General features: G+C 39.1%; 4 protein-coding genes and 1 pseudogene across 5 annotated transcripts in view; 4 read left to right on the top strand and 1 right to left on the bottom strand.

Moving 5' to 3' along the window:
* The first annotated feature begins 24024 nt into the window (after positions 1-24024).
* Positions 24025-26543, top strand: LOC145058916 (serine/threonine-protein kinase Aurora-1-like). Its single transcript, XM_079006801.1, has 9 exons — positions 24025-24175; positions 24722-24835; positions 24956-25102; positions 25188-25283; positions 25366-25461; positions 25565-25661; positions 25749-25866; positions 26012-26084; positions 26222-26543. Exons 1-9 carry the CDS (start codon positions 24140-24142, stop codon positions 26324-26326), a joined length of 882 nt encoding a protein of 293 aa, XP_078862927.1. The 5' UTR covers positions 24025-24139; the 3' UTR covers positions 26327-26543.
* Positions 26544-28165: 1622 nt separating this feature from the next.
* Positions 28166-31598, bottom strand: LOC145058747 (ATP-dependent 6-phosphofructokinase 6-like). Its single transcript, XM_079006645.1, has 14 exons — positions 31234-31598; positions 31061-31107; positions 30925-30964; positions 30780-30842; positions 30549-30686; positions 30284-30442; positions 30127-30180; positions 29960-30028; positions 29731-29860; positions 29092-29354; positions 28957-29005; positions 28713-28867; positions 28442-28628; positions 28166-28356 (listed from the first exon to the last, which is right to left on the bottom strand). The coding sequence occupies exons 1-14, from the start codon at positions 31333-31335 to the stop codon at positions 28307-28309; spliced, it is 1506 nt and encodes a 501-aa protein (XP_078862771.1). The 5' UTR covers positions 31336-31598; the 3' UTR covers positions 28166-28306.
* A 31901-nt stretch (positions 31599-63499) lies between these two features.
* On the top strand, positions 63500-63617 carry LOC145060682 (5S ribosomal RNA; annotated as a pseudogene).
* Positions 63618-65772: 2155 nt separating this feature from the next.
* On the top strand, positions 65773-68674 carry LOC145058320 (Ras-related small GTP-binding family protein). The gene is made up of 7 exons (XM_079006238.1): positions 65773-66109; positions 67180-67271; positions 67356-67497; positions 67575-67879; positions 67961-68014; positions 68140-68255; positions 68346-68674. Exons 1-7 carry the CDS (start codon positions 66016-66018, stop codon positions 68536-68538), a joined length of 996 nt encoding a protein of 331 aa, XP_078862364.1. The 5' UTR covers positions 65773-66015; the 3' UTR covers positions 68539-68674.
* Positions 68675-71370: 2696 nt separating this feature from the next.
* Positions 71371-72089, top strand: part of LOC145058729 (early nodulin-93-like) — a 1519-nt gene continuing 800 nt past the window's right edge. The window contains exons 1-2 of one of the 2 annotated variants that reach the window (XM_079006629.1): positions 71371-71507; positions 71601-71741. In XM_079006629.1, coding sequence (XP_078862755.1) covers positions 71621-71741 — 121 coding nt within the window. In that variant the 5' untranslated portion in view covers positions 71371-71507; positions 71601-71620. The other variant, XM_079006630.1, reaches the window with a different exon arrangement.

The following is a 72089-nucleotide window of genomic DNA, read 5'->3' as shown; positions in this document are numbered from 1 at the left end:
CCGGGACACGTTTAAGTTGTCGGCTCGGCGAGTCCATATCCTGGACTCGGCGAGTCACAACTGGTGGATGAAACCCTAAGTTTCAGGGGTTTGCACCCTATTTAAGCGACTTATCCGCCCCAGGCCAGCCCCCATTCTCTCCCCAGAGCTCCCAACCCTCGTTTATGCTTGTTCTTTGAAGAATTGAAGCTTTGTTGTGTGCTTTTGAAGGCTTTGAAAGAATAAGGAAGTAGATCCAGAAGAAGGGAAGCCATCCAGGCATTATTGTGTTCCTCCAGCAGTTCCTTTGAGGTATAACCCGTTTTCCCCATGATTCTATGCTTAGTACTTCATTTAGGTCTTTCTTGGACAAATCCCCAAGCTTGTATGTGCCTTATATGTCGTAATAAGATGTTTGGCCTCTGGATCTAGACAAGATTGAGCTCCAGGAGCTCAGATCTGTTAGCTTTATGGCCCCATGTTGCTTGTTCACCCTAGATCTACCCATTTTAAGGCATTTTGAGCCCTAAAATCCATATTGCTGAATATCTACACGTAAAGTTGGAAACTTTACGTGTGATTCGTGGCCTAGAAGTCCAGATCTGTGAATGGCATGGACTGGAATCGAGCAAATCTGTGTATTTGGTGGGCGAGTCGTTCATGTGACTCGGCGAGTCTGTTCGCGAGTCTCCGAGTTTGTCCCCTTTTCGTAGTGTCGAGTGAGCAGTGAGTCACGAGGTGTGACTCAGCGAGTCGGAAGCTGAACTCATCTATGGAGGTACTCGGCGAGTCAATGCCCTGACTCGACGAGTTCAAGGCAATCTCCTTAGATCAAGAACAGACTCGACGAGTTGTTCATACAACTCGACGAGTCTTAGCATAAGTGTTCATCGGATGAAGATGAACTCGACGAGTTGTTCATACAACTCGGCGAGTAGGATGAAGGACTTGAATATCTGTTAAGAAGGAAACTCGTCGAGTCGTCGCCTAACTCGACGAGTAGGAACGGGATTCAGGGCAAACGTTTGGGTAGGGACTCGGCGAGTTGGAAAGCCAACTTGGCGAGTCTGGTCAACTGGAAGTTGACTCTGACTTTGACTTAGGGCTGGACCAGGGGTAAAATGGTCATTTTACCCAAAGGACAGTTAGCAGTGTTTGATTGAGTATGTTGTGGGAATTGCAGCCGGAGGATTTCCGGAGCAGCAGCAGCAGCAGTCAGTCAGTTCCCGCTCAGATCAGCAGCTACTTCGAGGTGAGTTACCTTCTAGTAGCGGTGGGTCTACGGCCACAATACCGGCCCACCAATAGGAGTTGTATGTAGATGATTGTCTCTGTGATATTCATCTAGGGATTACTACTACCTGTGTTGCGTTTATATGCTAGTATGATATGATGCTATGTGCTAGTGACAGTAGGGGGAGATAGTCCCCGAGATATCCGGTCGGTAGGGCCGAAGGGGTAGTCATACCCATCCATGTTAGATAGATATTGATATTGCGATACATGTTATGTGGTAGTAGTAGAGGGGAGAAGTAGTTCTCCAGTATCCGGTCGAGAGGACCGAAGGGGAGGCCAGCACCCAGATATGCTAGGTAGAATCCGGTCGAGAGGACCGAAGGGGAGGCCAGCACCCAGATATGCTAGGCAATGTCCGGTCGAGAGGGCTGAAGGGGTAGGTCAGGCACCCAGATATGCCTGACAATATGTGTATGTTATGTGATTATATTGTAACACTCGTGTTTCTAGCCTAGGCATTTATATCGAGTTGATAGTCTAGGCTAACCTTTGTAACTCATTTTGAAGAAATGAAAAGGAGTTATGTGAATATTATGTGAATAATGTGTTTTATGCTTAATTATTAGGGCTTAATTAATTAAGAATAAAAATAAGCGTCAAAATTTAAGTGTGAGATAAGCCCGATATCTTTACATAAAGTTGTAGTGGTCGAAACAAGGATTTCGGGGATATAAAGAATACCAAAATCCGAGTTATAACGAAGAAGTTATGACCTGTCGAAGTTTCGCGACAAAACCGGCACGGTGCTGAATGTCGTAAAAAGTGAGTTTTTGATAAACTACTTTTTAGCCTTAGTAATCTAAACGAAAGTTGTAGTATTCGTTAAACCGAGAAGTTCGATAAAAAGAACGCCCAAATCTGACTTCGTATGAGGAAGTTATGATTTTTCGAAGTTTCAGCGTAGCAGTAGACAGCTAAAAACTCGAATTTTAGATCGAGCGATTTTTAGCCGACACAACCTAAACGAGAATTGAAGGTCTCGTTATTAGGAGCACAACGGTAAAAAGTCTGACGAAAACGGACGTCGGATGAAGAAGTTATGAATTTTTAACGGATTTCCTGTCCCGGTCTGTTAAAAATAATAATATAAAATTTAAAGTCAAAATTAGCCGACGAAGTCTAAACGGAAGTTGTAGATCGTAATTTTAGCTACGCGTGCATATAAAGAACGTCAAAAACGGAGCTCGTATGCGAAAGTTATGGATTTTAGAAGTTTTGGCGTGAAAACCGAGAAATTTCGCATAGTCACACTTTGCCACGTCACCCTTGCCTCGCATGTGACACGTGTCCTGCTGAGTCACCGAAGCTGCTGAGTCACCGAAGCTGCTGAGTCACCAAGCTGCTGAGTCACGAAGCCACCTGGCGAGGCGTGTCATGTCCTTCCGAGTCCGAGCTGCGGTCCAATCCGCTGACTACACGTAGAAGCCTCGGTGGCGAGCCTCGCATCCGACGCGTGTGTAGTGACTCATGAGTCCGAACCCTCGCAGGCGCCACGAACCCCCTACTTCGGACCCTAGACCTCGGTCCAATCACAAGCCGCCAGAGAGCCCTTCGCACGCGCAGCCCTCATGCGAGCCTCCCCCTCTGCGAGCCTTCTCAGCCGTCGGATCAGAAGCCTCCTGGCCGTCCGATCAGAAGCTTCCCCCTATAAATAGGAGGGTGCGAGACCTCCCGGGTATTTTTGGAATTTTGCCATATTTAGCCCCTAAACCCATATTTTCTTCATATTAACATTCCGCAAAGCCCCGGTATCGATTGTAAAGCCCGGAATACCCCACGAAGTGCCCGAGAAGCCCGGAAAATTTATCTTTTCGGTTTCGAAGCCCGACTTTTACAAAGCCCGGTTTCTCAATAAAACTCCCGGTTTTATTAGAAACGGTCGTTTTAGGAAACGAATTGCTGCCCGATTATCATCAAATCATGTGAGTGTATAGTCACTTTCATTTTACACATAGATATGAAGTATTTACCTTATAATATGTGCTATGTGTAAATATATTAATTATTTATTTGAGGTGATTGTTGTGTTGACGTTTTATACAAGTTTTAAACTGTATAAGTATTTTTATCTACAAATATGTTGGGTAGAACATGGGTAGATTGTGATGTGTGATAAAATAAAATTGATGAGAGGCCTCGATGTGTTTTGAGATCCAGTCATCTAGCGGAGTTTGGATGACGACCACGGACTTTCTAGACAGTCCAGTGGGAAACATTAGCAGGTCCGCAACCTGTAGGTGTTAATGAACTAAGAGTGTTCATTCGCTGTACTCCATCCCCCTCATGGTTGCCTTTAGGACATGTATATCTGAGGAAACCCCTTAGCAGTAGTGTCCATCCCGGTGATATTCTTTAGGCTAGGTCCCTTGTGACAAGTGTTTAGGGACATAAAGTGAGGATAACGGGAACGGGTAATCAGGGTTATTGTTGATTGATGAACTTAGTAAGTTTATTATTATTGTGGGTTGAAAACCCTATATGCTCACCAGGCTCCCAAGCCTGACCCACTCAGCTTTTTATGTTACAGGTAGTGGACCCCGAGCATAGTCGGAGGACAACGAGAGATTTTTGGATTATAGGCCAGTAGTTGTAAATAACTGTTGAAAGGCTTATAATGTCTTGTTTATGCTTTTGGATCTGTATCGGAACATGACATCCCGAGGTTTTGATATATATATATATGGAAAACATATACCTTCTTAATGAAGGGTTTTGATAAACTTTTATCATATTTTGTTTGGGGACTAATTCCGCAACATCTTTTAAAAAGATTTCTCTGATTTTATTTTAAAAAGCATAAATTAAATCGGTCTTTTCTGGCCGAGAAATTAGGGGATGTCACAGTTGGTATCAGAGCATTAGTTTAAGCGAACTAAGAAATTGTAGAATTTCTAGACTTGAACTTAGAATGCTAAGTGATGATTGTGAGATGAGTGTCTACCATATTCTAGACACGAGCACTAGTTTATTTTAGGGAAGATGCCTAAAATGCCCTTATGTGCTAAATGCTATGTGTTTTCCATGTGTGCCATTATTTGTTCGGATCTATGGTCTGTTGCCGACCGGATCTGGAAACCTTATGTGTGTAGGATTCTAAGCGTATGATTACGAGATTAGAACTAACACGTAAACGTTTCGGAGTGATAAGGGAATTGACATGTCTAACAAGGATAAAGACCTAAATTCGCCTTATTCGTTATATAGATTGTAATGGCCATAACTCGTAGTGGAGCTGCAAATGCAAACGGAAACAGGGATCAACAGCCTCAACCTCAAGTAGTTGAGCAAGTACCTGTTGTAGGAGTTGCACCTGAGCCAATGACGATGGCTGGGGTACAAGCAATGATGCAAATGATGTTAGATCGCCAAATGGAGGAGACAAGGCGATTACTACAACAACATAGGGAAGAGACTACGATGCCTGTTGAACAACCCGTATTGAATGAAGGGCAATCAGTAGGAGGGAACTACAGTGGGACTCTTGGTCAAGCCAACCCACCGATAGTTAGACAAAACAACCAGGATGGAGGAGTTGATGGACGCGGATGCAAATACAAAGATTTCATGGCATCCAAACCGCCGTGTCTATCTGGGAGTCCGACACCGGTGGAAGTCATGAATTGGATCTCCGAAATGGAGACGATGTTTGAAAGTTGCGAGTGCAACAACAAACAAAAGACCGCACTTGCAATTCCTCTGTTAAAGTCTGGTGTGTTGAGCTGGTGGAAGTTACTAGCTGATTCGATGCCCAAGGGTGAAGCTAGTAAGATGTCTTGGGAAGAATTTGTGGTCCAACTGAAATTGCAGTACTGCTCTGAGCAGGATCTTCTGGAAATCAATAATGAGTTTCAGAATTTAAAGAAAGGAAAGATGAGCGTTACTGAATACGCTGCCAGTTTTATGGAAAAGATGAAGCTAGTTCCTCATCTAGTTCCAACTGAACTCTCTAAGGTCAACAAGTTTGCCCTCGGATTACCAGCGGACTTTGGTCCGATGGTTAAGCAAGCAACCACTTTAAAAGCCGCCATATGGGCTGCTAAGAATGTCGAGGTTCAGATCAAGGAGAAGGGTCTAGAGAGGGCAGAAGTTGGTGAAAAGAAAAAATTTGAAGGAACTTCGGGTTCCAACAAGAAAAGCAAATTTTCTAAGTCCAAGAAGTTTGGAGGAGGAGGAGGTGAAGTGAAATGGTGTGAGAAGTGCAAGAGAAAACACTCTGGGAGATGTAGTGAGGAGGTGACTTGCTTCAAATGTGGTAAGACTGGGCATTATGCCAACGTGTGTCCGTCCGACAAGAGGGTATGTTTTGAGTGCCATGAAGTAGGGCATGTTCTTAAAGACTGTCCAAAGAGGAAGAATGCCGCAAAGCCCAATCTACCACCAAAGCCAAAGGCGAGAGCCTTTCAGATGACACTTGAAGCTGCAAAAGAAGAAGTCGATGTCGCTTCAGGTACCTTTCTCGTAAACGAATTGCCTGCCCAAATTTTGTTTGATTCTGGAGCCAATTACTCCTTTATATCGCATGAATTTGGTAGAAAGCTAGCTTTGCCTGTAGATAGGCTAGTTAATGCCTTATTAGTCGAGATTGCTAGTGGCAAGTTTGTACCTGTTAGCCATCGTATGAAAAACATCCTCATTGACTTGGATGGGAATAAGTTCCAAGAGGAATTATTGCCTATTGAGTTAAATGGATTCGACATAGTTTTAGGAATGGATTGGCTTAGCGCCAATGATGCAGAAATACTATGTAGAAAGAAGATAGTAAAAGTAAACCCGCCAGGGAAAGAGTCGTTTATGGTGTACGGAGACAAACGCAGAGTAAACTCTGGAATCATTTCCCTAATGAAAGCCAGAAAGTGTTTGGCCAAGGGATGTACATCATATCTAGCATTCGTGATCGATGCCAAGATGGAAAAGAAGGAGGTGCAGAATATTCCGGTGGTGTGCGATTATCCGGATGTCTTTCCCGAAGATCTTCCCGGATTGCCCCCTGATCGACAAGTAGAATTTCGTATCGACTTGTTACCAGGAACGACGCCGATAGCGAAAGCACCTTATCGATTAGCGCCAACCGAAATGAAAGAACTTATGACACAACTTCAGGAGTTATTGGACAAAGGTTTCATTCGACCTAGTTCATCACCCTGGGGAGCCCCTGTGTTATTTGTAAAGAAGAAAGACGGAAGCATGAGAATGTGCATCGATTACAGAGAGATGAACAAAGTGACGATAAAGAACAAGTACCCGTTGCCAAGGATCGATGACTTGTTCGACCAGTTGCAGGGTTCGAGCTATTTCTCGAAGATCGATCTTAGGTCGGGATACCATCAACTAAAGGTGAGAGAGCAGGACATCGAAAAGACTGCTTTTAGAACGAGATATGGACACTATGAATTTTTGGTTATGTCGTTCGGACTAACCAATGCCCCAGCAGCTTTCATGGATTTGATGAATAGGGTTTGTAAACCATTCTTAGATAAATCCGTGATAGTATTCATAGATGATATCTTGATTTATTCGAAAAGCAAGCAGGAGCATGAAAAGCATCTGCGTGAAGTGCTAGAAGTCCTGAAAAAGGAGAAGCTGTATGCAAAGTTCTCCAAGTGTGAATTTTGGATTCAAGAAGTCCAATTTTTAGGTCATGTGGTTAACCAAGAAGGGATAATGGTCGACCCAGCAAAGATTGAAGCTGTAATGAAGTGGGAACAACCAAAAAGTCCTACGGAGATTCGAAGCTTTTTAGGATTAGCTGGATATTACCGAAGGTTTATCCAAGGCTTTTCTTCGATTGCTACTCCATTAACAGCTTTGACCCACAAAGGAGCCACTTATTCTTGGAATGAGAAGCATAAGGAAGCCTTTGAGAAGTTGAAGAAGAGATTGTGTGAAGCACCGATTCTTTCATTGCCCGAAGGAGTTGATGACTTTGCAGTTTATAGCGATGCATCCGGAGTTGGGTTAGGTTGTGTTCTGACCCAAAGGGATAAAGTGATCGCGTATGCATCGAGGCAATTGAAGGAGCATGAAAAGAACTACCCCACTCATGATTTGGAGTTGGCAGCGGTAGTATTTGCCTTAAAGATATGGAGGCATTATCTTTATGGCACCAAGTGTAAACTTTTCACTGATCATAAGAGTCTCCAATATCTCTTTAATCAGAAGGAATTGAACATGAGGCAACGACGCTGGCTAGAGTTACTCAAGGACTACGACTGTGAGATACTTTACCACCCTGGTAAAGCAAATGTTGTTGCCGATGCTCTCAGTCGGAAGGTAAACCTTGAAAAGAAAAGGCCAAGAGCGTTGAGAATTGAAGTTGTCTCGACAATTCTGGAAAGTATAAAGAAAGCTCAAGAGGAAGCTTTAGAGAAAAATGACCGAAAGGAAGAACGTTTAGGCAAAACGTTAGTGTTCGGTACAAACAACCAAGGGTTGAAGGTATTTCAAGATAGAATTTGGGTACCTAAGATGGGCGGAATAAGAGATCTTCTGATGGAAGAAGCTCACAAGACCATGTACTCGATTCATCCCGGCAGTACGAAAATGTATAGGGATCTAAAACCCTATTATTGGTGGCCGACGATGAAGCTCGATGTTGCTAAGTATGTGGCCGAGTGTGTAACTTGTGCTAGGGTTAAGGCACAACATCAGAAACCGTATGGGAGTTTAGAACCTTTACCCGTACCCATGGGTAAATGGGAAGACATCACCATGGATTTTGTGACTAAACTGCCCAGAACAAGGAATGGTCACGACATGATTTGGGTGGTCGTTGATCGCTTCACTAAGAGTGCGCATTTCATAGCGGCCAAAGAGAAATGGTCTATGGATAAACTTGCGAATTCTTACGTGAAAGAAATTGTGAGGCTTCACGGTGTTCCATTAACGATTGTGTCCGATCGTGATAGCCGTTTTACCTCAAGGTTTTGGAGGAGTCTACAAGAGGAATTGGGTACCAAGTTGTGTTTGAGTACAGCTTACCATCCGCAAACCGATGGTCAGAGCGAGCGAACAATTCAAACATTGGAGGATATGCTGAGAGCATGTACCCTAGAATTCCAAGGTAACTGGGATGAACACTTACCTTTAGTAGAATTCTCCTATAATAATAGTTTCCACTCAAGCATTAAGATGGCACCTTATCACGCTTTGTATGGGGAGAAGTGTCGAACGCCATCATGTTGGCTGGAAGCTGGGGAAAAGCAGTTTATGGGACCTGAAATAGTCCATGAGACTGCTGAAAAGTTGAAAGTGATAAGGGAAAGGATGTTAGCTGCTCAAGATCGACAAAAGAGTTATGCTGACAAGAAAAGACAACCGATATCCTTCGATGTTGGAGATTCGGTTTTACTTAAAGTCTCACCGTGGAAAGGACTTATAAGATTTGGTAAGAGAGGGAAGTTGAGTCCAAGGTTTATTGGACCATTTAAAGTTCTTCAGAGAATCGGAAATCAAGCTTACAAGCTAGAGTTACCGGAAGAACTAGAGGGTATTCATAACACCTTTCATGTGTGTTATTTGAGAAAGTTCACAGGAGATGTGCCCGACATAATTCCGATTTCTGAGTTAAGGTTGGACGAAAACAAGAGGTTGATCGAAGAACCTGAGGCAATCGTTGACCGTAAGACTATGAAGTTACGACGCAAGATGGTCGATTTAGTGCTTGTGCGCTGGAAACATACGAATGGACCAAATCTCACTTGGGAAACGGAGAGTGACATGATGAGTCGCCACCCGCATTTGTTTGGTGATATATGATTCCGGGGACGGAATCATCCTAAGGGGGAGAGAATTGTAACACTCGTGTTTCTAGCCTAGGCATTTATATCGAGTTGATAGTCTAGGCTAACCTTTGTAACTCATTTTGAAGAAATGAAAAGGAGTTATGTGAATATTATGTGAATAATGTGTTTTATGCTTAATTATTAGGGCTTAATTAATTAAGAATAAAAATAAGCGTCAAAATTTAAGTGTGAGATAAGCCCGATATCTTTACATAAAGTTGTAGTGGTCGAAACAAGGATTTCGGGGATATAAAGAATACCAAAATCCGAGTTATAACGAAGAAGTTATGACCTGTCGAAGTTTCGCGACAAAACCGGCACGGTGCTGAATGTCGTAAAAAGTGAGTTTTTGATAAACTACTTTTTAGCCTTAGTAATCTAAACGAAAGTTGTAGTATTCGTTAAACCGAGAAGTTCGATAAAAAGAACGCCCAAATCTGACTTCGTATGAGGAAGTTATGATTTTTCGAAGTTTCAGCGTAGCAGTAGACAGCTAAAAACTCGAATTTTAGATCGAGCGATTTTTAGCCGACACAACCTAAACGAGAATTGAAGGTCTCGTTATTAGGAGCACAACGGTAAAAAGTCTGACGAAAACGGACGTCGGATGAAGAAGTTATGAATTTTTAACGGATTTCCTGTCCCGGTCTGTTAAAAATAATAATATAAAATTTAAAGTCAAAATTAGCCGACGAAGTCTAAACGGAAGTTGTAGATCGTAATTTTAGCTACGCGTGCATATAAAGAACGTCAAAAACGGAGCTCGTATGCGAAAGTTATGGATTTTAGAAGTTTTGGCGTGAAAACCGAGAAATTTCGCATAGTCACACTTTGCCACGTCACCCTTGCCTCGCATGTGACACGTGTCCTGCTGAGTCACCGAAGCTGCTGAGTCACCGAAGCTGCTGAGTCACCAAGCTGCTGAGTCACGAAGCCACCTGGCGAGGCGTGTCATGTCCTTCCGAGTCCGAGCTGCGGTCCAATCCGCTGACTACACGTAGAAGCCTCGGTGGCGAGCCTCGCATCCGACGCGTGTGTAGTGACTCATGAGTCCGAACCCTCGCAGGCGCCACGAACCCCCTACTTCGGACCCTAGACCTCGGTCCAATCACAAGCCGCCAGAGAGCCCTTCGCACGCGCAGCCCTCATGCGAGCCTCCCCCTCTGCGAGCCTTCTCAGCCGTCGGATCAGAAGCCTCCTGGCCGTCCGATCAGAAGCTTCCCCCTATAAATAGGAGGGTGCGAGACCTCCCGGGTATTTTTGGAATTTTGCCATATTTAGCCCCTAAACCCATATTTTCTTCATATTAACATTCCGCAAAGCCCCGGTATCGATTGTAAAGCCCGGAATACCCCACGAAGTGCCCGAGAAGCCCGGAAAATTTATCTTTTCGGTTTCGAAGCCCGACTTTTACAAAGCCCGGTTTCTCAATAAAACTCCCGGTTTTATTAGAAACGGTCGTTTTAGGAAACGAATTGCTGCCCGATTATCATCAAATCATGTGAGTGTATAGTCACTTTCATTTTACATATAGATATGAAGTATTTACCTTATAATATGTGCTATGTGTAAATATATTAATTATTTATTTGAGGTGATTGTTGTGTTGACGTTTTATACAAGTTTTAAACTGTATAAGTATTTTTATCTACAAATATGTTGGGTAGAACATGGGTAGATTGTGATGTGTGATAAAATAAAATTGATGAGAGGCCTCGATGTGTTTTGAGATCCAGTCATCTAGCGGAGTTTGGATGACGACCACGGACTTTCTAGACAGTCCAGTGGGAAACATTAGCAGGTCCGCAACCTGTAGGTGTTAATGAACTAAGAGTGTTCATTCGCTGTACTCCATCCCCCTCATGGTTGCCTTTAGGACATGTATGGCTGAGGAAACCCCTTAGCAGTAGTGTCCATCCCGGTGATATTCTTTAGGCTAGGTCCCTTGTGACAAGTGTTTAGGGACATAAAGTGAGGATAACGGGAACGGGTAATCAGGGTTATTGTTGATTGATGAACTTAGTAAGTTTATTATTATTGTGGGTTGAAAACCCTATATGCTCACCAGGCTCCCAAGCCTGACCCACTCAGCTTTTTATGTTACAGGTAGTGGACCCCGAGCATAGTCGGAGGACAACGAGAGATTTTTGGATTATAGGCCAGTAGTTGTAAATAACTGTTGAAAGGCTTATAATGTCTTGTTTATGCTTTTGGATCTGTATCGGAACATGACATCCCGAGGTTTTGATATATATATATATGGAAAACATATACCTTCTTAATGAAGGGTTTTGATAAACTTTTATCATATTTTGTTTGGGGACTAATTCCGCAACATCTTTTAAAAAGATTTCTCTGATTTTATTTTAAAAAGCATAAATTAAATCGGTCTTTTCTGGCCGAGAAATTAGGGGATGTCACATATATGGTATGTGGTACAGTGGGGGGAACTCACTAAGCTTTGTGCTTATGTTTTACAGTTTTGGTTTCAGGTACCTCTTCTTCGAAGGGGAAGGAGCTGGCGCGGTAGCGGCACATCATACACACACACTGGTTTCCGCATTTACGAGATTTTCTGGGATTTGTACTCTGACATTTTGATGGGTTGTATGGTTTGGCCTTTAGACATGGATTACGTAGTGTTATGTTTTGATCAAACAATGTTTTTAATTAGTAATGTTTTCTAAGTAATGTTTTTAAAACGAAATTTTTGGACGTGAAAATTGGGTCGTTACAAGTTGGTATCAGAGCCCTGGTTTGAGGGATTCGGACTCACCTTCGGGGGTGTCTGAACTCAAATCGAGGGATTAAAAGAATTTCTAAAAGAAAATGTTTTCAAAAAAATGTAGAAAAGAGTTTAAGAAAGAACGAAGTGTGTGATGTGCGCGACCGGCCGAGCTCAAGTAAGTATTCCCCAAAGTACCCGTACAAGTTTATGTTATGTTTATCAGCTTTTGTAGAACAACATGCTAGAATAGGACTAAGGATCTAAGAGTGATGCCTTATGTGCCTGCTTTATGTGTTCCAACTGTATGAGAATTGCATGCTAGTATCGAGTAGACAGCAGTAGGGTAGCCTGTTAGGGTTGTGACCGATAGTGTGAGTTAGCACTGTGTGCTAGTTCAGTTTCCCTCCATGAGAGCGGAGTTGCTTGAGGTTGTTTCCCTTGTCTGAATGTTGCTTGCTTCGTGCTATGTGGGACTCAGAATAATGGGAATTAGCCATTAGACGAATACGTCATGTCACATGTGATCAGAGTTGAATAATCTTAGAGTGTTGGATTTGATCCTATTGCGCAACTCTTATTTGAGTCCAACCGTTGTAGGGACGAGTCGGGTACTCGAAGGATTATCTGAGTCCCGTCGCATGTGATGGTATTCGGGTGATGGCTAATTGGCATTACAAGGAGGTCTGCAGCAGCCGAGGACTGGATCGAGTAGAGTCGGAGATTTCCGAGGGCGAGCCTGGGATGAGTATAGAAGTGATCAACAATAGGGAAAGGGATCTGGTGGAGTCGAGGCGGTCCTTGAAGAAGGTACGGATAGATGTGGAAGGTAGTATGGGCCCGTACTACTGAAAGCAGAGGATCCATACCCGAACCAAGGAAGGCCAAGACAAGACCAGGGAACTTGTAAGTAGTTGTGATCCCTCAGGAAGTATCAGTATCTCTAATTATTGTTGTGATGTATTGCAGAATGGTGGTACTTCGATCGAGGCCGGTAGATGGCGGTTCAGGAGAGGGGTCAGGTTCGGGATCAGGTTCCGAGCCGATATATGAGGGACTACGCGAGTTCATCGCGTCAGAAATCACCAGGGGCATCCTTGAGTCGACCCCCATCCTCTTTGGGTCGATCAAGGAAGGGATCATGGAGTTGATGGAGGATCGCCTGCGGGCATTCAGGAGTGATTTGACATCTAGCCAGTCAGGATCTCGCACACTATCCTTCAAGGACTTCAGGGGCAGTGGTGCGTCGGATTTCCATGGGGTGAAAGACCCCATTGCTGCTAGGCGATGGATTGCAGACATTGAGTCTGCACATTTGAATAGCTTCTGCCCCGAGGGGTCGAAGGTGAGGTATGCAGCCGGGTGTTTACGGGATCGAGCCCGAGATTGGTGGGAGTCAGTGGGTGACTCGTTGGGGTCCTCAGCTATTGAGGCTATGACCTGGTCGGACTTTGTGACCAGGTTCAGGGCAGAGTTTGCGCCGGCTGTCGAGCTTCAGCAGCTGGCCAGGGAGTTTCTGGACATGAGACAGACGATGGAGACTGTGGCGGAGATCACCGCCAAGTTCCGGGAGAGGGCTTTATTGGTGCCCCAGTATGCTGGTGACGAGGACATGAGGAGGACTCGTTATCACGATATGCTACGAGCTGACATCCGGGAGCATGTTAGCTTTTCTGCTTGCCCTACCTTGGACTCTATGATTGCCAGGGCGAGGGAGAGGGAGATAGATTTGGAGCACATCCGGAAACGGAAGGCAGAAGAGGGTCAGTCAGGAGGGGCTTCGGGGAAGAAGCCCAAGGGATCGGATGCGGGGCCGAAAGGCCAACATGGACAGGGATGCTGCAGGAAATGCGGCAAGACGCACGAGGGAGCGTGCCGGTTGGGATCATCAGGCTGCTACAAGTGCGGCAAGTCTGGGCACTTTAGCAGGGATTGCACTGCTCCGGCAGCAGTTATTCAGACATCGGAGTTGCTGTGTTTCCACTGCAACCAGAGGGGCTACAAGAAGGCCAATTGCCCCTAGTTGTCAGTTTCAGCGCCGGTAAAGGCACCAGCTCCAGCGACCCTGCGGATCACGGATGGCCGGCAGGGCAAGGCAGAGGCTCCAGTGGTGAGGAGCCGAGCATTCCAGTTGACTACCGAGGAGGCGCGCACCGCACCCGATGTGGTGATGGGTATGATTCTTTCCCTCTATTTTTATTTTTGTGATGTTATGATATTGATATGTGCTCCATATATATTTGTATGCATTAGGATCGTTCCATGTGAACGACATCCCAGTTCAGGTATTGTTCGACTCGGGTGCATCCCAATCGTTTGTTTCTCTTGCGCTTAGCAAGAGGTTTCATGAGACTTCAGGCGAGTTAGATTTCCCTTTAGAGGTAGAGATTGCTGATGATCGATCGGTGCGAGCATCGATGGTGTTTCGAGATTGCGTTCTGCGTTTGTTTGAGGAGCGTTACCTGGTAGACTTGGTTCCCATTCCGTTGCGTGGGAACAAGGTGATTATTGGCATGGATTGGTTGAGCCCTAATGGGGCGGTGATAGATTGCGCGCAGCAGCTAGTGCGGGTCAGGACCCCAAGCGGGGGAGAGTTAGTGATTCATGGCGAGAGGCCGCAGTGTGGACCCGCTGTATGTTCAGCAGCGAGGGCTAGGCGCTATCTCCAGCAGGGATGCGCAGGTTATGTCGCGTATGTGATGGATACCCAGGAGGCGGGTAAGGCGACAGTGAGCGAGGTTCCGGTGGTTCAGGATTTTGCAGATGTTTTCCCGGAGGAGCTACCTGGGATACCCCCGGGGCGACAAGTGGAGTTTAGGATTGACCTTATCCCCGGCCCGGCTCCGATAGCCAAAGCACTGTATCGGTTGGCTCCTCCCGAGATGCAGGAGTTGTCTACGCAGCTGCAGGAGCTGCTGGACAAGGGATTTATTCGTCCGAGCAGTTCACCTTGGGGAGCCCCGATTCTATTTGTGAAGAAAAAGGATGGGTCGCATCGGATGTGTATAGATACCCGGGATTTGAACAAGGTAACGGTGAAGAACCGTTACCCACTCCCGAGGATTGATGACCTCTTTGACCAGCTTCAGGGAGCATCTTGGTTCTCCAAGATTGACTTGCGTTCGGGATATCATCAAATGAGGGTCAAGGAGGAGGATGCGTAGAAGACAGTGTTTCGGACGCGCTATGGCCACTATGAGTTTGTGGTGATGCCGTTTGGGCTCACCAATGCTCCTTCTGCGTTCATGGACCTCATGAACCGCGTGTGCAGACCGATGCTGGATCGGTCTGTGATAGTCTTTATCGATGACATCTTGGTATATTCCAAGACTCAGGAGGAGCATGAGGAACACCTGAGGGAGGTGTTGGAGACCCTGAGGAGGGAGAGCTAGTATGCCAAGTTCTCCAAGTGTGAGTTTTGGTTGCGCGAGGTGCAATTTCTTGGACACCTCGTCAACCAGAACGGGATTCTGGTCGATCCGGCCAAGGTCGAGGCCGTGATGAGATGGGAGGTTCCGAAGTCTCCATCTGAGATTCGGAGTTTCCTAGGATTGGCAGGCTACTATCGGAGATTTATTTAGGATTTCTCCAAGATAGCCGTGCCCCTGACGCGACTGACGAAGAAAGCCGTGGTCTTTCGGTGGGGACCCGAGCAGCAGGCTGCATTTGAGACGCTGAGACAGAGATTGTGCGAGGCGCCAATCTTAGCCCTGCCAGAGGGCGTAGAGGATTTTGTGGTTTATTGTGATGCGTCCATTTCTGGGTTGGGCGCGGTACATATGCAGAGGGGGCATGTCATTGCCTACGCTTCGAGGCAGCTCAAGCCTCACGAGGCGAACTACCCGACGCATGATTTGGAGTTGGGGGCGGTGGTTTTTGCCCTCAAGATTTGGCGACATTACCTCTACGGGGTTCGATGTACCATCTACACGGACCACAAGAGTTTGAGGTACCTCATGGATAAGCCGAATCTGAACATGAGGCAGCGTCAGTGGTTGGATGTGGTGAAGGATTATGATTGCGAGATCCTTTACCACCCGGGTAAGGCCAACGTGGTGGCCGATGCGCTTAGCCGCAAGGCGGCGCCGATCAGGGACGACTGCTTGAGGATGACCGTGGTGACTCCCCTGTTGGAGCAAATTCGGGAGGCTCAGCAGGAGGCTATCACGGAGGAACATCGGAAGAGTGAGCGTGTAGTGGGTCAGGTGTCCTCCTTTGATTATGATAGCCGAGGACTATTGACACTACACCGTAGGGTGTGGGTGCCGTATCACGGAGGTGTGCGCCAGACTTTGATGGAGGAGGCGCACAAGTCCCGATTCTCTATTCATCCCGGGGCGACGAAGATGTATAGGGATCTTCGTCTGGATTACTGGTGGCCCTGCATGAAGCGGGATGTGGCATGGTACGTCGAGCGGTGTTTGACCTGCAGGAAGGTCAAGGCCGAACATCAGAGACCGCATGGCAAGATGCAGCCGTTGGATATTCCACTGTGGAAGTGGTAAGATATCACGATGGATTTTATCACAAAGCTTCCCAGGACCACATGTGGAGTGGATACGATTTGGGTCATCGTGGATAGATTGACCAAGAGTGCTCATTTTATTCCGATTCAGGAGAGCATATCGGCCGAGAAATTGGCCGACATCTATATTAGGGAGATCGTGGCGCGGCACGGGGTGCCGGTATCGGTGATCTCGGACAGGGATGTGCGTTTTACTTCCAGATTTTGGAAGAGATTCCATGACAAGTTGGGCACTCGTCTGCATTTCAGCACTGCCTTTCATCCACAGACGGATGGTCAGAGCGAGCGGACCATCCAGACTCTGGAGGATATGCTGCGGGCGTGCGTGCTAGACTTTGGTGGTAGCTGGGATACCTATCTTCCCCTGGCCGAGTTCTTATACAACAACAACTACCACGCGAGTATTGATCGTCCTCCATTTGAGTTGTTGTACGGACGAAGGTGCAGGACCCCGATATGCTGGGGTGAAGTTGGCCAGAGAGTCATGGGGAGCACCGAAGTGGTGCTCAAGACGACCGAGAGGATTCAGTAGGTCCGGAGCAGGCTTCAGACTGCTCAAAGTCGGCAGAAAAGTTACGCCGACAAGCGTCGATCCGACTTGGAGTTTCAAGTCGGGGATATGGTTCTCCTAAAGGTGTCGCCTTGAAAAGGCGTCATCCGATTCAGGAAGCGGGGCAAGTTGGGCCCGAGATTCATTGGACCGTTCAGGGTTGTAGCCCGGGTGGGCAAGGTGGCGTATAGGTTGGATCTGTCAGCCGAGCTCAGCCAGATCCACAGCACTTTCCATGTTTCTCAGCTGCGAAAGTGCTTAGTGGACGATTCAACGGTAGTGCCATTGGAAGATATTCAGGTTGATGACAGACTGAATTACATTGAGCGCCCAGTCGCAGTCCTCGACAGGAAGTCGAAGGATTTGAGGAACAAGAGGGTGGAGCTAGTGAAGGTGCAATGGCAGCACCGCAAGGGTTCGGAATGGACTTGGGAGCCGGTGGACGAGATGATGGAGCATTATCCCGAGCTGTTTCAGGATCGAGTAGTAGACTTCGAGGACGAAGTCTAAAATAAGTGGGGGAGATTTGTAGCACCCGGTTCCTGGTACATAAATCTTATTTGAAGTATTTCCTTTATTTTAGCCTTGGACTCGGCGAGTCATAGGTCTGACTCGCCGAGTAGATGTGGGACCCGGGACACGTTTAAGTTGTCGACTCGGCGAGTCCATATCCTGGACTCGGCGAGTCACAACTGGTGGATGAAACCCTAAGTTTCAGGGGTTTGCACCCTATTTAAGCGACTTATCCGCCCCAGGCCAGCCCCCATTCTCTCCCCAGAGCTCCCAACCCTCGTTTATGCTTGTTCTTTGAAGAATTGAAGCTTTGTTGTGTGCTTTTGAAGGCTTTGAAGGAGGAAGGAAGTAGATCCAGAAGAAGGGAAGCCATCCAGGCATTATTGTGTTCCTCTAGCAGTTCCTTTGAGGTATAACCCGTTTTCCCCATGATTCTATGTTTAGTACTTCATTTAGGTCTTTCTTGGACAAATCCCCAAGCTTGTATGTGCCTTATATGTCGTAATAAGATGTTTGGCCTCTGGATCTAGGCAAGATTGAGCTCCAGGAGCTCAGATCTGTTAGCTTTATGGCCCCATGTTGCTTGTTCACCCTAGATCTACCCTTTTAAGGCATTTTGAGCCCTAAAATCCATATTGCTGAATATCTACACGTAAAGTTGGAAACTTTACGTGTGATTTGTCGCCTAGAAGTCCAGATCTGTGAATGGCATGGACTGGAATCGAGCAAATCTGTGTATTTGGTGGGCGCATGGCAACGACTCGGCGAGTCGTTCATGTGACTCGGCGAGTCTGTTCGCGAGTCTCTGAGTTTGTCCCCTTTTCGTAGTGTCGAGTGAGCAGTGAGTCATGGGGTGTGACTCAGCGAGTCGGAAGCTGAACTCATCTATGGAGGTACTCGGCGAGTCAATGCCCTAACTCGGCGAGTTCAAGGCAATCTCCTTAGATCAAGAACAGACTCGACGAGTTGTTCATACAACTCGACGAGTCTTAGCATAAGTGTTCATCGGATGAAGATGAACTCGACGAGTTGTTCATACAACTCGGCGAGTAGGATGAAGGACTTGAATATATGTTAAGAAGGAGAACTCGTCGAGTCGTCGCCTAACTCGACGAGTAGGAACGGGATTCAGGGCAAACGTTTGGGTAGGGACTCGGCGAGTTGGAAAGCCAACTTGGCGAGTCTGGTCAACTGGAAGTTGACTCTGACTTTGACTTAGGGCTGGACCAGGGGTAAAATGGTCATTTTACCCAAAGGACAGTTAGCAGTGTTTGATTGAGTATGTTGTGGGAATTGCAGCCGGAGGATTTCCGGAGCAGCAGCAGCAGTCAGTCAGTTCCCGCTCAGATCAGCAGCTACTTCGAGGTGAGTTACCTTCTAGTAGCAGTGGGTCTACGACCACAATGCCGGCCCACCAATAGGAGTTGTATGTAGATGATTGTCTCTGTGATATTCATCTAGGGATTACTACTACCTGTGTTGCGTTTATATGCTAGTATGATATGATGCTATGTGCTAGTGACAGTAGGGGGAGATAGTCCCCGAGATATCCGGTCGGTAGGGCCGAAGGGGTAGTCATACCCAACCATGTTAGATAGATACTGATATTGCGATACATGTTATGTGGTAGTAGTAGAGGGGAGAAGTAGTTCTCCAGTATCCGGTCGAGAGGACCGAAGGGGAGGCCAGCACCCAGATATGCTAGGCAGAATCCGGTCGAGAGGACCGAAGGGGAGGCCAGCACCCAGATATGCTAGGCAATGTCTGGTCGAGAGGGCCGAAAGGGGTAGGTCGGGCACCCAGATATGCCTGACAATATGTGTATGTTATGTGATTATATGGTATGTGGTACAGTGGGGGGAACTCACTAAGTTTTGTGCTTACGTTTTACAGTTTTGGTTTCAGGTACCTCTTCTTCGAAGGGGAAGGAGCTGGCGTGGTAGCGGCACATCATACACACACACTGGTTTCCGCATTTACGAGATTTTCTGGGATTTGTACTCTGACATTTTGATGGGTTGTATGGTTTGGCCTTTAGACATGGATTACGTAGTGTTATGTTTTGATCAAACAATGTTTTTAATTATTAATGTTTTCTAAGTAATGTTTTTAAAACGAAATTTTTGGACGTGAAAATTGGGTCGTTATATATATATATATATATATATATATATATATATATATATATATATATATATAATTTATATTTCTAATTTATATAAATACAAAATGCCAAATTTATAATTTATATATATACATATATTTTCAAAATTATAAAGTTACACAAATGGTCCTTGAGGTTTGTAGTGTATTGCAATATTGGTACAAAGGTAAAATAATCTTTTCCATTAAAATCTAATTGGTGAAAAGTTAGATTTAACGGCAGGAGGACCTTTCATGTAATTTTACAAACCACAGGGACCAGTCGCGTGATGTTTTGCTAGGAAGTCCTCAAATTGTGATATTCTATAAAGCATAGGGTCCAATTGTGAAATTTTGTCTTTTTTTTTTTTATTATTATTTTTTTTTATTATGAAGTAAAGGATCTATCTTTATTTTCATACTTAATTTTCTTTTATTTCTTTGATCTTTTTATACCCATCGTCTTTATTTTTAGAGGTTATAAACAGTGACGAATCTTGAACCAAATATCACGTGGTTTTTTTATGTAACTGAAAATAGAAAAATAAAAGAATAAAAATTACTAATAGTGTCGGGTCGGGTTGTATGCCTTAGGACATCTCCAACCCACCCCAAACTCAATTTCTTCCTCCATTCTTCTCCAACCCTACCACATTTTCACCTCCATTTTTGGAGATATGAATAGTGTTCTCCCATATATGGGGGAATACTATTCATATCTCCAAAAATGGAGGTCAAATTTTGTTGCCAATTTTAGTCACTCTCAGTTTTATTTTATGTATTTCTAGTTTATTTTATCTATTAATTATAATTTAAATGAAATATTTAATATTTATAATATCATGTTATATACTAATTTATATTAATTAATCATAAATATAGAGTTTAATTAGCAGATGGTGTATTTGACAATATATATAAGTTATAAAAATAAAATATTCTAGGAATATACTTTTTGAGATAAAAAATGGGATAGAAAATGAATTAGGATTGGAAATGTAAAACTATTTACTCTATTTATGGGAGAAAAAATAGAGATGAGTTGGAAATGCTTTTAAAATAGTTAAATATAAATTCAATATTTATAATAGTTTTACATTTGAACTCTACTAAGTTTATATCTTAAAATATATTCATAATTATATCATTATCGATACTTTCTAAAACACTTATTTTCAATATACGGTATAAACTATCATTCAAAAATTGAAATGTATAAAATATGGACAGGAAGAGGTGGCGCTTGGTGGAGAGACAACGGTTGTCGGTGGCCTGACCGGACGACGGACTGTGGGATCTATCGATCAGGCATGCATAAACGTTATGAGGCGTCAGACAGACAGGAACGTTATGAGGTGTCAAGCGTTAGGAGATATCGATAAATAATTACCTTTCGTGAAGGGTTTTTTTAATGGATTGGGCGATTGACTTATGAATAAATTTTAAATGGATTGAAATAGTGGACTATTTAAGTGGATTATAATATATAAAATTTAGTTTGATGTATTTATTTTATATATTTTTTTTCCAAAAATTATAAAATAGATACTATAACACTATTAAAATAGTTCACCAATATATATATATATATATATATATATATATATATATATATATATATATATATATCTTATATTAATATTAATAATATTAAGCAAAATAGGTAGGTTCGATTGAGGTAGTGAATTATTTTAAGTGGATTATAATATACTTTAGGTTGATGTATTTATTTTATATTTTTTCAAAAAATTACAAGATAGGTCCTATAACACTAATAAAATAGCTCACCTATTTTTTTCAAAAAATTACATGATATATATATATATATATATATATATATATATATATATATATATATATATATATATATATATATATATATATCATATTACTAATATTAAGCAAAATAGGTAGGTCCTAGGACCTACAAAGTAGCTATGTCCATGGTTATAAACATATTAATTAGATAATCTATTACAGAATCAACCATTTAAAAATATATTAAAGATTCAAACTAATGCATATCAAATTATAAAAGATTACAACTTCAACCTGTTCTCCAACTGTAAGAGATCTTTGATATGCCATGTTGGTAGTTTGAATATTTGATTAGGATTGAACATCTGACGAAACCGATATCAAACCGTTATAGACCTGAGAATTCCGAATATCAGAATGATTGAAAAAACAATATCGAGTACCGAGACAAACTAACATTACCAGTTTTCGGTACTAGCATCAGTATCAATTCGCGAATTTCGTGATTTTAGAATACTACCGTTTCATATGTTTAAAGTCAATATGGGTTCCGATACAATATTAGTACGAAATCAAGATTTGATACTAAATGCTCATATCCCATTTAAGTCACCTAAACTAAATTTCTTATCTGTTTTTCTGTATTGTTATTCGTTACATCATTCTCATTTTATATTTAACCTTTTTAGTACTTAAATTCTTTTAGTACTTAAGTGAATTATTACATATTCACTTAACAAAATAAATACAACTTCAAATTTTATAATTTGATATGCATTAACTTGAAATTGTATTATTTTGTTTTGTAATAGTTTTATCTATGTTTATTAAAAATGATTAAAAAAGAAAAAAAATAATTGTTAAAATGAGGGTAGACAAACAAGAAGAAAAAGAATATTTAGCTTACCTGATTTAAATGGGAGGACGTAAGACTAGGAAGACAATTTAGGCATATTAATATTATATTTTCAAATAAGGGCAAAAAATGACAATACACTTAAATATGTATGGATTGATTAAAAGTTGTTGTGAAAAAATCACTTCTCAATAGTCAATACAGATTTATTTTATTTTTTTCAGTGTTTACTATTTTAATAATATTGTGCAAGATATTATAAACTATTTGAGTATATTTTATATAATTTTAAAACTATTTGATAAATTTTATATAAACATTTTTGTTATATTAGATAGCCTATAACAAAATATTAATAAATTATAAATTTAATCATTAAAATTATCAAATTTATTGAAACTAACCGGAAAATAACCACTGCTTTCGAAAATTTAACAAAATAAACATGTTGTTCGTTAAATTAACAATTTTATTTATTGTTGTTTAACAAATATTATGTTTAATTATTTTATATAAACTTTTTAGAAATCATATCATCACACTAATCTTTATATTTGATTTGCTGATTAAACTAAATAAAATTTTGATTTAAAATTATTTTTAATCATTGTATGGTTAATTTCAGTTTATTACAACAGTATATAGACGTTAAAAAATAAATACGCTTCTTATTACATATTGTAGTTATTTGGTCAACCTCTTATATTTTAAAAGGATTACAAATGTGATACATAAACTTCATAGTTTTCGTTTTGAAAAAAACAAATAACACGTAAGTAGCTGGTCATAACCGATTTTCATATTTATATTTTTTCTCCTCGGGAATTTTTGATTTAATAATTTTCATCATTCATAATTTTAAATTTAAATTAATGGATAATTTTAAAGTTAAATTAATGGTATTTGTAAGTTGACATTTCGGTCCCTTATTATATTTAAAGTGTTTTTCGTCTATTGCATAATTTTTTTTTATAGTTTTTATTTTTATTAATATTACTTTTTATTTAAACGTTATAAAAATTTGCGTTGTTTTTAATCGAAAATTTATTTTGATACTTTTGTGTGCTTCACTTGATATGATATAATTGTCACCGTGTTATATTTAAAGTCTTCTTTATACAAATTTTAAAGGAGTTACCTTGCATATTAAAGTTATGTTTTTGGTCTCTCAAATGGTTTTATTTATAGTTTTTTTTTTAAATAATTACAAACAAGTTCTCCATCGCAACACACCGGTGACTTAAATACTAGTTATTATGATTTTATTTTCAATGACACTATAGAGGACAATGACCAAATTGAAAAGGGACCGATTGTCATTGTTACCTCTACCATGACATCGTGATTGTTGTTGTGAAACATGTATATTGCAACAAATGAATAAGGTTAACCATTGAAGGGAGTCTTTTGACAAAGATTTTTATTAAATAAGGTCAATAAAAATAGAAAAATGAAGTAACAGTTTTGTTTTTTTTTTTTTTTTTTTTTTTTTTTTTTTTTTTTTTAAATTAAGGTTAAGATAGGAGATGTTTTTATTTGGACTTAACTTCTTGTTAGCCAAAAACATAACCGTGTTCAATTTTGATCAACCAGAACATCGATATAAAGTTTTCTAAAATTATTCTTAAGTTGCCTTTGAAAATCATACAAACCAATGATGATTAAAACATAAAAAAAAAAAAAAAAAAAAAACCCGATGGTTAATTTAAAAAATAAAATCCAAATTATTGTTTTTGTTTTTTGTTTTTATTATTATTTTTTTTTATTTTTATGAAATTGATCATAAGAGGAAGAACGTTGATGCATTTTTAAGTATTTAACGCTATATTCTTTCGTATTTGAAAAGAATAGACGCTCCTTGAAAGGCACGTGGCTGACTTTAATAATCTGACCGTTGCCGAAACAACCCCCTCCTCCTCTTCCCCCCACCCCCTCTATTCAAACACCGCTATCTTCCCCTTCCTCCTTCCCGTTGTTGTCTGCCTCTCTCCTCTCTCTAAAACCTTTCTCTTTCATGGCAACAGCGATGGAGACGCGTCCTCAGCAAAAGGTACCATCAATTGCTGTTTGGAATTTTTTAGTTTGGAACGAATTTGTTTCTCGTGTTTTCAATGTTATCTTTAGGGTTCGTTTTATCGTTAATATCTGTTTGGATTTCACACATTAGAACACATGTGTGTTGTTATTAGGTCTTTAAGTATTCTAGAAATGTTGTTAAACATTCAATTTGAAAGCTGCATTATGCGATTTGGACGATAGAGATGTAATTGGGTTTAATCGTCATCAATGGTGATACAGTTCCAACTTTTATCTCCGGAAACTGTCCTTGTGTGGTAGATCTGCTTCTATTTCAGTAGATTGAGATGTAGCAGTAGATAGATTTAATACTCTGTGATAATTTGATGTACCAAAGGATTGAAGGATAACTTTAAGTGAAAACCTTTTTTTTATTAAAATCATATGTTCATACTATCAGTTACATGAGTTCTAACACAAATCCATTTGAATTTGAATGCTATTGAAGATGCTTGAATTGATATGAGCTACTACTAATGATCTTATATTATATTGGCTTTTCTTTGTTGTGATTATATAGGCTTCTTCAGAGGCTGCAACAGAGAAGAAGAGGTGGACTCTTAGCGACTTTGACATTGGGAAGCCGCTAGGAAGGGGAAAATTCGGTCATGTCTATGTAGCAAAAGAAAAGAGGGTGAGCAAATCAAATCTAATCACCAATCTTAACATATTATGTCTGATCTGCATCCTAACCTAAACTATCATCTCCATTCTTTTGTTAATATGCTGAATAACATCCCTGTTCTCAAAACAGAGTAATCATGTTGTGGCATTGAAAGTGCTTTTCAAAAGCCAACTTAAACAGTCTCAAGTGGAGCACCAGCTTCGGCGTGAAGTTGAAATACAAAGCCATCTTAGACACCCTAATATCCTAAGACTCTATGGTTACTTCTATGATCAGGTACAATTTACCTCTATACCCTTACCTTGATGTCATCAACAATGGCCATTTTACAACTCTAATACATAGATAATAACTTGAACAGCAAAGAGTCTACTTGATTTTGGAGTATGCTGCAAAAGGTGAACTCTACAAGGAGCTCCAGAAATTCAAATGCTTCACTGAACGACGTTCTGCAACTGTAAGTAAACGATGATGTCCTTATTTATGTTTACTTTATTATTCTATTATCATTATAACAATTTTTATTCACATTTAAACAGTATGTTGCCTCATTAGCACGGGCTCTCATATATTGTCATGGGAAGCATGTTATTCATAGAGACATCAAACCAGAGAACCTCTTGATTGGTTCACAGGTAATATATACTAATTTACTTTGATTTTTTTTCTTCAAAATTTCGTTTTTGTGCTTGATTTGAATAATTAAATATTACATATATATTTTGTTATACTTTTCAGGGTGAGTTAAAGATTGCTGATTTTGGGTGGTCAGTGCACACATTCAGTCGCAGGCGAACCATGTGTGGTACTTTGGATTATCTCCCGCCTGAAATGGGTAAGACACATGACAAGCTTTCTAGGGATATTTACGAATTTGCCACTAGGTCTACTTTATTTAAGTTAGAAGGTTGTATATATGTAGTGGAGAGTTTGGAGCATGATGCAAGTGTGGATATATGGAGTCTTGGAATCTTGTGCTATGAATTTCTGTATGGTGCTCCTCCCTTTGAAGCAGAAGAGCACTCTGATACATATAGAAGGTATAATCATGTTATTTACGAATTTGCCACTAGGGCTATTTTCAACGATGAGGGAGGGCATTTATGTCTTTTTCAAACCAAATGCAATATAAAACTGTTGGTCATGTCATATATCTGATACAGATTGTTGGACTCAAATTTGCAGGATAAGGCAAGTGGATTTGAAGTTCCCTTCAAAACCTGTAGTTTCTGCAGCTGCAAAGGACCTCATTAGTCAGGTTCCACCTAACTCTATCTCTCTCTCTCTCTCTCTCTCTCTCTCTCTCTCTCTCTCTGTTGGAGTTTACCATTTTACCCTTTTTAGAGTGTTTTGTTTAATAATATATATAAAATTTTATTATAAATTGTAATGTAGATGCTTGTGAAGGATACTTCAAAGCGGCTGCCACTACACAAGCTGCTTGAACATCCATGGATTGTTCAGAATGCGGACCCCTCGGGGGTATACAGGAGTGGTTGACTTTTTGCTTGATAACACAAGACACAAGAGAATCCATAACGACCTGTACAAATAACAATTTAATCCAATTATTGTTCCTATCTATGTATAGAGTATAATACTCCTTTGTGCCGTTTGATTTGTGTGACCATGATGATGAAATGACTAGAATGCCCTTGTAGGCCAAATAAGAATAAAAAACAGATGAATTTGGGGTCTTGACCCTAAGCTTTTCTCATTTGACAAGATAAACCCCTCATCTTTCTAATTTATTCATTCCAAAATGACACCTTCATAACATTTCTAACTTTAACCCTAGAAAGTGAATATTTAACAATTTAGGTCCAAACCTAGTTAAGTTCATTAAGTCAAACATCATACTTTTACCTTCCATATTTGATAAGATTTGCCTCTCAACATTCAAATTTTTTATTTACATCAAGACTTTTTAGTTAATATTTATAGTCTTATAACCTCTAATATAACTCCATAACTTTAAGTCCAAACCTTAGTTAAATAAATTAGGTCAAAAGTCATACATTAACTCCCAAGGTTGACTTACAATCTCAAAATTAATTAAATTTTAATTAAGTTACTTCAAATTAACAAAAAATGAATATTAAATTAATTATTATTATTATTAAAATTGAAACTTCCAGTCTCATATTGCTGGTGTTGCAATAACTTATTTATAACTATATCAACTATACTAATAACCCTCTAATATTCATTAGGTAATAATCGAATTAATGAATATAAATTAGCAAATGTGGACACAAAGAGGAGAGAAAGGACAATTTGAGCAGAAATAATTCTACCCATCTCAATTTGGTGGTATATGTGAAGTAATTTAAAATTAAACAAAAATTAATCATAGTTTTTCTGTTATTTTTATTACTTGACGTAGTTAATTTATGCCTAACTTTGATGTCAGGGTCGTTTTTCATTTTAGAAATTTGGAAAATTATAAAAATCACTTTTCTAATTTATATACAATTTGAAAAACAGAAAATTTTCATGTTCTTGGAATTTTTTTGATAAAATAAATCAACCAGTCGCGTTTTCAAAATTTTCATTTTCATTTGGAAATTTTCATGGAAAACTAGAAATATTTCACAATCAAACGCACTATTAGCCATTCTCTTTGTGAAGTAATAAAAACACGACTTGTATACAAGGCTTCACTAATTTGTTCATTACAAGTCCCACATCACTCTAACATTCCTGATTTCCCTTATCACACACATTCTTGATTGTACTTTGGATTTCTAAACCACTTTTTGGTGGGTTTCTTATGAAAACAAGCTACGTGTCTCAAAATTTCAAAGGATTTTTCTCATATGTTTTATATCTTCTAAAAATTATCTACCTCAAATTAGTTTAAACCGGTCTTCTGCAATCGAGACCAAGTTTCATTCATTGCAACTTGCAAGTACCATTTGTTAGAAAACAGGACCGGTTTGTCATCAAAAAGATTCTGCATATTTGATTGATAATGTGACTATGTGAGTTCACTTTCCTTAATTACTATTTCGACCCTAACTGTATGGGTTAAACGGAATTTAATCTTTTATAATCCATCAAATGCACTTTCAATTCAGGCACAAAAGAAAGTTATAGGAGAGTATATGAAATGTGTTATGTTACATAGCCCCATATTTTATTGTGTTAAACCCGCCTTATATACAAGTATGCACTCCGCAACATCTAACTTATAATATCAGATTATAGTTTAAGTCCCCATTACACTTTAATGACACATCACACTAAAATCACCAACATGGACACGATTAAATGAATCATTGATTATGATCTCTCCTTTAGGGTTCATGTATGGATATTCTTGATTAACAAGTGAAATTAAAGAATAATTACTTTGATTAAAACATTGAAATACAAGAGTACAAGGGGCAATGAAGCCATTAAATCCTACATATATAAATATTTATAATTATTATTCAACAGAGTCACTTATATGAATAAAATATTATACAAGTCACACTAACCGCAGCTTAAGCATCTCAAGAGACCGGTGCATTCGAACCTTGTTCCTACATTGACCGAATCGTTCAGATGGTCAATCATATTCACAAGGCACTCGATCATCATTTCAAAATCTTTTTTCTCAGTTGTTACCTGAAGTACTAGTAATATTGCTCTGGTAATTTTCTCCTTCCATTAACTCCATTGCACGTTGTTCTTCCACTTTCTGGAACTCCAACACCTCTTTTGGTCCCAAAAAACTTGGCTGATTCGTCGATGAAAGTACCCTTGCCCACATCCTATCAGTGATCACAACCTTATTATGATGATCCACTATACGCTGCATGCATGCCAAATAATCATCATCATCATCATCATCATCATCATCACACAACCTAAAAACAAGAAACTAGAGATAACCTACACTGAAAGGAATATAAGTATGTCGACCATGCACAAGCCCACTAATGAACCCTGTGAAGCCCGCCATGGCTCCATGAACACAGCTTTGAGCAAGAAGAGTACAGTAAATATTGTCAGATGCATTACTTGGAACAGCACGAATCATGTATGTAGGATCTGTATGATTTTTATAAACTTGTTCTAGTTAATAACAATGGTATAAAAAACTGAAAGAATGTGACATAAAAATATGAGTGAAAAGTTACCAATGTATTTAAGAGTAATTGGGAAGTCTTTCTTTTTTGCAAAGTGAGCCTACAATAAAATTGTGAAAGATGATTTAACACTTTGAAACAAGTAAACTTGATCATCAATTCTTAATGATTAATTAATTATTATACCTTAATGTTATCAGAAAGCCACAACCCAACATCTTTAAGCAGTTTGTTTCCGGAAGCATCTTTTGCAGTTGCTGAATTGCTTTGTGCAACAAGTTCTTGACCAGCTCCTTCGGCCACCACAATAACCATGTGTCCGTTTTCTTTTAGCCGTTTCTCTACAAATTGTAAAAGCCCACCTTCACCATCAAGATAGAAGGGCGATTCGGGTATTAAACATAAATCCACATCACGACTTGCAAGAGTTGCATACATTGCAATGAACCCTGAAACAACAATTTAAAAAAAAAAAAAACGATTCAAATAGGCAAATAAATGTTGTCTAAATGAATGATGTTTGAAAAAAGTTGAATAAAGTGACGTCACACTTAGGGAAATTGGAAGGTAAAAAAGAATTCAAGAGAAATTTCTAAAAAGTTAAAACCCTCAATCTTATGATTTTCCTATTAAATCGTTATTTAGAAACATATTTTTCTCTCCATTCAAATTTCTATGAATAGTGTGCTAAAGGATAAAGTGTTGTATAGCGTAAAATCTATTTCTTTTTTGAACCAAATGAACTGAACTAAACTGTCTGAAGGTGACTAAATGACCATTTTACCCTTATTATGTAGTGAGCTTATCAGTACAAGATGAGCTTACCACTGTAGCGTCCCATTAATTTGACTACTCCTATGCCGTTTTCTGCACTCTCCGCCTCAACGTGTGCGGCATTAATTGCACGTTGAGCCTCTTCAACAGCAGTATCAAAACCGAATGACCTATCAATAACCTGAAACAAGAATGAAGTAGTTTTAGATCATATGTTTGACTTGAAAAGATACAACTAATTAATTAATTAAAAAGTTGAATTATCTGGGATGAAAAATACCGAAATGTCATTGTCAATTGTCTTTGGAATCCCGGCCACAACAGCTTTAATTCCCCTTCGTCTGATTTCCTGCATATATGTAGATTGAACCACAAATTATATAAATATATTCAATGCATAATTACAAAAAAAAATGAGTCTTTGAGACATATTATAATGCAACGTACTTCATAAATCACAGCTGCACCTTTTTGAGTTCCATCGCCTCCAATTATATAAACCTTATAAAACAATCAATCAAATTCATCAATCATTCATTAGGATGCATGCATGCATGCATGAGTGGAAAAATATCAATGATTAAACATGTGAAACTTGAAACACCTGATTGATACCACGATCTTGAATGCTGTCAACTATCTTTGATTTGTCATGGCCACCTCTTGAAGAACCAAGAACTGTTCCACCACGTTTATGAATATCATTTACAAACTTGGGTGTTAGTGTTATTGTATTCTTTGAGTAGAAGCCTCTATATCCTCCCTACACAAGATCACAAACAAATATAATAAGAATCATGAATACAATTTTGTATCTTTTTATACATAGGTTTTGAAATGATTATGTGGTTATCGATATGGACACTTACATCAATTCCAAGAACTCTGGTGACGCCATACATGTGATGAAGGGCACATACAATTTCTCTAATCACTGTATTTAAACCAGGGCACAGACCACCACAAGTTACTACACAAGCACGCACCTGATCTGATCTAAAATAAACCTGCATCATTAAAAAAAGTGTTTTCTTGATCAAAATTGAGATTTAAAAGAAAAAACAAAAAGTTAAATTGAATAATAATAATTAATAGCATACGCTTTGGCGGGGTCCAGCACGCCGAAAATGGACTCCTCTTGGACCGTTCTTCTGGACAACAACCTACGAGAAGACAAAATTAAATAGATATGTTGATGGTGATAGCTCTGTTTTTCATTTTTTAATAATATAACTTATAACTTACCTTTTCTGGTACAGTATCATCAAAATCGATAAAATATTGCCTGAAATATCGTAGGACATGTTGTTTATTAAGGATTAAAATGTATTGAAACGTGTATATTGAAGAATGAATCATAATATGATGCAAATATACTCACTTTACAACGGAATATGCAGGATTGAATCGCATTGGATTGGGATATGTCTGGAGGTGAATAATGAATGTTTTAGTAATAAGAATGGCCAAAATTAAACAAAAACAGATTCACTCAAACCCTAAGAGAAAAGAAAACGAATTAAATGAGGATGATGAAAAAGAAAGAGAGAGTACCTTGAGATTAGGAATATAATCGGTCAAGTGAGGAATGTCTTCAAGAACATAACCATGATCCCCTGTTTCAATCTTCACATTATAATTGTTGCGTTCTTCCATTTCTTTCCTCTTTAGAAACAAAAAGTTACAATTTTTCAAGAATCAAAAGATGGGTTTGTTTCGTTGGATGATCTTTAGTGGAGATAATAATGATAATTAATGGAGATTGTGAGGTATAATTTTGTGGGTCAATTTCTATATATATAAAAAGTTTAAGGACACGATTTCTAAGGAGAATGCAGGAATTTGAAGACAAAAATTTAGAGTCACAAATCTTGATTTTGGTAAGCGAAAGAGAACCACAAAACATTGAAGGATGATAGGTTTAAAAAATCTATGGACAATTTCATCCTTGCCATGAAAAACAGAGACTTGCTGTGGAGGTTTACAGTTGGGTTTCTTTTAGCTTGCCAGCAGGGAAAAATGGGTCCAAAATCGAAAAATCAAACTAAGGTCGGACCAAAATTGGTTTTATAATTTTAAAAATTATTGTGTTAAACTTTAAACAAATTTCCAAAATTTGGTTTCTAGATTGTTTCATTGCCCAAAACTAGAATCAGGTAGATATTTTTATTAAAAGAATTTACTTCTCAAATTTGAAAAGGCTATCTTTTTATATAAACCTCTTTTCAATTTTAAGGACAAATTGCAATATAATCATTAAGTTAACAGAAGTTTTGATTTTGACACCATTTTTTTCTTTTAATTAATTACTATATTTATAATTTTATTGCAATATCAATCAAATTGCCGGTTCTCCATGTTCTTGCGGTAATTACTATACCATTTTCATTAACTCGTAAGTGAGTTTGAGTCATTGAGAGACGATATTTGTGAAGAAATACTATGACGGGAAAAGGAGAAGAAAAGAAGGTATGCGAAATTGGGTTTGATGCAAACCCTATTTTTGAAACTCAATCATACCACAGTTGTAAATGTAACGACATAATTATGAAAAATGAAAAACGGTGTCAAAATTGAAATTTTTGTAAACTTAGTGACTTTATTGCAATTTGGAAAAATTGATTACCGAGAGAATAGGGAGAACTAGTTATTTGGTTGATATTGTAACAAAATTGTAAATATTGTGACATAATTGAAAGAAAAAAAACACGATGTCAAAATCGAAAATTTCAATTAACTTAGTGACTTTATTGCAATTTGTCATTTTAAGGACCGACTTTTGTAGTTGATACTTGCAAATAAGTGTGATAATGCTTTCATATTTTTTGTTTACAATGAATATAGGTTCGGAATTCCATGGTCTAATCTAGTCCAATCTATAAACACCCATGTTGTCATGTTCATCATGTTTTTCTGGAACAGTGAATGTTAATATGCGACTTGGAATTTCTGGTAACACATTAAATAACTTGATCTGAACGAAGTGAAGAAAACCTGAATGACGATTGAGCGTTTTTAGTTAGGGATTCCAATGTAAGTCACTTTCTAAAACAACCGAATAATAGAAGAGTTATTCCGTTCTTATCCGTAGACCTATGTCACTTCAAACGAATCACGTTAAATCCTTGTGTCATTTTATCGTTTTCTTTTGCTTTGTTGCTTAACAATGAAATATTATATAGATAAAAAGAGCTATCAATATTTATAATAACAAAAAAAATACAAGACTAGTTCAAGTAAAAGAAAACATTAAGAAAGGAACACCAAAAAAAAGTCAATCTAATTATGCTCTTAATTTCTCAACAATCAGACGAAGTTGAAGTTGAATATATTTTAAATTACACCAAAGTGTTTATTGCCTTCCAAATGAACTAAATGTATATAAAGAAGATAGCATCCAACAATGTACATCCCAGATTCAAAGTTATCAGTAGTTGCGATGCATTCTAAAATGCGAGAGACCGATAGAAAATTGACATCATTCAAAACAATATGGATAACAACCCAAATGTTTGTAGAAAAGGGGGGAAAAGAGAATAAATGATTAACATCTTTAGTGTTTGGAAAACCCAAAGGGCAAGGCAATTATTCATGTGATTCCCCTATTAGTAAGAGTGGAAAATATATAGATTCTATTGAAACAACCCTCCATATGAAGCAATCAATTATGATAGGAACCCAATTGGTCCCAATGGAACCACAATTTTTTTCTTCAATTTTTATTCGTATAAAAAACGAGTATAACTAGACCAAGACCGATAATCGGCTAGTTGGAAAAGAATAAAAAAATATTGGTAATTTTTATGCGATCAAAGAGTTCCATGGATTCTCTACCAACATTACGAAGCCAATGTCAATCCCACTCCAATTATAGTCTGCAATGATGCATTTTTTGTAGCTTTCCAAAGCATATAGATTAGGAAATATTGGAAAAAAAGGAATTGCACCTAGCCATTTCTCATGCCAAAAAAGTGTATTGATTCCATTATCCACTTCTTTATAAAAAATCCAATAATTTTGATATTTAATGTGACATATCTCAATGCATACGAGTGTGTGACAAAGTTAATCAATAAAGAAACATGAAGTAAAATTCTTACACATGTCTTATTTCAAATACAAATGATCACCTAGATCCATCTTTAACTCTTCCATAGTTCTACTAATTATCCTAAATTGAGCACACGATATTGATGAGTTATGATACAAAATATAAGAGTGTTTTTCATGGAAACCGCAACAGAAGCTTTAAAAATAACAACATTATTTTCGAGATTATTTCAAAACAAAACCATAGAGGCTTGTAACACCTTGATCCATGTATTTTCCATTTCTATCCTTAAGTATGAAATTTGTTGCAAATTGGTCCCATTGTCAATAAATGAGAAACGTGTGATCTGTTGAGTACGTTGGGCTTACTCAAACGTACGTATGGCGTACGTGGATGGGGTCAAACCCTAAATTTTAGGGTTTGAGTCTGATTTAAGCATTATTAACTTCTCAATACCTTCTCCCTCATCAGCCTCCATCTCCTAAATCGACCCTTATAAAACCCTAATCCATTGTGTGAGCATCTTTGAGCTTGAGAGTGCATTTTTGGTGTTCTTGAAGGAAGAAGAAGGAAGTGGAATCATCTTGGAAGCTTAAGGCATCTTGGAGCCAAAAGTGTTTCACCCTTAAGCATCATGTGGAGGTATAAAGTAGGAAACTTGATAAATTATTTGCTTAGATCTTGTTAACCTTGACTTTGTGTTCATTTTTGGTCCCATAAGCTTGGTATTCATGAGTATGGGTTACTCTAACCATAAGAGTTTTTCTTTTAGACGTTTTTAGGTGTTAGGAACCATAAAAATGTGGTCTTGGTCTTTCTATCCCTTCCATGATTATTAATGGATTATTAAGTTAGGGTTTTAGCTTTTGGACCTTGTCTAGCCATGGAGAGTCATAAAGGTGGAAAGTTTATGACTTAGAACGATGGTTTGCATTTAGATCTAAGTTTGGATGAAAGGTATTTAAGGAATAAGCACTTAATGAGAAGAATTGAACCCGGGCTGAGTACGTTGATTGTACCAAGATACGTTGCGCGTACTGGGTTTGAAACCTGTGGGTTGGATGAGTCACGACTATCCTCAGCGTAGTGGCTGAGTACGCAGGACGTACTCAATCAACTTGACTTTCCTCAACTTTTTGACTTCCTGACATTGACCTTTGACCTGAAGTTTGACCTAGGGAATTTTGGGTATTTTGAGATGTAGTTTGAGTTGAGGTTGATGTTTGTTATAGAGGTGACATGTAGAGTTGACATTTGGAGCAACGTTCTTTTCTACTATCTTTTCAGACTATAAGGTGAGTTTTCTTCACTATACTTATGGGTTGAAGGCACCAATGTCGGCCTAATCGGTTATGTATCCTGGTATATAGGATATTGTTATACTGTAGTGATTTGCTAGATCTGCATGACTATCTGTTTGACTGGTTATATGTTTATCTTTTACATACGTTGATATAGTATGGGTAGGTTGATGATGTACTGCTTTGTGTTGTCAGCCAACAAACCCGGGCAATCCAATTGGGAGATTGTAGGCCAGAGTGGCAATCCAGCTAGGAGGTTGTGGGCCGAGGTAATCCAGTCGGGAAATTATGGAACCAACATGAATTTTTTATATTTGTTTGGTTGTGTGTAGTATTTGAGGGAACTCACTAAGCTTTGGCTTACAATTTGAGTTTTATGTTTTAGGTACTTCAGATGATCGTGGCAAGGCGAAGGCTTGATCGTGCACTGTAACACCCTGTTTCGAGTCGCTTCATAATTCAGGTTCGTGACCCAAAGATCAAGTATCATAAGGCTTCGGGCTTTAGGAAAGAGAGGTTTAGACCCATCCGAATGTAGGTAATGTAGATTACGCGATCCAAGAGTTCGGTTTGTGCTTTGGAGCCAAAGGGTAAAATGGGAAAAATAGTGTTTGAGACTTCTTTTATGAATTATGGATTTTAGTTCGATGTGTTTGAAGTCAAAAGTAATTATATAAGGTTGTATAGCTCCTCAATACCTTTCCTGTAACATCCTGATTTTCGAGGTATAACATTTATGTATGTAAGTATGAGTTTGCTTGGGTGACTCGACGAGTTGATGCCTCAGCTCGTCGAGTAGGGTCGCGACTTGGTGACATGGAAAATGAATGGACTCGACGAGTCGGAGGGATGATGTAACGTCCGGGTTTCAGGGCTAAGCATTTTTGTCAATGTAATAGTCTGGGTCAACTCTTGTAACTCTTTTTGAAGTAATAAAGATGAAATATTTGAGTATTATGTGAATTATGTGTATTTATGTGCTTATAATTTAATTATAAATATATAATTAATAAATAATAAAAATAAGCTTCAAAATTAAAGTGTAAGATAAGCCTGATATCTCTACATAAAGTTGTAGAATATGTCTCAAGGTTTCCGTGCATATAAGGAACGCCGAAATCCGAGTTATAACGAAGAAGTTATGACCCGTCGAAGTTTCGCGACAGAACCGGCACGATACCGGGAAGCGTGGATAGTGAACTTACGATAGAGCGAGATTTAGCCTTAGCAATCTAAACGAAAGTCGTAGAATATGTTAAACTAAGAACATCGATAAAAAGAACGCCCAAATCTGACTTCGTATGAAGAAGTTATGATTTTTCGAAGTTTCGGAATAGCAGTGTACAGTCCGAAATTCGAATATTAGATCGAGCGGTTTTTAGCCGACACGACCTGAACGAGAATCGAAGATCTCGTTAAGAGTAGCGTAACGAGAAAAAGATGGGTGAAAACGGATGTCGGATGAAGAAGTTATGAGGATTTAACGGACCAATCGTGTCCCGGCCCGTTAATAATATAAAATTTAAAATCGAGCCAAAATTAGCCGACGAAGTCTAAACGAAAGTTATAGAGTACGTTCCCACCTTCGCGTGGATATAAAGAACGTCGAAAACGGAGGTCGTACGCGAAAGTTATGAATTTCTAAAGATGAGCATGCAATTTGCGAAATCTGATGCGAAACTGGTGACGTGGCGCGTTGTGGGCCGTCCGATGAAGTCTCAGATCTCGCTTCGGATCATGCCACGAAGCCTCGCTATTACGCCCCGCGTACGAAGAAGCTACGCCCCGCGTAACCTCGGTCTTATCCGGTCCGAAGAGGCTAACAGCTGGAGTCGGTCTGGCACTCTTATCCGATGACTATGCCCCGCGTAGGTCCGAGGTACGCCCAGCGTACCGAGGCCTCGCAGGGCTATAAAAGGAGGCCGATTTTCCTTCATTTTTCACACATTTTTCACTTCTCTCTCTAACTTCTTTCTCTCTCTACAACCCCAAAACACCTCTAAACCCTAGTTAATCCCCTTAGCACCCTAGGGAAGCCCCGAGGCTCCCGGAGTCCCGAGAAAAAGGAGTTTTTCGGTTTCGAAACGCTGCTCCAATCAAGTCCCGGTTCTCGATAAAATTCGCTGTAAGTGTGCTACGTTTACGCAATTTTTAATATAGCTTTCAAATAATTATAGGAATGTTATTAGGTCCTTAAAATAATTATTTGGGCTATTATTATGAGTTATATCGAGTATTATTAACGCTTAATAATACTCGGACTAATTAATTTGTCGCGGTTATCGTTAAACTAAACCCTAGTGGTATCGATACTAGGTTTTATCGAAGGAATATCATTTTGAGAGTATCGAAGCGCTGTCCGAGTGCTGAGTCACCACCTAATCAGGTGAGTGCATAGTTACTTTCAGCTTACACATAGATATGAAGTATTTTATATAAATTACGTGCTATGTGTGCATATTATCTGAATACTTGCTATCTATGCTGGATGAACATTGTTATACATGTTTTCAATGATTTAAACTGTATATGTATTTTATATCTACGAAAATGTTGGGGTAAAACATGGGTAGATGTAATAGCTGATGTGTGATAAAATGATGAGAGGCCTCGATGTTGATGTTGTTGTTTCTGTCATCTAGCGGAGTATGGATGACGACCACAGACTCTTCTAGACAGTCCAGTGGAACACTAGCAGGCTCGCAACCTGTAGGTGTTTGTGAACGATGTGTTCACCGGTGTACTCCATCCCCCACATGGTTGCCTTTAGGACATTTATTGCTGAGGAATCCCCTTAGCAGTAGTGTCCGTCCCGATGATGATCCTTAGGCTAGGTCCCTTATGATAGGTGTTTAGGGACGTAAAGTGAGGATAACGGGAACGGGTAATCAGGTTATTGTTGATTGAATTAATAAACTTATTTATTGTGGGTTGAAAACCCTATGTGCTCACCAGGCTCTCAAGCCTGACCCACTCAGTTTTATGTATTACAGGTAGTGGCGCATGAGCATAGATGTGATGTTTTGGACGAGGGATTACGGATATAGGCCTGTAGATATGAAATAATGTAGTAAGGCTTATATTGTACTGTTTATGCTTTTGATCTGTACGAACATGACATCCCAAGTCTTTTAATGAAATACATTTCTATGGAAATGCTTTTGATTAATCTTTATCATATTTTTGTTTTGGGACAAATTCCGCAACACTTTCATTTAAAATGTAACTCTGATTTTTAAACAAAGCATAAACAAACCGGTCTTTTCTGGCCGTGATTTTGGGGATGTCATAGTTGGTATCAGAGCATTAGTTTAAGCGAACTAGGAATTTGTAGGATTTCTAGACTTAAACTTAGAATGCTAAGCGATGATTGTGAGGTGTGAGCACTAGCTTATTTTAGGAATTGTGCCTAAAATGCTTTTATGTGCTAAATGCTTTGTGCATAATATGCTGTTAATGGTTCGGATCTATGGTCTGTTGCCGACCGGATCTGGAAACCTTATGTGTTTAGGATTCTAAACATACGACTACGATATTAGAACTAGCATGTAAACGTTTCGGAGTGATAAGGACGATTTAAACTTCTATCCTAAATAAAGATCTAAATTCACCTTATTCGGTGTATAGATCAAGATGGCAAGGACCCGTAGCGGAAACGTAAACGCGAATGGAGATAGGAACCAACCCCCAGTGGTTCAACAAATACCTGTTGTAGAAGAAGTTGCACCTGAACCAGTCACGATGGCCGGAGTGCAAGCGATGATCCAGGCTATGTTGGATCGTCAAATGGAGGAAACCAGACGTTTGCTCCAGCAAAATCGAGAGGAAGAGACTATTCAGATCGAACAGCTCGAGTTGAACGAAGGGCAGACTGAGGAGGGAAACTATAGTGGGACTGTTGGTCAAGCCAACCCACCGATAGTTAGGCAAAACCACCAGGATGGAGGAAATGACGGACGTGGATGCAAATACAAGGATTTCATGGCATCCAAGCCACCGAGTCTATCTGGAAGCCCGACACCGGTGGAAGTCATGAACTGGATCTCTGAAATGGAGACGATGTTTGAGAGTTGCGAGTGTAGCAACAGGCAGAAGACCGCTCTCGCGGTTCCTTTGTTGAAATCTGGAGTACTAAGCTGGTGGAAGCTACTAGCTGACTCAATGCCCAAAGGTGAAGCAAGCAAGATGTCGTGGGAGGATTTTCTGGTACAGTTGAAGATGCAATACTGCTCTGAGCAGGATCTTCTGGAAATCAACAACGAATTCCAGAATCTGAAGAAGGGAAGAATGAGCGTTACGGAATACGCTGCAAGCTTTACTGAGAAAATGAAGCTTGTTCCTCACCTCGTCCCAACTGAACTCTCCAAGGTTAACAAATTTGCCCTCGGATTACCAGCGGACTTCGGTCCAATGGTCAAGCAATCTACCACTCTGAAAGCCGCCATCTGGGCTGCTAAGAATGTGGAGACCCAGATACGAGAGAAGGGTCTGGAGAGAGCAGAAGTGGGAGAGAAAAGGAAATTTGACGGATCCTCAAGGTCCGGTAAGAAGGGTAGATTCTCGAAGTTTGGTTCGAGAGGAGGAGGATCAGAAGCGAAGTGGTGTGACAAGTGCAAGAAAAAGCACTCTGGGAAGTGTGATGGAGGGGTCACTTGTTACAAATGCGGAAAGCCTAGGCACTATGCCAATGAATGCACGTTCACTAAGAAGGTCTGTTATGAGTGCAACGAGGAGGGGCACATTTCAAGGGATTGCCCGAAGAAGAAGGAGACGGGAAGACCCAACATACCACCGAAGCCGAAGGCAAGAGCCTTCCAGATGACGCTCGAGGCTGCAAAGGAGGCAGCAGACGTCGTTTCAGGTACCTTTCTTGTAAATAGTTTGCCTGCAAATATACTATTTGATTCCGGAGCCAACTACTCCTTTGTATCGCATAAATTTGGTGGGAAATTAGCATTGCCTGTAGAAAAACTAGATAATACCCTGATTGTAGAAGTTGCCAGTGGCAAATTCGTACCTGTTAGTAATCGTATTAGGAACATCGTCATTGACCTAAACGGAAACGAATTCCACGAAGAGCTATTACCCATAGAGTTAAACGGTTTCGACATCGTTTTGGGTATGGATTGGCTTAGCGCTAACGATGCTGAGATTCAATGCCGAAAGAAGATAGTAAAGGTGAACCCACCCGGAAAGGAATCATTTATGGTGTACGGGGACAAACGCAGAGTGAATTCTGGAATCATCTCCCTGATGAAAGCCAGGAAATGTTTGTCCAAAGGATGCGCATCGTACTTGGCATTCGTAATCGATGCCAAGAAGGAGAAGAAAGAGGTGCAGAATATACCGGTTGTGTGTGATTATCCGGAAGTCTTTCCCAAAGATCTTCCCGGATTACCACCTGATAGGCAAGTGGAGTTTCGTATAGACTTGTTACCAGGAACAACACCGATAGCAAAGGCACCTTACCGATTAGCACCGACGGAGATGAAGGAGCTCATGACGCAACTTCAGGAGCTGTTGGACAACGGTTTTATTCGACCTAGTTCATCACCCTGGGGAGCTTCGGTGTTATTCGTGAAGAAGAAGGACGGAAGTATGAGAATGTGTATAGACTACCGAGAGCTGAATAAGGCAACGGTGAAAAACAAGTATCCATTGCCGAGGATTAACGACCTATTCGATCAGCTGCAAGGTTCGAGCTACTTCTCAAAGATCGATCTTAGGTCAGGATATCATCAGCTGAAGGTGAGAGAGCAGGATATTGAAAATACTGCATTCAGAACAAGATATGGACACTACGAGTTCTTGGTTATGTCGTTTGGACTAACCAATGCTCCTGCAGCATTCATGGATTTGATGAATAGGGTTTGTAAACCATTCCTCGATAAATCCGTGATAGTGTTCATCGACGACATTCTCATCTACTCGAAAAGCCAAGAGGAGCATGGCAAGCATCTACGGGAAGTATTAGAAGTGTTGAAGAAGGAGAAGCTTTTTGCAAAGTTCTCCAAATGCGACTTTTGGATACGGGAAGTCCAATTCTTGGGTCATGTTGTTAACCAGGAGGGAATAATGGTTGACCCCGCAAAGATCGAGGCTGTAATGAAGTGGGAACGTCCAAAGAGTCCCACGGAGATTCGAAGCTTTCTAGGATTAGCCGGATATTATCGACGATTTATCCAAGGCTTTTCTTCGATAGCTGCTCCATTAACAGCTTTGACTCATAAAGGAGCTACGTATACATGGAGTGAGAAACACGATGAGGCATTCGAGAAGCTAAAGAAGAAGTTATGTGAAGCACCGATACTTTCTCTACCCGATGGAGTCGAAGATTTCGCGGTTTACAGTGACGCATCTGGAGTCGGGTTGGGTTGTGTTCTGACCCAAAGAGAAAAGGTGATAGCATACGCATCTCGACAATTGAAAGAGCACGAAAAGAACTACCCCACTCATGATCTGGAGTTGGCAGCGGTAGTATTTGCCTTAAAGATATGGAGGCATTACCTCTACGGCACGAAGTGCAAGCTCTTCACTGATCATAAGAGTCTCCAGTATCTCTTTAATCAGAAGGAGTTGAACATGAGGCAACGACGCTGGCTAGAACTTCTCAAGGACTACGACTGTGAGATACTTTACCACCCAGGTAAAGCAAATATTGTTGCTGATGCTCTCAGTCGGAAAGTCAATCTTAAAAGGAAAAGGCCAAGAGCGTTAAGAATTGAAGTCGTCTCAACGATTGTGGAAAGTATCAGGAAAGCTCAAGAAGAAGCTTTAGAGAAAAATGACCGAAAGGAAGAACGTTTGGGAAGAACGTTAGTGTTCGGTACAAACAGTCGAGGACTGAAGGTATTCCAAGATCGAATTTGGGTACCTAAGACGGGAGGAATAAGAGATCTTCTGATGGAAGAAGCACACAAGACCATGTACCCAATTCATCCCGGTAGCACTAAAATGTATAGGGACCTAAAACCCTACTACTGGTGGCCGACGATGAAGCTCGATGTTGCGAAGTATGTGGCCGAGTGCGTAACTGTTGGATTAGTGTCTAAGTCCATAACTATTTTGGTATGTACTTGACCCGATGGTGCATGGTCCTTTTGGGTTGCCTTCACCAAAGCAACTTGATTGGAGAAATATATAGAGAGAGAGAGGATAATATGATTTATTAATATGTTATAAGAATAATATATTAAAGGAGAAATCATATTTGTTTAATATTGGTCGATAATTAATTAAGAATTAGTTTTGTGATCAAATGTAATTAATTAAACTAGAGGGGCTGATTTGTAATTATGTGATAGTTACAAAATAAGGTAAGGATTATCTTATAAGTATGGTGGACGAATTTAAGGTTGGAAAGCCTTAGAATTCGAGTATGATAAGGATTCAAGGATTATCTTATTGGTTGCTTAATGGATAATCAACTAGATAAGGATAATGACTGAAACCCTATCTCTACACCTATATAAACAACCCCAAGGTCATGAATTCGTGTATCCCTTCCCAAGAGGTCCCAAATACGAATTCTAACCTCTCTCCTCTCTCTATATACCTTCTCCACTTGCTTATGGTGTTTGTAAGCCATTAGAGGAGTGACACTTGTGACTCTCTGCTTTCCAAGGTCAATTCAAGGAGGAATTGGATTGTTATTGCTATATAACAATCAAGGTATGTTCTTAAACCTATTTACATGTGAATTCTGATTTCCATATGCTAGTATTAGGGTTCAAAGTCTTGGATTCAAAGTATGTACAATAGAGAAACCTAGATCCGAGCTTTAGGGTTTGTATGAGCACATAGGATGTCTTATGACTAAAACCCATCAGTGGTATCAGAGCCATGATTGGTTTCAATTGTATTGATGCATTAGATATCTGAAAAATTCGATTTTTAGCATTCTGGAGGCTGGACTCGCCGAGTCCATGGCTGAACTCGCCGAGTCCAAGGTGACTCGACGAGTCCAAGTCTGACTCGACGAGTCAACTCGTCAGAAGGAGGGTACTTCGGGATTTCTTGCTGTTTTTGCTTATGGATAGTTACCTTATCATGTTAGATCAATATTAATCCGATTATATGATATATTTGACTATAATTTTGATCTAATTGAAGATATTTATCAATTAATAAGATAATTGTTTCCTTATAAGATAATTGATTAATTATTTTGAGTAAATTGATAAATTGTTTTGCAAGAAATCATTAAATAAATCAAATATGGATAATTATGTGATTAAATGTTAATTTGAATTATTTGTTATTTGATCCTTGTTGTTATGAAAAGTTTCATATTTGGCCCTTTAGGTTTTATAGTTTAAATTTGAACCCCAAAAGTTTTGTTGTTTTGAAATTTAAATAGTTGAAACCCTAATGTTTTGAAAAAGGTTTCAAAACTTGCCCTCAAGTTTTGGAATTTAAAAGTTGATTAAAAGTTAATTAGGAATGTTAAATTCTAAAACCCTAGTTTTGAAAAAGTTCAAATACACCCTTATGGTTTTATTAATTAATTAAGGTGTATAATTAAAAGAGATTTAATAAATCCATAAAAGTTTAGGTTAACCATTTAATTAATAGTATAATTGTTAACCATATAGTATTTTAAAAGTTATAAAATACACCCTATACTATATATAACATTAAAAGTCTAACATTATATATATGTATAACTAAAAGTCAGTCTTACCGTTAGTAGGCCTCATTCACGAAGCTGGTCTATAAGGGGTGTTTAAGGAAATTGCCTATAAAATGGCGATTGAATGGGTATCCACTCTTACCCACCGCACTCTTGACTAGTGGAGAGTCGTTAGCCGAACGGGTAGGATAGGACGAAACCTTCCATTATAAGTATAATGAATTACTAAAGTAACTAAATGTTTTATAAAATTCCCAATCTTAGTTACTTAGGCAAAAGTGAATTGATGCAATTCCATGAAATTACACTTTGTGCCCTTGCGAAGACGTTAGTGGAGCGTGTGTGGTTAACCGGCACACTAAATGGGTCTAAGCAAAGGTAGCAAAGGGTGACTCAATGTTTGTCATAGTTCGGTGGAGCGTGTGTGGTTTACCGGCACATCGAATAGGTGACTGTAACATGTGAGTACACCATGTAAGTTTGCATGGTTATTCACACCCGCTTTGTGATCCTCGGCATCCCAGTCACAAACAAGAGGGGCATATCGAGATTTAAACATGCCATTGAAAGTTCAATGAATCTCAAAGAATCTAGGAGTTTTCATAGATTTAAAACTTAAAATAATTTTCGTTTTTCATGGTGGAAATTAGTGAATCGTCATTCACTTACCTTCAAATGTTCTGCAATTTGGGTTACGGCATCCCTCTCCCGAGTTGTAGAATATTGCGTTGGGTCCTAGCCTTAGTATCTCATTTGGGTGATTTACTAAGGACTCAATCAATCAACTAACTTGAATTCGTTTTCTCCTGTTTTGTAGATGTCAAAGTTCGACAACTGTGGTATTCCCAAATCCCGTGGAACAAGCATTCCACATGAATATGATATTCCACGATTCGATCGAGGATCAAGAAATCATGCTTCACTTCCTCCTCCTCCTCCAATTATTCTCCCTAACCCACAAGATTGTAAAATTGAAAGGTTCAATATCACTCAAGCCCTTTTGGCAAGTAAACATAAAGAAGGAAAGTCGGTGTGTGCACACGTCCTAGGGATGAAGTCGCGCATTGATAGACTAAGAATGATGGGATCCGTTGTTAGTGAAGAGATGGTTGTTGATTGGGTTCTTCAGTCACTTCCCAACTCATATAGTGAGTTCGTAAGAGAGTACTATATGACGAACCACAACATGACCCTTATAGATCTCACCTATATGCTTATTGCTGTCGAATCAGCAATGGTTTGGCGCAATAGAAAAGCAAAGTTGATTGGTGAATCTGCCTTCAAGACCTCTATGGATATAGACAATGGCAATGGAAGACATGCAATGATCGAAAAGTTTGATCATAAGAGAAAGGCAATGTCTGAAGTAGTTCCAAAAGAGTCAATTTGCTTTTATTGCCAAGAGAAGGGGCATTGGAGACGAAGTTGCCCTAGTTACCTAAGAGATCTAAGAGATGGGAGAGTCAGAACGTATGACTCTACTTTAGGCAAAAATCCACTATCTAACTCCATTAAGTTCCTATTCATTGATACATAATGTGATAAGATTGCATTTGAATGTTTTACAGGATCGGTGAAAAGAAAGGAAGCTTGGTGAAAGAACAAGATGAATCTAATCACAAGGAATGGATCTTGATCGCATGGACTTGAAGATTAGATTTTGATCTTAGATAGTTATGATAGAGTTGTTAGAAAATTCTCTTTTGAAATACATAGTTTTCAATGGATTTTGCATTGTAAGGACATATGTTTTCCGCTGCTTTTATAAATAAAATAAATTTTTGTTTGACTTATTTATTTATTTATTTCCTTGCAATGAAATCGTTATGAAAATTGGTGTTTGCATATTTCTACAACAAATGGATATGATTCTTATTTATGGTGTTTATGGAAAAGTCAAGAATTTACCAAATAGGGAGAGTTTTCTCATCGCCCAAGTTTCAATTGGACAGAAATTTGGAATCATGCAACTTGGTTGCACGATGAATGAGAAATTTCGTATTTGGAAATTAGACTGATTCGTTGACAAAGTGTCAAGTGAAGGACTAAGAGATCGAGTACACAAAGTTGCGTGTTGATCAAGTCCACCATAAGAGTAACAAAGATGTTCGTCATGATTTACTAAAGGTTTAGTAAATATGATTATACTTACAAGATTAAGTGTAATTTTGAATTGATTAAAGAGTTTAGATCAATAGCAGTACGAAAAACAAGAATCAAGTAGGCAGAGAGATAAAAGTTTCTCCATTCTAAGAAGAAGGGAGAGTACCTTTTATGCTTTATGATAGGTCTTAATGATTAAGAACCATATCTCAATTGATCCTCTAAGTGAGTCTTAGTACAATTGTATGTCTAAGAAGAGGAATCAAGAATTGAAGAAATGGTTAAATCAACAAGTCAATCATACTTCGTTCCAATAACAAGTCTTAAAGTTAAGATTGTGAAGGGTATTAAGAAGGTTTGTAACTTTCATTAAATGTGGAAAGTTGTGATGTCTTGGATAAGACAAAGACCAACTAGGACCAATTTATGAAGTGTTTTGATAAAAGCTACACTAACTCTTGAATATTTGTTTGTCAAGAAATGGTTATTGACAAAAGAATCGTATATGTCAAGGAGTCAGTGGGAGTCTTAATGGTCTTGAATAGTTTCAAGAACAAATCAAATAAACCTTACCGATCATCACTAGCACACGAGTTGAGGTTTACAACCTATCGTGTTGACATTATTTTGATTCTGTGCCAATCCAATCGAGTTAATTATGCATGTGAGTTCTATGAGTTCTCATTTTGAACGCATAAAAGGCAAAGCACCTTAATCAATGAAAGGTACATTGATAAGAAAAGGTGAGCCGCTTAACTACTTGGAAGACATGGTGGGCAGCTGTGCTACCATAAGGCAAGAAATCAAGATTAAGAAAGCTCGGTCCATATGAGTTTGAATTTGTCATAAACTTTGGTTTTGACAAATTCACATGGATAGGAACATTTACACCGTTTAAAATCTAAGTGTCATAAGATTTCCTCCTTCATGAAAATGATTGTGAGGAAATGCTTTCACTAAGACAGATTTTAAGAAGATAGTGATTGTAAAATTGCATTCTCGAATTCAATTATGGTTACGACATCCCTTTCCATAATTTGAATTGTGAGGTTTGGCAATTAGTCTTAATTGTTTAGACACACATATGAACTATCGAAGGCAAAGGTGTATAAGTTCAAGAAGCATTGATAAAGGATTATCAAAGCACTAAGTATTAGAAACATGGACTTAAGAAATTCAATAGGTATTGCTTTTCTGAAAGTTAAGATGTTCATAAATACATGTCGAAGCTAGTGGGAGCATAAGTGTTATGTTTTATAATAATCATCATGATAGTGGGAGCATAAAAGTTATGATTGTATGATTATTAAGGCACGTATTGCAAGGTTAGCAATATTAATTATAGAAAACATGAGTCATACTTTGCAAAGTCGCAATAGTTGAAAAGTTGTTTTGCTATAATTAAGGGAGAGAATATTATGCTTCATTTCAAATCTAAAGGTTTAGGTTGAGAAATGTTAATAAAATTTAGTCAAAGGTACAAAGGGTGTTCTTAAAATTTCGATTATGATTACGGCATCCCTCTTCACAATTCGAATTTTGAGAACATAGCAAATAAAACATTATGCGTCGTGTCCCATACGCTTCGGGTATAGGATCGATTGCAAATGCTTTAATGTTTGACCATTCTAAAATTTTCCAAATGTCGAGCACATTTAGAGGGAAAAGGGACTAGAATTGGTTTTGACTAAAATAATTAAACAACTATCAAAGGACAATCCAAGTTCGACGAGGATTGGTCGCTTGTGAGTAGTTGGAAGTATAGTATTGGAAAATATGGAAATGTTTCCATGGACCATATCGACATCATTATGAATAGATAAGATTCTATTAAGAATGAGTTGTCATATGGAACATATGGAAGTGTGTCCATATTGGGAATTGAATATTGAGAAATCTATGACTAGATTAGAAACTTCTATGCAAAAGGATGTTCAAAGAAAGTACTTTGAGTGAGAGACATCACATCTATGGAATTGTCTTGTAACAATCTCCGATAGAGGACTTTGTAATATCATTGGCAATAGTCTTTGTGACTTTGGTGCAGTGACATTACGAAAGGATAGTTGCATAGAATGTTAGAATCTAGCATATTCTATAAGTAGCAAGAATTTGATATTCTTTAACTTATGAAAAACGGATTTGGAGTTGTGAAATGAGAAGGATTGGAAATGTGTTCAATGTGATCTATTTCACAAAATAAGAACCATAGGTAAACATTGTGTGCATGCTAGGAGCATGAGACAAGTGTTGGAATTCAAGTAAGAAGTTGATCACCCGAAACGACAAATAATGAGTAATCAATATGGTGATAAATAAAAGGTGTTTTATTTATACTCAAAGGATTGAGGCCATATGGGATTAGTATTATTCTTGTGTTTCACATTTGCATGTTTTGACTTCCAGAATAATTGAATTTATTAAGAATAATCGAATTATTCGAACGGGCCACAGTCGTTCATATGTTGGAAGTAGATATGAATGAAGACTGTCGTGAATTGGTGTGTGGATTGTCTAAAAGAGTATTAGACATAAGCAAGAGTTTGCTGCAACGTTCATGAGTGCTTATGAATGTGATTTGAGCATTGGATTAGACCCACGCTCACTTGGATCACTCCATGGATTGTATCACGAGTGATTGGTGAGACGATAACATCTTATGTTCTTGAAACCGAGATGTGTGAGTTGTATCTTGCGAATCGGTTGCGCATTGATAATATGTAAACGCACCAGTAACTTGGTGTTATAAAACATATTATTGTGTGTAATTCGGTGAGTGAGTGCAAGCGAGCATTGTATCAAAGTTTATCCGTTCCTTTTATCCCAAGTAGGATAAAAGCGATATCTTTGGGCCCCTCGATGATTTAGTGATGACAAACGTAAATGCTCGGCCGGGCTAGGGCTAATTTGATTTGTTCAATTAGTCAGTCGTCATAAATCAGAAATCGAGAAGTAGTACAAAGAGAATGATTTGAAATCGTTTCTCATATGATATCTAGAATGGAGGAATATATGATCCCTTATCTAAGGACACGCGTATCTGATAGGATCAGAGTTGACAGCGGCTTTGGAAAGCTACGATTGCAGATCGGGATCTGAAGTCATATGCAGAATAGTTGTTAGACTTATCCAAGTGGGAGACTGTTGGATTAGTGTCTAAGTCCATAACTATTTTGGTATGTACTTGACCCGATGGTGCATGGTCCTTTTGGGTTGCCTTCACCAAAGCAACTTGATTGGAGAAATATATAGAGAGAGAGGATAATATGATTTATTAATATGTTATAAGAATAATATATTAAAGGAGAAATCATATTTGTTTAATATTGGTCGATAATTAATTAAGAATTAGTTTTGTGATCAAATGTAATTAATTAAACTAGAGGGGCTGATTTGTAATTATGTGATAGTTACAAAATAAGGTAAGGATTATCTTATAAGTATGGTGGACGAATTTAAGGTTGGAAAGCCTTAGAATTCGAGTATGATAAGGATTCAAGGATTATCTTATTGGTTGCTTAATGGATAATCAACTAGATAAGGATAATGACTGAAACCCTATCTCTACACCTATATAAACAACCCCAAGGTCATGAATTCATGTATCCCTTCCCAAGAGGTCCCAAATACGAATTCTAACCTCTATCCTCTCTCTATATACCTTCTCCACTTGCTTATGGTGTTTGTAAGCCATTAGAGGAGTGACACTTGTGACTCTCTGCTTTCCAAGGTCAATTCAAGGAGGAATTGGATTGTTATTGCTATATAACAATCAAGGTATGTTCTTAAACCTATTTACATGTGAATTCTGATTTCCATATGCTAGTATTAGGGTTCAAAGTCTTGGATTCAAAGTATGTACAATAGAGAAACCTAGATCCGAGCTTTAGGGTTTGTATGAGCACATAGGATGTCTTATGACTAAAACCCATCAGTAACATGTGCAAGGGTTAAGGCACAACATCAGAAACCGTATGGGAGTTTAGAACCTTTACCTGTACCCATGGGTAAATGGGAAGACATCACCATGGATTTTGTGACTAAACTGCCCAGGACGAAGAACGGTCACGACATGATTTGGGTAGTCGTGGATCGTTTCACCAAGAGTGCACACTTCATAGCAGCCAACGAGAAGTGGTCTATGGATAAGCTCGCAAATGCTTACGTGAAGGAAATTGTAAGACTTCACGGTGTTCCTCTTACGATTGTATCAGATCGTGATAGTCGTTTCACGTCAAGGTTTTGGAGGAGTCTACAAGAGGAGTTGGGTACAAAGTTATGTTTGAGTACTGCTTACCATCCGCAAATCGATGGTCAGAGCGAAAGAACGATTCAGACATTGGAAGATATGCTAAGAGCATGTACCCTCGAATTCCAAGGGAATTGGGACGAGCACTTACCTCTGGTAGAATTCTCCTACAACAACAGTTTTCGCTCGAGCATCAAGATGGAACCTTACCAAGCCTTGTATGGACAGAAGTGTCGTACGCCGTCTTGTTGGCTTGAAGCCGGAGAGAAGCAGTTTATGGGCCCCGAGATAGTCCATGAGACTGCTGAGAAGTTGAAGGTGATTAGGGAAAGAATGTTAGCAGCTCAAGATCGTCAGAAGAGCTATGCTGACAAGAAAAGACGACCGATAACCTTCGAAGTCGGGGATTCCGTTCTGCTTAAAGTCTCACCATGGAAGGGACTTATACGATTTGGGAAACGAGGAAAGTTGAGTCCAAGGTTTATTGGACCGTTCAAAGTTCTTCAGAAGATTGGGAACCAAGCTTACAAGCTGGAATTGCCCGAAGAACTCAATGGTATTCATAACACCTTCCATGTGTGTTATTTGAGGAAATTCACGGGAGATGTTCCCGACATAATTCTAATCTCAGAGTTAAGGATGGATGAGAATAAAAGGCTGATCGAAGAGCCTGAGGCAATTGTTGACCGTAAGACTAAGAAGTTACGACGCAAGATGGTCGACTTAGTGCTAGTCCGATGGAAACATTCGAATGGGCCGAATCTCACTTGGGAAACATAGGATGACATGATGAGTCGCTATCCACATCTGTTTGCTGATGCATGATTCCAGGACGGAATCATCCTAAGGGGGAGAGAATTGTAACGCCCGGGTTTCAGGGCTAAGCATTTTTGTCAATGTAATAGTCTAGGTCAACTCTTGTAACTCTTTTTGAAGTAATAAAGATGAAATATTTGAGTATTATGTGAATTATGTGTATTTATGTGCTTATAATTTAATTATAAATATATAATTAATAAATAATAAAAATAAGCTTCAAAATTAAAGTGTAAGATAAGCCTGATATCTCTACATAAAGTTGTAGAATATGTCTCAAGGTTTCCGTGCATATAAGGAACGCCGAAATCCAAGTTATAACGAAGAAGTTATGACCCGTCGAAGTTTCGCGACAGAACCGGCACGATACCGGGAAGCGTGGATAGTGAACTTACGATAGAGCGAGATTTAGCCTTAGCAATCTAAACGAAAGTCGTAGAATATGTTAAACTAAGAACATCGATAAAAAGAACGCCCAAATCTGACTTCGTATGAAGAAGTTATGATTTTTCGAAGTTTCGGAATAGCAGTGTACAGTCCGAAATTCGAATATTAGATCGAGCGGTTTTTAGCCGACACGACCTGAACGAGAATCGAAGATCTCGTTAAGAGTAGCGTAACGAGAAAAAGATGGGTGAAAACGGATGTCGGATGAAGAAGTTATGAGGATTTAACGGACCAATCGTGTCCCGGCCCGTTAATAATATAAAATTTAAAATCGAGCCAAAATTAGCCGACGAAGTCTAAACGAAAGTTATAGAGTACGTTCCCACCTTCGCGTGGATATAAAGAACGTCGAAAACGGAGGTCGTACGCGAAAGTTATGAATTTCTAAAGATGAGCATGCAATTTGCGAAATCTGATGCGAAACTGGTGACGTGGCGCGTTGTGGGCCGTCCGATGAAGTCTCAGATCTCGCTTCGGATCATGCCACGAAGCCTCGCTATTACGCCCCGCGTACGAAGAAGCTACGCCCCGCGTAACCTCGGTCTTATCCGGTCCGAAGAGGCTAACAGCTGGAGTCGGTCTGGCACTCTTATCCGATGACTATGCCCCGCGTAGGTCCGAGGTACGCCCAGCGTACCGAGGCCTCGCAGGGCTATAAAAGGAGGCCGATTTTCCTTCATTTTTCACACATTTTTCACTTCTCTCTCTAACTTCTTTCTCTCTCTACAACCCCAAAACACCTCTAAACCCTAGTTAATCCCCTTAGCACCCTAGGGAAGCCCCGAGGCTCCCGGAGTCCCGAGAAAAAGGAGTTTTTCGGTTTCGAAACGCTGCTCCAATCAAGTCCCGGTTCTCGATAAAATTCGCTGTAAGTGTGCTACGTTTACGCAATTTTTAATATAGCTTTCAAATAATTATAGGAATGTTATTAGGTCCTTAAAATAATTATTTGGGCTATTATTATGAGTTATATCGAGTATTATTAACGCTTAATAATACTCGGACTAATTAATTTGTCGCGGTTATCGTTAAACTAAACCCTAGTGGTATCGATACTAGGTTTTATCGAAGGAATATCATTTTGAGAGTATCGAAGCGTTGTCCGAGTGCTGAGTCACCACCTAATCAGGTGAGTGCATAGTTACTTTCAGCTTACACATAGATATGAAGTATTTTATATAAATTACGTGCTATGTGTGCATATTATCTGAATACTTGCTATCTATGCTGGATGAACATTGTTATACATGTTTTCAATGATTTAAATTGTATATGTATTTTATATCTACGAAAATGTTGGGGTAAAACATGGGTAGATGTAATAGCTGATGTGTGATAAAATGATGAGAGACCTCGATGTTGATGTTGTTGTTTCTGTCATCTAGCGGAGTATGGATGACGACCACGGACTCTTCTAGACAGTCCAGTGGAACACTAGCAGGCTCGCAACCTGTAAGGTGTTTGTGAACGATGTGTTCACCGGTGTACTCCATCCCCCACATGGTTGCCTTTAGGACATTTATTGCTGAGGAATCCCCTTAGCAGTAGTGTCCGTCCCGATGATGATCCTTAGGCTAGGTCCCTTATGATAGGTGTTTAGGGACGTAAAGTGAGGATAACGGGAACGGGTAATCGGGTTATTGTTGATTGAATTAATAAACTTATTTATTGTGGGTTGAAAACCCTATGTGCTCACCAGGCTCCCAAGCCTGACCCACTCAGTTTTATGTATTACAGGTAGTGGCGCATGAGCATAGATGTGATGTTTTGGACGAGGGATTACGGATATAGGCCTGTAGATATGAAATAATGTAGTAAGGCTTATATTGTACTGTTTATGCTTTTGATCTGTACGAACATGACATCCCAAGTCTTTTAATGAAATACATTTCTATGGAAATGCTTTTGATAAATCTTTATCATATTTTTGTTTTGGGACAAATTCCGCAACACTTTCATTTAAAATGTAACTCTGATTTTTAAGCAAAGCATAAACAAACCGGTCTTTTCTGGCCGTGATTTTGGGGATGTCACAGATGACTCGCCTATTTAGCGCTTTTGGCAGAAACCCTAATTTTCTCGGTTTTAGGCCTATTTAAAGGCACTTATAGCCTCCATATTTCCCCCATTAGTGCCATTCGTCACTTGAGAGAAACCCTAGAGTCATTGGTGAGCAATAGAGGAAAATGGCTCATTTGAGGTCATTCCTTGGGAAGAAGATCAAGGGTGTTGCAAGGATCCAAAAGAGAGCTTGTGGATCTACTTCATCTCCATCTTCAACATCAAATTTAGGTATGAAGTCCTTACATTTTCTAATTTATTGAATAGATCCCTTGAGTATAAGAAGTTAGGGCTCATATCATTTTTGCGGGGTTTTGGGTGCATCAAACCCCCCTCTTATGAGTATGCCATAAATGCAGACCTTGTAAGGTCCAGAGAGTTAGAAAGTAGGAAGACATTGATGTGCAACCATGGGGTTTTGAAGCTATGAAGCTTTAATGGAGTCTAAATGGCTTATAGAGCATAATATACCATGCATGGATATCAAGATTGGACCTTTACATGACTTTCGAGTGTTAAGAGGTTAGATCTATGAGTTAGAGCTACAGATCTGACCTTAGGTGACTAAATGAGAAACCCGATGGAGCCAACTCGCCGATTCCATGAGGTGACTCGATGAGTCATAGCAGGTTTGACCTCGTAGCCTTGACCTAATGTTAACTCATCGAGTTGGGAGTCAACTCAATGAGCTGAGTGAAACCTAGGAAGAACGTGGAGAATACGAGTGGACTCGGCGAGTCACAGGTGTGCACTTGGCGAGTCAGGTCAATCTTGGTTGTTGACTCGGTCTGGCTTTCTGTTGACTTCCTGGGTGAGTCAATAAGGGGCAGGAGGGACCAAGGAGGGGTAAAATAAACTTTTACCCATCCCGAGGGTAAAAAGGGGAAAAGAGGACTTATGGAGTAAATGAGTAATAAGGCGAATAATGATTGAGATGCTTGTCTAATGTGTAGGCGGAGGCTAGTCCAGGATTTTCGAGTGCTGTCTATTACCTACTAGCCACCAGGTGAGTCTTCACACTATACTTTACCTAGAGTGGTAATTATGTGTGACCAAAGGGTCTTATGTGCTTGCTTGAGTTATGTATTTTGTCTATGTGAGTTTATGATATGTGCTATATAGACCGGACCGGAGGGTCCAACGAACTATGAGGCCGGAAGGCTCTCAACCAGACCGCACCGGAGGGTCCAACGAGCTAGACCGGACCAGAGGGTCCAACGAACCATAACCGGACTAGAGGGTCCAACGAGCTATGGGACTGGAGGGTTCCACTGAAACACATTGACCGGAAGGTCTTACAGAGCTATAGCCTCGAGTGGCTAATTACTTGTGTGTGGTATTTTGGGGAACTCACTAAGCTTCGTGCTTATCGTGTTATGTGTTATATGTTTTAGGTTTTCTCAGATCGCGGGATGGCACCGCTTTGATTATACACACCAGAGAAAGAATTATGTTTCGAGGATCCTGGATTATTAACTGATTAAACTCGGAGTTATGTTATGTAACTAAATAAATGATGTTTTCGGAAATGTGTTACGAATATTATATGATTAAAAATGAAAATTTTGTTTTGAAAATTTACGTCATTTCTAGTTGGTATCAGAGCCTTGGTTTGAGGGATTCGGATGCACCTTCGGGTAAATCTGGACTCAAATTGAGGATTTGAGAAAAAATTTCAAAGAAATGATTTTTCTAAAACGAGCAAGAGTTTTTGAGAGAAAACGAGAAGGAGTAATGTGTACAATTAGCCAGAGCCCGAACGGTGATTTCCCAAAATACCCTATTTTTATGTTATGAGATATTTTTTGATATTCTACATGCTGAAGGATAGGCTAGGTATTTCATATTTTAGGACTAGAGTGACCTGATTTGTGATGCCTTAGCCTAGGAGTTGTTGTTATCTGTGATATGCTTTCGAGTATGTGCTGAGTAAGAGTATCCAACAGGAATATTACAAAGGTAGAGTTTCGAGTAGAGGAGTAATCTAGGAGAGACGCCTAGATGAGCATTGGAGGAGCCTACTGAGAGAGTAGTTAGATGCCCGCGTGGGGTAAAGTTGCTTGAGTTCGGTGACACCTATTGAGTATGAGTAGAGCAATAGATTTTTAACCTAGAGTGGGTTTTACGTGTTTATTCGATGCCCGAATGTTGTTTGCTTCGTGCTTTGTGGAACTCCCGATGATAGGAGTCAGCTACCAAGTGAATGTGATGATATTTAGGAGGTAGATGACTGGCATCATAGGAGTTTCTCAATAGCTGATGGCGGAGAGGTGTGAGAACCTAGGAAGAGCCTAGGGAGTGACCTTAGTCAGATGAGTATGCTGACAGAGTAGAGCATTTCGCTGGGGAGCGAGCACGCATGAAGGGATTAGTGGTCGAGAAGGTTGAGCAGCTACTTAGAAACTCTGGGATGGTTTATGTAGAAAGTATGAGTAGATGTGACAAGTAGTATGGGCCCATACTACCAAAAGCAGAGGACCCATACTCAAAACAGGGGGTATTCCGGAGGTTCTAAGTAGCAGATTGAGAAGTGATGTCATGGTTCGAGTACCATGCTAAGTAGCAGATTGAGAGGTGATGTCATGGTTCGAGTACCATGCTAAGTAGCAGATTGAGAAGTGATGTCATAGTTCGAGTACCATGCTAAGTAGCAGATTGAGAGGTGATGTCATGGTTCAAGTACCATGCTAAGTAGCAGATTGAGAAGTGATGTCATGGTTCGAGTGCCATGTTAAGTAGCAGATTGAGAGGTGATGTCATGGTTCGAGTACCATGCTAAGTAGAAGATTGAGAGGTGATGTCATGGTTCGAGTACCATGCTAAGTAGCAGATTGAGAGGTGATGTCATGGTTTGAGTACCATGCTTTGTAGTAGATTGAGAAGTGATGTCGTGATTCGAGTACCATGATTCATAGCAGATAATGTTGTGTTTTTACAGTTATTCCGCCGTGATTGGTTAGGTGGAGATCAGATGCGATAGAGTATGAGGTCAGAGGGCCATGTTGAACGAGTTTCCATGAAGCATCCCTTGTGAGGGAAGTCGAGATGATTTTAAGGTATTTTGGTGAGATGTCAGATGAAGTCACAAGACTCAAGGATGAGTAGAGATGGCATTTACGGAGGAGTGCGGCCTGAGTTGAGCAATCAGTCGATAGTGGAGATGTCACCTTCTGTGACCTGAGTGGTGCTACTTCCGTTTCTTGTGGGAAAACATAAGAGGTGTTGAGATTTCGGTTTCTGAGCTTGTGGATAAACCTTGAGGGTTAGCATTGATGGTGATCTTCCACCAGAGTATTTGGGCAGTATGTCTGCCGCGATGTAACGATATAGCATGAGCAGGTTGTCAGTGGGGACTGAGATAGTCAAGGACAAGGAGGCACTCTATTTAAGTATAGTAGGGCATGTATTGGCTGCAACGTCGGACGATCAAGAGGAGTATATCGAGGCGGTGGCTCTTATTGTCTATGATGGGTATTGAGTGTGGTAATGAGGTCTCCGCTCTTATGATAATTCACATGATGGAACGTGGGTTGAGGAGTAGATGATGAGGAGTATGATAGTTCATTATTTCTAGACTAGGAGTCAGGGTTACTACTGGACAATTGAGATGTCCGGTAATGTGATGGTATGAGATTCTGAATGACTAGATGCAGTCATGATAAGAAGTTTATGAGGATTTCATCTGAGATTCGGGGTATTTAGAGTTGCTTGATCTCTAGCGGGGAGATCATCGAGTGTTGCGCATCACCTTCCAAAGGTAGGTGCGATGTTACTGGTGGAAACAGTCTGTGGGATAGATTTTTAATGTGCCAATCAGTGTTAGGTTGAACCCTAAGTGGGTGAGAACCGAGTATTTTATTGAAGGGATCAGAGATTTGTTCAAGAGCGGTTGGAGAAATGGATATCGAGACCAGCAGAACGGATTCATGAGACCAGGGTTATTGGTGGTCGAGGCGAGGTGCAGAGCAAGGTAATGCATGTTGTGCGTGTTCGAGAAAGGATGAGTGTCTCCATGGCAGGTGGCTATTAGTCGAAGACCTTGTGGTGGTTAGGAATTCTTCAAGGTTTATAATGGTGAATTCGAGGGGGTTGACCCGTAAGGTTAGTTCGGCGGTTGAGAATTTTTGGTGCAATGTATGGGCTGGTATTTGCAGTTGCGAAGGGCAGAAGTTGATTAGGCAACCAACTTCCAGGTCGTTATGAGTATGCTTGCATGAGTGCTGAGCATTATAGGAGGGAGTTTCAGATTGTCGTCAACATTTTCTGAGTCATTGACCATTTCTCCGTGTTTCAAATTGAGAATTGGAATATTCCGAAATTTCGGGTTGTGTGACAGGAAGATCGGTGGTAAAGATACAATGGCAGCATCAGAAAAGCTCTGAGTGGACCTGGGAGCCGAAGGCTGAGATGCGGGAGCATTATCCTGAGTTATTCTCCGCAAAAAGCTTCGAGGACGAAGTCTAGATCAAGTGGGGGAGAATTGTAACATCCCGATGTTAAGGTACTTCTAATCTTGGGCTTTATGATTTTGGTACATTGAACTTTGGTCCATAAGTTAAGAAATGGTAAAAAGGGGTCCAATATGGCTTTTGGGCAGGATGAGTATGCCATGCGTACGTGGGTGTATGATAAGCATACTAAGGCGTGCCTTAGTATATTAGGCGTACACTTCATATGTTGCGCGTACGAGGGTGGCATGTAAAACCCTAATTTTGGGGACTTGGCTCATATTTAAGCATCTTTATGGACATAAACCCTATTCTTATCCAGTCTCCTTCAGAGATTTCGAACCTCAAACAACCCTAGAGCAAAAAGAAGCTAATTTGCGAGCCTTTAAGAGAGTTTGGTGTGGTTTTGAAGAAAGTAGAAGGTGGTGTGAAGACCTTGGAGTAGAGTGCATTCTAGATCTGGGATTCCTAGCTTGTTTGCAATCTAAAAAAGGTATAAAGCTTGAATCTTTTCTACTCAATCTTGTAAATCTAGGTTTTTCTCTTTAAAGTCTCTTTTTGGTCCCAAAATGATGATTCTTGAAAAAATCATGTTCTTGACCCATTAATGTAACGCCCGCAGATCCGGGCTAGCCAATTTAGAGGCAATAAGGGTCGAAAATGACTTTTCGACAAAAGATTATTTAGAATAAATAATTTTAACCAATTTGTATAATATGTCTCAAGGTTTCCGTACATATAAAGAACGCCGAAATCCGAGTTATAACGAAGAAGTTATGGTCCGTCGAAGTTTTACGGCAAAACCGGCACGACACCGGGAAGCGTAAAAAGTGAATTTATGATAGAGCGCGATTTAGCCTTAGTTATCTAAACGAAAGTCATAGAATATGTTAAACCGAGAAAATCCATAAAAAGAACGCCCAAATCTGACTTCGTATGAGGAAGTTATGATTTTTCTAAGATTCGGCTTAGCAGTGCACAGTCCGAAACTCGAATTTTAGTTCGAGCGGTTTTTGGCTTACGCGACCTAAATGAGAGTTGAAGATATCATTAATAGGAACTCAATGGTAAAAAGATAGACGAAAACGGAGTCCGTATGAAGGAGTTACGAATTCTTCGTGGTCATTTAACAGTCTAAACGCCTCCTGGTCTTATCTCAGCCTTCCTTGATTCGAGTACGGATCCTCTGCTTTCAGTAGTACGGGCCCATACTACCTTCCACGTCTATCCGTACTTTCTTCAAGAACTGCCTTGACTCCACCAAGTTACTTCTACTACTACTGATCTCTGCTACTCTCATCCTAGGCTTGCCTTAGGGAAACCTCAGATTCAACTCAATTAGTCCTCAGCTGTTGAAGGCCTCCTTATAATGCTAATTAGCCACCACCTGAACACCATCACATGTGACGAGGCTCAGATAATCCTTCAAGTAAAAGACTCGTCCCTATAACGGTTGGACTCAAACAAGAGCTGCGCAATAGGGCCAATTCCATCACTATGGGATTATTCAACCCTGATCACATGTGGTGTGACGTGTTCACCTAATGGCTAACTCCCATCACTCAGAATCCCACAAAGCACGAAGCACGCAACATTCGAACACAAGAACCACTCAAGCAATCCTATCCTCATAACGGGGAAACTGTACTAGCATACAATGCTAAGCTCATACTATCAGGCATAACCTAAACAGGCTATCCTACTGCTGTCTACGCAATACTAGCATGCAATACTCATAAAGCTGTAACACATAAAGCAGGCACATAAGGCATCCTCCTAGATCCTTATTCCTATACTAGCATGCTGTTCTACTGAAACTGAAATTGAACCAATAACTTGTATGGGTAATTTGGGAGTACTTACTTGAGCTCGGCTGATCGCATGCACCACACCCTTATCTCGTTTAAAAAAATTTCTTTCTTTCTAAGTGCTTTCAAAATTCTTTAGAAAACATTTTCCTTTTAAAAATCTTTCTATCTTCCCCTTAGTTTGAGTTCAGATACACCCGGAAGTGTATCCGAATCCCTCAAACCAAGGCTCTGATACCAACTTGAAACGACCCAAAAATACGACCCAAAAATTTCATTTTTCAATATAATCAAAACCATAATCTGAGTATTATATCATAAAACCATACGTGATGTATCTCAAACATAATAAAAACACTGTGAGGAAAACTGTATCATATCTATATCATATCAAAATCAAAAACTGAATCGACTCCCAGGATGAAAACTGAAGCTGTGGTGTGTGCGATGCCATCATCCCGAGCTCTTCCCTTTGCTTGCGGAAGTACCTGAAACCAAAACTGAAACTGTAAGCATGAAGCTTAGTGAGCTCCCCCAAACTACCGCATACCATACAATAACATATAAAGCACATACTGGGGCCTTGCCCCCTCCATCGGACCGAAGTCCGAAGCTGACTGACTGGGACCTTGTCCCCTCCATCGGACCGATGTCCGAAGCTGACTGACTGGGACCTTGTCCCCTCCATCGGACCGAAGTCCGAAGCTGACTAACTGGGACCTTGTCCCCTCCATCGGACCGAAGTCCGAAGCTGACTAACTGGGACCTTGTCCCCTCCATGGACTGAAGTTCGAAGCTAACTGACTAAACATAACATAACATGTCAACGAGCATAAACACATATATCCTGTTTGAGCCACGAAGGTGTCAAACATACTAACTACTGCATTGGACCGAAGTCCTGAAACTACTACTAACTGAACGGGCCAACATTGTGGCCTTAGACCCTGATCCTACTGGAAGGAAACTCACCTCGTGAACTGGCTGCTGTGTGTATGGCTCTGGAAGCTATCTGCTGCTGCTCCGGTATCTCCCCGGCTGCAAGTCCATAAACACACTCAATCAATGCTAAACACTGCACTGGGGTAAAATGACTCTTTTACCCTTGGTCAAAGTCAACTCTCCTGGTCAAAGTCAACCCACAGTTGACCTGACTTGCCGAGTTGGGCCGCCAACTCGCCGAGTCCTTATTCTCACTTCTCGACCCTACTCGCTGCTACTCGTCGAGTATGGCATCAACTCGACGAGTTCCCTTTGAATCAAAACTTAGGCAATCTGCATCCGACTCGCCGAGTCATATGAACAACTCGACGAGTTGTTCTTCGAGCTAAGAAGATTGCATTGGACTCGCCGAGTTGTATGAACAACTCGCTGAGTCCCTCTATTACTGAGTCTAACCTCAAACTCGCTGAGTCCACTCTACCACTCACTGGTCCTACTCGACATTACTCGAAAAGGGAAAATCGGGGACTCTCGACTCGACTCGCCGAGTCGTTCATCAGACTCGCCGAGTCGCTTGCATGCAACAACTCAAAACTCGATTCTGCTTGAATCCAGTGCATAAAACTTATAGATCTGGACTCCCTTAACTCGATTAGCACGTAAAGATTCTATCTTTACAAGCCCACATGCATCCATGAAGATAAAATAGCTCAAAATCATAAAGAGAAGGCTAGATCTAGGGTTTTCATACAAGGTATCAACAAAAGACAATAGATCCGGGCTCTACAACTCCTAATTGAACAGATCTAAGGATATCTTGACCTAATAGGGCATCCATATCATCATAAGGCTTGAGAAAAGCATCAAATTAGATCTAAAAGAGTTCTAATGGGGTTTTAAAGCATAAAAGGGAAGGAAATCCGAAGAATACCTCAAGGAACTATGATTTGCCCTTGAATCTTTGCTCTACACCTCTTCTCCTTGCTCCTTTCTTCTTCTCCTTCTTCAAGCCTTCACAAATGCACACAAGAACACTTGAATCACTCAAGAACGGATTAGGGTTTTCTCACAGCTCTCTGAGGGTGAAGGAGGCGAGATTGGGGGCTATAAGGTGGCTTAAATAGTGAGCAACCCGGGGATTTAGGGTTTCTTCCAGACAGGCAGACTCGCCGAGTCCTGAATATGGACTCGCCGAGTCGCCGGCTAACACGTGCTCGAAATCCCGTCCCTACTCGGCGAGTCAGGCTATGAACTCGCCGAGTCCCTCTTGCAACTTCAAAATAAATACCATGGAATTATCATACCGGAGACGGGTCGTTACAATTTGGGCTATTATTATTAGTTATATTGAGTGTTATTTAACGCTTATATAATAATAATAATAATAGCTAGACTATTAATTTGTCGCGGTTAACGTCAGACTAAACCCTAGTCATATTGATACTAGGTTTGTCGAAGGAAATTGTTTTGAGAGTATCGAAGCGCTGTTCGAGTGCTGAGTCACCACCTACTCAGGTGAGTGCATGGTCTCCTTCAACTTACACATAGATATGAAGTATTTACTACGTGCTATGTGTGCATATTGTTTGTTTACTTGCTGTCTATGCTCGGTGAAAGATTTTATACATGTTTTAAATGATTTCTATGTATTTTATATCTACGAAAATGTTGGGGTAAAACATGGGTAGATATAATAGATGAATCATGAGTTGGACGATGAGTTGAGAGGTGATATAGACCAAGAGGTAGGGGTGAGAGGTGTACGATGTGAGAAGCCTTTTTCCCAAACGATGTCCCCATCATTCAGCAGAGTATGGATGACAACCACAGACTATTCTAGACAGTCCATTGGAACACTAGCAGGCTCGCAACCTGTAGGTGTTGTGAACGATGTGTTCACTCGGTGTACTCTAAACCTTGGTGATCATGCGGACTTGATGCCTAGACCCTGGTGATCATGCAGACTTGGTGCCAAAACCCTGGCGACTATGCAGACTTAGTGCCTATTGTATAAATTCTGGCGACTATGCAGACTTAGTGCCTAAACCCCGGTGACGATGGACTTCGTGCCGATTCCTTAGGATGATCCTTAGGAATGTATGAACAAGGAATGGTTGATTCTTAGGGTAGATCCTTAAGAATAAAGAAGATAATGGGGATGGGTAATTGGGTTGATTGTTTGATTGTTTGAACATAATAATTATATTATTGTGGGTTGAAAACCCTATGTACTCATCAGGTTTCCCAACCTGACCCACTCAGTTTATTTATATCACAGGTGTTGATATGAAGTCACATTACACTGAGAGATTTAAAGAGATGTAGATCACTAGTGTAAATAAATGTAAGTTCTGTTTATGCTTATATTTCTGTATTGACAATAACATCCCAAATGTTTTAAAATGAATAAAATACGTCTCTTCGAAAATGTTTTTATAACTTATTTATCGTGTTTTTCTGGGAACAAATTCCGCAACATTTTTATGAAAAGAAGTACTCTGACTTTTATAAAGCATAAACAAAATCGGTCTTTTCTGGCCGTGAAAATGGGGATGTCACAGTTAAGTGGGTTAGATCTGATCCCACATCGGCTGGGAAGGAGAACTAAGCATTCCTTATAAGGGGTGTGGATACCTTCCCTATCACAACGCGTTTTAAAGCCGTGAGGGCAGCAGATCCCATAAGAACTCTGCAGTTAAGCATGCTCGGGCGGGAGTAGTACCAGGATGGGTGACCCCTTGGGAAGTCCTCGTGCCGAGTGGCCCAAAGCGGACAATATTATGATACGTGCCAGAGGGGGATGTTACAAATGGTATCAGAGCCAGGGCACGGGTCGATGTGTTCGACGGGGACGTCGAACCCTATAATGGGGGGGGGTGAAAGTGGGTTAGATCTGATCCCACATCGGCTGGGAAGGAGAACTAAGCATTCCTTATAAGGGGTGTGGATACCTTCCCTATCACAACGCGTTTTAAAGCCGTGAAGGCAGCAGATCCCATAAGAACTCTGCAGTTAAGCGTGCTCGGGCGGGAGTAGTACCAGGATGGGTGACCCCCTGGGAAGTCCTCGTGCCGAGTGGCCCAAAGCGGACAATATTGTGATACGTGCCAGAGGGGGATGTTACAATTAAGCTGTCCTTTCAGACCCTTGGAAGGGTCTTGAGTCATAAAATGGGTTCCAAGTGCTTAGTTTTGCCCCATGCACCGCTTAGAAGGTCTTAAGGGAATAAGACCTTGAGTTAAGTACTTATGTCATGCTAAGTCATAAAGTTGGAGACTTTATGACTCCTAAGAGTATTTTAGCCATGGATATGAGTTATGGACGTAAGAGCTAAAGCCATTAAGCTCTTAATGGAATTTTTAGATTTGCAAGGGTATGCCTCGCGTATTCGGAGTACGCCCTACGTATGAGGTCAACCACCTTGATGGTGGTCAACATGCAAGGATGCGTGTACGCCCAACGTACCTTCGGAGTATGCCCCGCGTACGCACCTTATGTTAATCCGGTCGAGTTAACTTGGCTGGGTTGACTCAGTTAACTCGGTGGGTTTGACCAGTTTGACTTTGAATTTTACCAAGTTTGACTTAAGGGTATTTTGGGATTGTGATGGATATCGGTCGTTCGGTTGGAGTGGGTGTTGGTTTGAGAGCTGAGATTCGAAGTCGGGACCTCATCAGCTTCTGTGCAGTTTGCGATGTGACTTTTTCTCACTGTATTTGCAGGTCGAAGGCACCAAGGCCAACCCATTGGATTATATATCCTGATATGTGATAGTATACTCTGTGATGTGGTGATCTGTTAGATCGGTATCCTGGTATATAGGTTGATTATATGCTTAGTGATCTGTAAGATCTGTATGATTATCTATTGACTGGTTATATGTATGCTTATTTGTTATGTGTATGTCGACATGGTTTATGTGTGGTTGGTTAAGGCTGACGAGTGTAGAATGAAGTCCAATAGCCACAGGGCTTCCCGGATAGATTGCAGGCCCGAGGGGCGTACCAGTCAGGCTGAAGGCCCAGAGAACGTTCCAGATAGGCTAAAGGCCTGGTGAGGCGTACCAGTCATGCTGAAGGTTCTGTAAGCGTACGAGATAACCTGTAGGCCGGTGGGCATTTCAGTCAGGTTGAAGGCTCTGTAGGCATGTTATTTGTTATTATGATTATGTGCTGTGTTGGTACTTTGGGTGAACTCACTAAGCGTTGGCTTACCGTTTTCAGTTATGTTTTAGGTACTTCGGATGACCGCGGGAAGGCGAAGACGTGACCGTACACATCCTCATGTTTTTGACTTATGATTTTGGGAGACTATGATGTTGAACATGTTTTGAAAACTATGATTGTAAACAATTTGTGAAATTGGTTGGTTTTAAAAAGTTTAAATTTCATGTGATTTTTATGAGCGTTACATGCATATTGCCAAACTCTAATGTCACTTTCAGAATCATCATTATAGAATCACAGAAATCCATTTTCATGTCATTTTCACAATACCATTACATGATCATAAAAATCCATTTTCATGTCATTTTCACAATACCATTACATGATCATAAAAATCCATTTTCATCGCAAGATCAACCACTTTGTAACCATTCCAAGTTATAACATAATGAAATTAACTATGTTCTTTTAATGCATTTCATACATATAAAGAACAAACTGAGACCAAATTTGAGCAAATGATTTTTTTTTTCTGCGTTTCAAAATACGGTTACAATTAAAAAGCAAAGCTTACATTACATCATTACAATTCGCTATAATGGGAGAGAAGGGGGAAAACCGTATACGTTATAATGAGAGAGAATGAGGAAAACCAAAATGCCCTCATGTGAGGGGCACATGTAGATGATAATAGTTTTATGGATCAAAATTGCAATTTTTGCCTACCACAAGGACTATTAGTGCTAAAATTTCAAAATAAAACTAAAAGTACAGATAGATGACAACCATAGGAACTAACACTGTAATTTACTTGGTCTTAAACTAAAAATTATAAGGATCAAAAATACTATAAATCATGCAAATTAAAAATTAAGGGGACTATAATTGTAATTATTGCATTTCATGCAAAGAGGGATATGTAATGCTCCATTCGTTCGAAAGGTAGAAGTAATAAAAGTTTAATAAAATTTCAGAATCGTGTGCCTCAAACTTGCTTTTCCAAAATCCGGGTCTATAGCTTCAATCAATTATTAAATATGGTTCTGATCTAAATGGGAATTTGATTTTAACATCAACGATCTGAATCCTCTTATTTCTGGAAACCGATTCTCCAACTACTATAGAGTAGCTCTATCCCAAAACCCTCAAATTACAGTTGAAGAAATCCCCTATAAACAATCAGTGTTTAGCATAAATCGCAACCCAAAAATCTAAAATCTTAATTCGCGAACTGGGTATAGACAGATCGGCCGAAATTTGCAGCCGAAAACTTGTGATCTTTTAATGCGGCAAGGAAGAAGGTTAGCATAATATGTTTTGGAGGGAACGAGAAAGGGAGATCAACAAAGAGCAAAATGGAGGCCCTCCTTGTGGGCAGGTTCGAGTTCTTGTTGTTGGGGATTCAGGTAACTGCTTACTTCAATTTATTGTTATTGTTCTTCTGTTGAATCATCAGATTTGATGTAGTTCATATGCTGTTTCGATTTGAACATGATTTCAATAAGATTTTATCGGTTGCGTATGGAGATTAAAGTTGTCTGTCACTTGACAATTAGATTTTCATCCTCTAATCATATTTGTTTGCCGGAACATACATTTTTTTGGGTGCTAACTGCCGATCTGTTATGCTTTACTCAAATAGACCATATTTCTAGGTTTAATCCAACATTTATTTCAAGTAATCCAGTCAGCCTTTTGCAATCATAGATGCCATACTACTTACTAGTTATCATGTAGAGGATTTTAGGGTTGCAGTAGGATGCTATGTGATAAAATCATCCATAAGAAGCTCCACAACATGGTGACTCTAGTAGCTTTTAGCAAGGTCTTGTTGGTTCTTGTCTTCTTGAACTGAATTGTGTTACATATTATGAGCATGATACATACCATCTGTTGTAGTTTATGCTTTGCTAGTATTTCTTAAACTTAATGATGCTTGAGAATGGGAAAATGTTTGTGATTTTGAGTGCTGCTCTTATTTCCAGATGACCAGATGTTGTTTTTGATTCATAGTTTTGATAGTTTATCTCTTTTATTTCCTTTTTAGAAGCCAATCATAGATTAATCAGCTCTTGAATCCAAGATGCTAGGAGGATTTCTGAGTGAGAGATGACCTTTTGTGTTGCTATAATATAGTGTGGCTTCTTTTTTCTCCCATTAAGTGCTGTCTGAACTCTGGATGAATTCGCTCTTTAAAAGTTGCAAGGATATATAAATGAGGGAAAAGTTTTAAAAAGTTACGTCTTAATGAGGAAAACCTCATTTTCTGACTTTCTCTATTATGATTTATGTTGTTCTCTCTATATGTTGAATTAAACCTCTTGCAAAATTGATCTTAAATTGGCCTCTTAGGTTAGGATCTTCCCCCATTGCTTCAGTAGCAACTAATTGTTGAATAATAATAGACTTTTCTAAACTTATGCTTTCTAACTTAATGTCCTTTATGCTTTTTTTTTTTTTTAAATCTATTATATAGGTGTGGGAAAAACTTCTCTTGTTCATCTGATAGTGAAAGGTACAACAACAAAACATCCTCCTCAAACAGTTGGGTGTACAGTAGACGTGAAGGTATATAGATATCTTTTAACCAAATACAATTATATGTTTATAAAGTAACTTATATATATATATATATATATTTTTTATATGCAGCATTTTACATATGGAACTCCTAGTAGCTCTTCAGATAGTGAAAAAGGTGACAAAGATAGGGATTTCTTCATTGAACTCTGGGATGTCTCTGGACATGATCGTTATACAGATTGTCGTTCCATCTTTTATTCCCAAATAAACGGTATTTATATAAATATAAATATAAATATTATTTCTTTAAACTTGAAGATCATTAAAGAACATGTGTTGTGTGTGTAGGTGTTATTTTTGTGCATGATCTTTCTCAAAGAAGGACAAAAACAAGTTTGAAAAAATGGGCAGCAGAAATTGCAGCAACGGGGACATTTTCTGCCCCGTTGGCGAATGGGGGTCCAGGTGGCCTTCCTGTACCCTACCTTGTCATTGGTAACAAAGCTGACGTGGCAGCCAAAGAAGGGACAAGGGGTAGCAGTGGAAATCTTGTTGACATGGCACGCCAATGGGTTGAAAAACAGGGTTTGCTTCCTTCAAATGAGGAGCTCCCTCTCATTGACACCTTTCCTGGAACTGGAGGGCTTATGGCTGTAAGATTTCCATCTTTTATCAATCTGCATTTTTTTGATTTTTCCTTTTTTTTTTTTAAATTGTTTTTAAAAAATGTTCAGGCTGCAAAAGAAGCAAGATATGACAAGGAGGCTGTGATGAAGTTTTTCCGTATGGTATGCACATATAAGATCATCTTTTTTCTTATCAGTGAGACTAAATGACCATTTTACCCTTACATTCCAAAAAAACAAATTTCACAATGTTCATAAGTTTTAGTCGATGATCTGTAACTTTTCAGTTGGTAAGAAGAAGATATTTTTCAGATGAGTTGCCGATGGCAAGTCCATGGTCAACGTCAGTACAAAGACCATTACAGAATTTGAGTGATGAAGATCAGATATACACAAGTACAAGGTATAATATAAAGCTTATTTTTTATATTATATGAGAGAATAAATTATTAATATTTAAAAAAAAAAAAAAATTCATATTATACTTTTGCAGGACAAGTGGAGACTCGTACAAGTACAATGTTCTACCACCACTGCCAGCTCAGCGCAATCTGACCCCACCTCCCACACTGTATCCTCAGCAACCGGTGTTGACGCCTGACAATTATAATATCCCAAGATTTGCATTGAGTGGAGCTCAAGAATTAAACAGTATTAGATCCAAAAGGAATGATATTAATGTATGATTTTTATTTTGCCACTACTATTAAAAAAAATGGGCATATGTTTCTTTTTTCTTCTTCTTACTGTGTTGCTGCTTCTTGATTGTAAAAACTAGTCTATTCATTCTTTTGACTCAGTGAGATATATTGTTGTTGCCTAGCTATTTGGTTTTATTTTGTTCAATGTGAAGATTGTTGGTGGAAATGGGTTAAATGCATCAGATGGCATGTATAATAGAGGGAGTAGTTAAGTTGTACAAATAAATTCCAAGTTTTATTATATTATTGTAACCAAGTTTTGGTAAGATTTGTCTTAAGAATTTGATATAAATTGTGTTTTTGTGGTGTTCTTGTTTGGGATTGTGATGAAAAAGGTAGATGTACATTATTATTGGGCATTTAAAATGTTATTAGAATCTTAAGTCACACAGATATGCCAAGGCATTAGTTTTGATGAAATTTGGGTATCTTAATTTCCACTGATAAGTGATATATATATATATATATATATATATATATATATATATATATATATATATATATATATATATATATATATATATATATATATATATATATATATATATATATATATATATATATATATAGAAGATGTGAATGTGTTAAAAATGATTACATTGTGTGCCAAAATGATTTTTTTTTCACCAAGTGATATAACAACACTTTGCTGAATCTTAATGGAAGTTAAGCCGTAATCTTTTGTTAGATATTCAACCAAGTGCACAACTAAAGGATGCAATCTACTCAAATAAATGAAGATTTGTTTTGCAATATATCACATTCTCATTCAATTTGTTAAATGTCATTTTATAGTTATGTTGAATTATTTTTTTTTACGTATCATTTTATGAGTTTTTCTATTTTAATAAATTTCACATAATATTTTAATGTAATAATTATAATAAATGTAGTAATAAATGAATATTAATTGCATTATTAGACTTACCTTCCAAATTAAAGCTCATTAGTTTCTTTTATTTATTTATTTAAATGATTTGTTTAAATTTAATAGATAAAAAACACATTTCAATTTTAATAATTCATTATTTTTCTTATTTTCTTATAAATTCAAAGTTTTCAAATATTTAAACCTTCATAGTTAACTTTTTTTATTAATTATCCATGTAATATATGAGTCTCACAACTAATATATATATATATATATATATATATATATATATATATATATATATATATATATATATATATATAAAGAAAACAAGAGAATGATGTGGTTCACAATTCAGTATAATCATGCAACATACACAGACGTACTAGATAGATTTATTATCGATCGTGGACAGGTTCACACAATATTTGACGATAACATAATATCATCCTTTGTGTGATATTTATATTCTCATCATTCACCTTTTTCCACGTGGGACACTTTTGACTCACCACAAGCAATCAGTCTCCGCAACTCAACATATACGTGCTTTAGTGAGACTATAAATATAATATCAATTACGCCTAGTTTCCGAGTTTAACAAAAGAAAATAAAATAAAATAAAAGAAAGTCATGAGAGAAAAAAAGAGAAAGAAAAGGAAAATAAAATTTTCTTTTGTGTTCCCGAGTTGGAGAGAAGTGGAAAGAAAATTAATCATTTTGTTATTTTCTTTCCAAATCCTCTCAAATCGGAAAGAAAGTTAGGGGGAAAGTGATACTTCGCAACTTAACACGGCTTGTCAAATTGCAAACAAATCGTGGTGACATGCCACTTTACCACTTAATTAGAAACTATGAAATAATACAAACAAATCAAGAGACATTGTACTATTGTAAAGTTGCAATTGTATGAAACCGTTGGAATATTTGTCTAATTTGGCCGTTAAAAAACTGTTTCACAAATCATAGTAGTACATTTTAGGTCATTAAACAATTTGGTAATAAGAATAAAACTAATTATAGATAAACATTACAAGAAATGCACATTGTAAACAAAAAAACAATTCATAAGCCAACACGAATCAGGTTCTATTCACATTAAAGGTAAAAATCAATTCATATATTCATAATTCCAAAAAAAAAAAAAAAAAAAAGATAGGTTCTAATTTTAAAACAATAAAATTCAATACCCTAAGTTGAGTCAAATTAAAAAAAATTCTAATTTCTACATAAGGGGAAAATTATCAATATATTGAGGATTGAAGACACTTAGACAGATTACATAATCAAAATGAAAAAACAAAATGTTGATGTAAAACAAAATCAAATATTCTTTAGATCATGATCTTAGTGTTAACAATCCAATTATCTGAAATTGGGAAAGTTCATGTCATTGAATTCCTACAAGATAAAGATTTAAAGGTCCGCCGCCAAGTTTTTTAGCCACATCTTAAAATCACTTCCAACCCTTCATGGACCTTGTATGTCTTGAGATAGTAATGAAAGTTTTTCCCAAAGAATTGAATGAAACACTTTATATAAAGAAATGTAAGCCTTCGTACAAATACAATATCTGAATCTATAATGATAATGTTTTGGGACCCACAAAATTATTTTCTTAGACGAAGAACATTAACTAGATAACTAGATTGAAGGATAACTACAAACACAATATCTGAATCTATACTACCCATATGTAACATAGACTAAAAAAATTCAGCCCTTGTGAAGGATGGGCCACGGACCTGGTTATAACCCAACCATTTAATTAAACAGAGTATCTCATTTAATAAAATAAGTTCAAAATGTCGCTTTAATCCATTTTTTTTGTGTTAGACTCGAATTGAATTGATATTTGGGTCGTTTTTTGTGAGCTTCGATATTTTATAGGGGGGCTAACATGTTCAGTAGTCCCTTTAGTAGTTTAATATTGAGTATTTAAATTCTTTAATATAAAAATATAAATTAGAAACTATTCGTAAAAGCATAGCAGACGAACCCAATTTTGATTGTTAAAACAGCCGGCGGTATTCAGAACAGCGGCTACATTCAGAGTCTCCACCACCGCATTCCTGTTATATATGTAATCATCTTCCTACAAATTTATTCGATTGCTCGCTGTTTGAATCGTTGATGCTTTTGTCTGTGAATTGAAGGTTTTTGTTTGTTTGACCAGAGAATCAAAGAGTGAAAAAAATGGGAATTCCTACGGATATGAGAGATGCCTGGGTAAGCCACAGGAAGAAATCATCAAGTTTTATGATTCCATCTCCAGAAGAAGATCTCAAGTTTCTGAGATCCAAAATGTGTACTCAAGGTGAATCGAATTTTCATTCCTTTCTATTTGTGTTAGATTTGAAATTCATCTCGTTTTGTTTATCTTGGGGGTAGGTTAGAGAAGGGATGCGATCCTTTAAACGTGTTTAGAACGTGTTCCTTCTTATCAACTGGATTTATATGCCCGCTTGCCCCATGATTCATTCGTTAGGGTTCATTCGTTAGGGGACAAGGGGTTAATTTGGTGGTTGAAGAATGAAATTGAAAGTCATTCCATTTTCCTGAAATGATCATCGTTTAATTGTTAGATGATGTGAATAATTCTCTCTTCAAAATGCTTACATTTAGCTCATCCCTGCCACTTTGTGTAGCACTTTCATCATCCAAG

The sequence above is a fragment of the Lactuca serriola genome, chromosome 6, assembly GCF_051521515.1.
Source record: "Lactuca serriola cultivar US96UC23 chromosome 6, Lser_US96UC23_V15, whole genome shotgun sequence".
NCBI lineage: Eukaryota > Viridiplantae > Streptophyta > Magnoliopsida > Asterales > Asteraceae > Lactuca > Lactuca serriola.
The sequence above is the reverse complement of the archived record's forward strand: the minus strand, read 5'-3'. Positions and strand labels throughout refer to the sequence as shown.

Coding starts and splice junctions, on each gene's coding strand:
- LOC145058916 (XM_079006801.1), top strand. CDS start 24,140: ATGGCAACAGCGATGGAGACGCGTCCTCAGCAAAAG. Junction 25,103..25,187: donor ATGGTTACTTCTATGATCAG/GTACAATTTACC, acceptor TAACTTGAACAG/CAAAGAGTCTACTTGATTTT. Junction 25,662..25,748: donor TTATCTCCCGCCTGAAATGG/GTAAGACACATG, acceptor GTATATATGTAG/TGGAGAGTTTGGAGCATGAT.
- LOC145058747 (XM_079006645.1), bottom strand. CDS start 31,335: ATGGAAGAACGCAACAATTATAATGTGAAGATTGAAACAGGGGATCAT. Junction 30,965..31,060: donor CCTGCATATTCCGTTGTAAA/GTGAGTATATTT, acceptor ACGATATTTCAG/GCAATATTTTATCGATTTTG. Junction 28,629..28,712: donor ATACTTATATTCCTTTCAGT/GTAGGTTATCTC, acceptor GCATGCATGCAG/CGTATAGTGGATCATCATAA.
- LOC145058320 (XM_079006238.1), top strand. CDS start 66,016: ATGTTTTGGAGGGAACGAGAAAGGGAGATCAACAAAGAGCAAAATGGA. Junction 67,272..67,355: donor GGTGTACAGTAGACGTGAAG/GTATATAGATAT, acceptor TTTTATATGCAG/CATTTTACATATGGAACTCC. Junction 68,015..68,139: donor TGATGAAGTTTTTCCGTATG/GTATGCACATAT, acceptor GTAACTTTTCAG/TTGGTAAGAAGAAGATATTT.